The sequence below is a fragment of the Oxyura jamaicensis genome, chromosome 11 (genome assembly GCF_011077185.1).
Source record: "Oxyura jamaicensis isolate SHBP4307 breed ruddy duck chromosome 11, BPBGC_Ojam_1.0, whole genome shotgun sequence".
Classification (NCBI taxonomy): domain Eukaryota; kingdom Metazoa; phylum Chordata; class Aves; order Anseriformes; family Anatidae; genus Oxyura; species Oxyura jamaicensis.
Window position 1 is genome coordinate 4,823,664 of NC_048903.1, and position 72,089 is coordinate 4,895,752.

The 72,089-nt window shown below is 38.2% G+C and overlaps 2 long non-coding RNA genes across 3 annotated transcripts; both read left to right on the top strand.

Moving 5' to 3' along the window:
• The first annotated feature begins 16,532 nt into the window (after positions 1-16,532).
• LOC118172939 lies at positions 16,533-22,037 on the top strand. 2 transcript variants are annotated; one of them, XR_004753914.1, is made up of 2 exons: positions 16,533-16,710; positions 17,397-22,037. It is a non-coding gene; the product is annotated as an uncharacterized LOC118172939 (long non-coding RNA). The 2 variants fall into 2 exon arrangements; XR_004753915.1 differs by having other exon boundaries at positions 16,538-16,706.
• Positions 22,038-29,171: 7,134 nt separating this feature from the next.
• LOC118172960 lies at positions 29,172-41,564 on the top strand. The gene is made up of 3 exons (XR_004753939.1): positions 29,172-29,308; positions 30,240-30,362; positions 41,400-41,564. It is a non-coding gene; the product is annotated as an uncharacterized LOC118172960 (long non-coding RNA).
• The last annotated feature ends 30,525 nt before the right edge of the window (positions 41,565-72,089 follow it).

Consider the following 72,089-nt stretch of genomic DNA (forward strand, 5'->3'; position numbering starts at 1 on the left):
ATGGAGCGCGGGTGGCGGGGCCGGGCCAGCCAACATGGCCCCCTCGGCGCGCAGCGGCCAATCCCCGCCGCCTTTACTCGGGAGGCGCCGGCTGAGGGCAGGCCCCGGTAGCTCGGAGGGGGGGAAGCGGGGCTGGGGAGTCCCGGGGCGCTCCCGGCTGAGCCCTGAGGTGGCGGCGCGGGGCAGCGCCCTCAGAGGGGGGGGGGTCGGGGCCGTGAGTGGCGGTTCCCGCCCGCCCTGTGAGGGCAGCCGAGGGAGGGACCGTGTGGGGGGGAGTGCGGGTCCTTGGCCCCGCTCGTGGTCCTGGCGTGGCAGCCGCAGCAGAGCTACAGCCCTCCAGAGATAAATAAATAAAGGCAGGGCTGCCACAGCCTCGGACACGCCGCAAAAAGCCATTTTTCCCCAGCGGGTTCCTCGAGAGTGCCACCACAGGGCATGGGGCTCCCCAGCCTAACCGTCAGCCTTCCGCCCTGCCTCTACCTCACATTTGTGTCAGTCGTACGAAACAAAGTACTGCCCATGTCAAATACCGATTTGAAGATCAAAATCGAGAAGTAGCAGCTCACGAAGCGCTTAGCGTTCGTATTACTGAGGTGACTTGTAACAAGTCTTGGGCAGGGGTCGGTAGGATCGCTTCCAGCCGGGGCCGTTTCCCTGCGGCCGGGGAGCAGGGCAGGGAGCAGGGCAGGCAGCGGGACGGGCTCGCTCGCTGCTTTGTCAGGAGCAGCAGACCGAGGAAAAGCTCTCCAGGTGAGCGGTTATGTAACTCTGCCTGAGGAGGCCTCAGCAAGAAAGAGTGGTTCACCTGAGGACTGGAGTAATGCACAGGGGTGCAAGAGGATTCCTAGAGTGGTGCCTAGGAGGACTATATGGGCTATGCGTAAGGGGATAGGAGAAACATTATCCTTCGGCATCTTCTGCAGCCTGCTGAGGAGAACTAGAGACTCACTTCTAATTCTCTGCAACCTGTTGCTTATGTGTGTTCTAAAAAGAGTTTTTATCATTATAGCCAATATCAGAGTTCTTACAGATACATAACTACATGTTGTAATACAAAATCTTCATTACTTCAAAACACAAACCCTTAAGCAATTTAACAGTTTCAGCTTTCTAATATGCTATTTTCCTTCTTCCCCTTCCTTCGTTGCTGAAGCTTTATTTTTTCTCTCAGACTGTTCAGTAAGATTGCTTTTAACAGTTATGCTGAAGTTCTCTTAGAAGCTCTCCTTTAGGCAGCCCTATAGGTTTTTCTTCTGTATGTTTTCTCTGATGAGCAATGGAAGATAACTTCAAAAAATAAACATGCCTGTTGTTTGGTGTTTTTTTCAGTATGTCCTCATGGTTTTGAAAAGAAAGCACATATGCCTCTACTCTTCTGCTCTCTCTGAAGAAGTATTTCTTCGAAAGAAAGGCAACCTTTATCTTTTAGTACAATTAGCCAGCCAGTCGTAGTGCATCCTTAATAAAGCTATCAACACAATTATAACAGCGTGAAGGGCTTTCAGATGTAGAGAGTTTGAATGGTAATGTCATAAGTTGAAAACACAGGCTTAGAATGATAAATCACATGAATGACTGAAAACGAGATCATGGGACTGGTTATTCTGTTGCTGAAAAAGAAAATTGAATCTCATGAACTTCTTAGAATTTAGACAAAAGAAAAAAAAAAAGATTGTTTAAATGTACAGATTTAAACGTAGATTTTTGTTTGGGGCTTCATTTTCTTAAATGTATCAATATCATCAGCTCTGGGGATCACTGCCACAAAAGTTTTGCACAGTGCTAAATGTTTTCTTTCAATTTTTTGAAACTTCTGTCACTTTACATCACCATCCAAAAAGGCTACTAGTACTTCAAACGATCATAATTTTAGCCAGTTTTACTCATTTTGTGAGATTTGTTTTCTCACCACCACTGTGCCTTCACAAGCTAGTTACAATGCTTTGATCTATCAATACATACAGATGACTCTTCTAAAATGTTGAGGAAGAATATGGTGTGTCTCCCCTCATTTATTTATGGATGTCCTACCTACGGCAGGTAGAGCACATGCGTGTTTGTGTTCTGGATTCCCACAGAACTCCAGCAGTTCGTTCTGCCTTGGGACCTACCACTCGCACGCCTTGTAACGCATCGCAGGCTGTAGAGGGAGAAGTCCCACACTTTACGGAATGCTCGTCTTTTATCCTGTCCGGGTGTGGGATAAAATTTTCCAAGAGAAAAACAACAGAGGAAATTGATTGCTGCACTTGCCTGGTTTCCTGTCCTTTGATTACCCGTGGAAGCTGCTGTAGAGGTATTGAGGTCAGGACTGGAATGAGGTCCGCAGGCACTGAATCAGCTGCTGAGATTCCATTGTTGCCACAGTGACTGCTTTGATCCTTCTCTGTAGCCACTCTGTGGGACTTGGGAAAGCAAAGAGCGGCTGCCTGCACAGATTGCAGCTATTAGAGCAACTCTTCATATGTCTCTGTCGGCACTCTCTAGAAGCCTGGTAGGAATCTGTGATGCAGGTGAAGACTTGCAGTGCCACGCAGACCGGGCCTTGGTTGATGTCCCGTGGCTGCTTGGTGCGCTGCCATTACAACAGCCTGCGCAAATGTGGAAGAGAAGACCTTCAGATTACTTTTGGAGCCGTTAACAAACCTGCAGAGTGAGGGTAAGCTCGTGTTATTTTACCTCTGAACATATTTACAGTCATAGGTTCCCATACAGTTCGAGCTGGGGAGGTCTACTTTGTTTTGTTGCGCTGTTGGCTGACAGTTTGTAAACATGTTTGATCTGAAATATACACAGGAGCTCCTGAAAGGAGGAGCTGTGCTCCGCACCTGCAGATGTGAAACACTGCAGATGCAAAGTGAGTGCGTAGAGGCAGACCGTTTCTCTCATGGCCTTGCAGAGGCAGATGTAAACCAGGCTATGGTTATAAATCCTTTTAGGTTAGCACAAAGTTTAATTCTTTTGACTGTGTGTGGGGGAACAATTGCATCCAAGGGTCTGGATCTAAAAGAGATGTAATATTGTCATAAATAACCACAAATAAAAATCTGATTGCTATTTATATTTGCAAGCAACCTATTTCGTAACAAGGAAACCTCTCGGCACCCAAACTATTTTATTCTGAGTGATATGTCCTAGAAGTATCCCTGGCAGTTGGAAACTACTGATGTAAATTAAGTAACCCTGCAGTTAGGATGTCAGAATGCTGCTTCCACTGCTGTTTCTCAAACACCTACATCTGTAATTTGGTTCTCTGCTTGCCACAAGTACACTGTTAGCTGATAAAACTGTAGTTGTAGTACTAAAATGAAGTCTGCCATGAAATAGGCAGTATGAGAGGAGAAGATTTGAGAATCTGAACTTACTAAAGAAGTATTTTTGACTAAGTCATGTTTTCAGTAAGAAACTAAAAAGCCTTTTTTTCTTTTTAGGGAATTGTTGGCAGTAACCAATTTTTATTTTTATTTTTAACCATTTTTTGTACTCCCTTTTGAGAGAACCACTCATCTCTTGATAGACTGAGGATAACTTGTGAGTTTGGGTGCTGAGATGAGATTTTTGAGTCAGGGTTTAAAGTGTAGTCTGCAAAGATCATGTCTAAACAGGAAATGCGGTAAAGAACTACTGCTAAGCATTTGCGTTAGGAAGAAGGTAGCCCCTTCGAGACCAGAATTGGAGGCTTTGATGACCAGGTGAGGCACAGGACTGAGGGCCACCTGTCTCTCATTGTGCTACATAAGACAGCACTGAAGCCCTACTGCTTTTCTTCAATAGAGAAGTCAAATGTGGAGGGGTCTCCAAGAGAAAGAATGGGAAGATAAACCTTAGAAATAGAATGTAAGAAGATTTTATTAAAATAAAGATATGTTAGCGATACAGAAGTTTAGAGATATCTTGGAAGCAGCTACAGTGATTTAAAAATAGCTGTATTTAAAATTATGTTAGTAGACCAGTTGTTGAGAATGCATGTAGTACATATATATATATATTATTGTTGTACTTTTATTGTTTTCATGCTCAATTTTCTGTTTCTTTATATTACAAAAAATTGAATGGAAATGGTATTACCTGCTATTTGACTGCAGGGTTTAAAGGAAGTGTAGTATTTAGTTTGAAATCTTATGCCCTTGAAGATTCTTTATTAGGAGTGTCTTACTCTAAGACTCACGTTTGTTGTCTGTGGGCTGGCTTTAAACTTACTGAATGAAAGGAAAGAAGAATAGCATATAAGGGATTTGAAGTCTGGAAGGTCATTTCCCAGCTATGAGATGATAGCGGGCCTCCTGCTAAAATAGGTATTTTGTTTGTTTGTTTTTCCTTTTGTTCTCTTTTGCTTTTTGCCCTGGTAGTACAAGTCTTACTTTGATAGTAGAAAAAGCAAAGAGTTGTTTTCAGGTGTTGTAAGACAAGAAAATCTATTGAAATCTATTGGGAAAACTACTTCAATGATTATAGCCACAGGGTTTTCTTTTTAGAGATGGGCAGAGGTTTTGTGGTAGCATCTACTCCCTGGTGAGGGTTTTTGGTTCTCTTACTCATGTGAAAACAGTAAGCTCGTGCTATAGGAAAACCAGATACGTCTTAAGGACCTGAGGCTTCTGATGAAAGATTGGGAAGGAGTGGGAAGACAGGTCAGTACCAGGGTAGAGCTTTATCTCACTTTGAGTATTTAGTAAGGAAACATTTCAGACTACTTAAAAAGGAGACTTAGACAACTCTTCAGGTATCTTGAGTGTACAAAAAAGGTGCGAGAGTAAGTTACTATGTTGTCAGCTGCTATATTCAGGGGCTGCTGTAGGGAATCAACTCTCCTGAAGGAGTAACAAAACTATCATCTGGAACAGTTACTTCTTTAGGGTAACTGTGCCCTACTGCTGATAGGCTTGTGGCACTTCCCTGTGTAGCTCCACTAACCTTACTAGGGTTCTAGCTCCGGGACTGCTGTTGTGGTCTAAAACTAGTTGTAAGACCAATTGTTAGTATTGTGTCCCCCTGAAAACTTGCCATGAAACATAGTAACTCAGGAGTACTGGTGCGATCCCTGTACTGGCTTTTCTTAGGCACATCTGGACATTGAGCCCCATATAAGCTCTGTAAAAGAAATTCATATTAGTGTCATCAATTGTGAGTGGCATATAAAGTAAACTCCTAAAGCATTAATTTTTAATGCAATATTCTGGTGTAAAATGCTATTTATTCTTATTTCTATGTGAAGTGTACTGTAACAAACAGTGAACTGCTAATAATAACTCTGTAACTCTTTATTTCCTTTTCTTTTGTCTGTAATACTAAGCCAGAGAAATGAACTGTGGAAACTGAATTGTGTATGCAAAGCTCTGCCGCCACAGACAGGTGCTGGAAGAATTGGGATTTGTGACCTCAGTGTAGTGTGAGGCGTTCATCTGTCTGATGGGACTTGAAACAGCAGAGCCTGGCTGGGCTGCACGAGCTGGTGCTCAAACCAGCCACATGGCTAAACTTTGCAAGTGTAGTAAGCTTCTGCTGCCCTCTTGTGATGGCTGTGTAGATAGCTGTGTAGCTGTTAGAAGCCCATTTTGTTTTAAAGCTGTGTTTTAGCTGCTAATGAAGTTAAAGGTGTCCTTTTACTGGTAAGCAAGAGCTTCTAACCTTATAGGCTATAAAGCATTCTTTTTAAGGTAAAATTACCAGTGGATGTCATTTATCTTACCTTTAGCAAGGCTTTTCATACTGTCTCCTCCAATATTCGTATGCCTAAGGATTTCATGCTCTGCATGGACAAAAAACTAGTTTTCTTAAAGTAAAAAATAAAATAAAAACTGTCTGGATGATCAGCTGTGGAGTTCTTAGTACTCAGCACAAATGCTGGTAATGAGTAAAATACTCTAGGGATCCATGGTGGAACTAGTTCTGTTTACCACCTGTGCTGGAAGATGCCAAAGTGAGAAGGACAGGCTGATTTGCTCAAAGACAGGGCTGCCACTGAGAGACCTGGACAGACTGGGGGACTGACAGGAGCTTGCTTTCTTGAAGCTTGCTTTCTAACCTCAGATCCCTAGAACGTATTCAGAAACCTCCTGTGCAATCTTCAACATGTTCAGGCATCTGTTTTATAAATCCCGATGATGTAACGTGCCAAGCCAATTGTTCTGCTGCCTGACAACAGGAACGTGGCTTATCATAGGTGTTCTGGTAAAAGTTACAATGAAGCCTTGGTTCAGTCTCTTGTCAGTGTTGACTTTGGGTAAATCATTCTCAAACTTGCTCTGAGGTCATACTGAAGTAATCACAAAACTGAAAGTGAGAATGTGTTCTTTGTAGTTCTGTATTTGTAACCTTGGGGTGAAACTCACCTGGCCTTAGACAACTTTTAACAAGCAGTTTGTACTTCTTTTTTTTTTTTTTTTTTTGGTGTATGCATTGTATCTCTGAAGTGAACTTGGCCTGGTATATATATGTTAGACACAACATTTGATGTTCAAATTATCTGTAAAACAAACCTTGTACTGTGTGAGCTCCATTGGTACCATTTAGCTTGTCACAAGACAAATCAGCGTCCTGTGAGCTGCTGAGGTATCATGGAGTGACTGCGAACGTCGCTGAGTTCTGTGAGCTGTGCAGCTGAGCACCCAAAGCGTACGCCCTGCAGGAATCATCCCATCTAGACCAGAGACCACGTAGGTTTGTGTGGTGCAGATCCGCAGCGGCTCTGCTGAGCCTGCCCTGCGATTTTCAGTATGGAACAAGTAACCGAGGGTGCAGCTTGCGAACAGGAAGCTTTACATCTCTTCTCTTGAGGACAGATTCAGGGTAGGCTGTGTGGGATTTAGCAGTCATTTGGTCCCAGGGATTTCAGCAATCCTTAGTGATCCCAGCGTGCTGTAAGAGCAATGCAAGCAGGCAGGAGCGGTTCTCCCCATCTGCAGTGCTGAAACCCTCCAAGGGGGAGCTGAAGGTAGAACGGAGATGTGGCTGTCTGCCAGAGGTTTTAGGAAGTCACTGAAGAGTGCTTTCGTTTTGCTGGGGTTTTGCAGCAATTTGGACCCATGCACCTAAATTCAGTTGAAATGGTTCTTTGGATCTGCGCCTGAACAAACAAAGCTTCTTTGGACCTTGACTCTCTGGGCTGAAATCAAATATTTAATATCAGCTTAGAAGTGATTAGTTGATGTGGTAAGATGAACTTTTAAGAACTTTTGAATGTTTTGGCTTGTGTTTCTCATGTTAAGCTTAATGTCTGTGAAACTACTAGTCATGAGGTGTAAGAATATGGCAAAATTAAGCTTAAGGGTCTTTTAAAATATTACCTCGGGAAACACTGTGGAGGCTGAACATAGCAGTGGTTGTATTTATTCAATTGTTGACTATTACTATGTACAGTAAAGCAGCTCTGTGCAAAGGAAACAAAATTTGCATTTTCTAACAAAATACATGTTGGCAAAGACTGTTGCATTTCGGAAAGCTAATTCTAATGTGCGGGTCCTACGTAATAGCAGTTGTGAGGTACTGTTTCTGATCCTTCTGTCGCTGGTCTAGTTTGCGACTGATGCCACAGAACTGAAGTGAATATCCAGATATTTGTATTTCATAAGAATGCATAACAAAAACTGGATTCTGGAGAGCTGACCTTCAGGAACTTCTAACTGTAGTGTGCTGTGAATGAGATCTTCTCTGTTCTATTTGACTAGCCTTCCCTTGTCTGCACAGGCTTTAATTGCCACCTTCTAATGCTTTCCCTACAGCCATCTAGGAATTAGGATTGCATTTAGGCTTGTTTGTTCAACTGCTTTCTTGCTTTTTCTGTCCTTACTACACCCCGATTCCTTTTTGTTTTAAACTTCCACCAACAGTTGCCATAACCTCCAGTACCTCATCAGTTGTTACCTAGTGTTTAAATTGTAGGGAAAGCTTCTCGCGTGTGTGTGTATGTGATAGTGGATAGTGTTTTTTTTTTTTTTTTTTCTTGTGGTATTTAATAAAACAAGATTATGGACAGTAATAACGGCTCCAAGAAATTGGTATCTATTTTTCATTTTTCTAAGTTATGAAGGATAAATGAATGAATCCATTTCCCCTGTTTCTTAAGTTCAACGGATTTAAAATATTCTTTAACTTTTTATACAAACATCTTCATGGGTTTCAGATATGCTAGAAGCAGGAGAACTTTGTGTGTGTCTATATATATGGAGGTAACTAGTTTAAAAAGTGTAATGCTTGTACTTAGGCTCAGTTAGTAGCATTAATGCTGCATCCGTCACCGTATCACTGCTGAAAGTGCTTCTGCAAAAATGAGAGCTGACTGCTCACAAGAGGGCACTGCAACTTTACTTTTGTGCACGTTCTTGTGCGATGTAAGCATTGCTCTGAGGTCTAGCAACAGAAGGCTAATAATATTGTTACTGTCTACCCTCATTCATTTGAAAACCAAGTTCTTAGCACGAAAAATTGCCAACTCTTTTTAAACACGACCTGAAATTGAAGTTAATGGAAGTAATGGAGAAAGTTGAGTGTAGAACTTTGAAATGGAGTATGTGTGTTAGCTTTTGGGTCCAAGAATCGTAGCTGCTGACGACTGAGGTAAGGAGAGCTATGTAATAATCTATGAGCTCATTTAAAGAAGAGGGACTGTAATGAACTAATTTATTTACTTATCAAAGCCTTAAGTGTTATTTGACAGCTCAGTAGACAAATCATCATAAGAGGAGTGTTCACTTAGTAGAGATTAATTATAGCCTCCAGCATATCAAGTTTATTACGTCCAATAAGTATGGCAAACAGCAGTAGGAACATGTTTGTCGTTACACTTGATAGCATTCTTGCCTCAAGGCCTGACTCCTGAAAGAATGATTAGATGTGGGTGAATTGCTCCTAATTCTGCAAACTGCTTTTTTTGGGGGGGTGTACTTAATCCTGTCCCTTAAAGCAAAATGAAAGTATAGGGTCTAACACTGAAGTTACCAATACATAACTACTTAAACAGTGTTTGAACTCTAAAGGAGAGACTTTTTTATTTTTTTTTATTGGTTACCTTTAGTCCATGCATTTGTTGGATTTAAAGAAACTTTAAATTTTGGTCTAGAATTTTCTCAGTGGAAATATGGAAGACAAGCAACCCAACAAATGACTGTTTTTTTAGGGTCTGTCTGCTGAAGAAATGTGTTTTAACAAGGTGTTTTTCCAGTTTTCCATAGTGATGTTCAGATCTGAAATTGTTTCCTACTGATTAGTACAGAAACTCATGAGCTGTGTTATGGAAAAGCATATTGCTGAATAGGCAAGGCATATTCAGAGCCGAATTACGTGAGTAGCTAATGGAGTCATGAATCTGCTGGGAAAAAGCTGTACTTATATATATATATAATTTCTTTTTGAGAAGCATACGCACTACAGGATTATGACTCAAGCTGGGAGGAGGGGAAATTATAAGAGCTAATGAAGACATTTAAATAGTGACAAAAAGGGCTACCCACCAAATTTGATGTTATCCCCTGTGGTGAGTACTTTACGTCAGCGTGTTACGGTGGATTTCTGAGGGCAGGCAGTCCAGCTGGTATGACCTGACTTGGCAGCGCTAGCTAGCCTAAGTAGCTGGCTCCTCGTGAAGGCCTACTAGCTGGCTACTGTTAACAGTCTGTTGTATGAGGACTGGAGCCTGAATTCCAGATCATAAGCCCACTTTGCCAAGGTGGGGCTTATGCTCTAGACCCCAAAGCCCTGCTGCAGCTGCTAGCCCCATGGTAGTGTTGTGCCCTGCCCCTGTTCAGGCCTGTCCCAAACTGGGCTGTTTCAAGATGGAACTAGGAATAACTTGAATTAGACAAGTTATCGTAGGGAGCTCAGTGTGAAAGGGGAGGAGGGGATCACCAGCCCCTTCAAGGAGGGAGGAGGCTCTTTACCTGTGATACAGACAAATGTGTTTTGTAATCTTGTGGCATTTTTCTTTGAAACTTTCTGATATATGTTTAGATGCTGTTAGAGAAGAAAACTGTATGCTTAGATTGCGTTAAAATGGTACCGTCTGGTGCTCTGACCTGCTTGTTGCCTTTGCTCTTTCTGACTCGAGTGGTCCTGGACCAGGCTGTCTTTGTTGGCTGTATCCTGCCAGGTGGATGCTAGCATTTGCTCAGAGTTGAGGACGGGATACTTGCAGGGCTTGGAACTGGTATGTTTAGAATGGTTTTGTTTCTTAACCTTCAAGAGAATGATTTAATAAGTACTGTGCCTATGTCAGTAGTCACATTGACTATGTCAATAGCAACCACCAACACCAGTTGGATAATATCAAACTTATTGTTGCACAGAGTTGAACGGACTCTCAAATACAAAAGAAGGCACAGAGAAGTACTCTCTGCTGCTTTTTATTCTTCTAAATATACTTCAGTTTTGCAATAGCTTAGTTACAAAATTCTGCTATACCTACTCTGGATCTTTGCACCTTCAACTCCTAAAGAATCTTACTTCTATATAGTGGTGTGTGTAATTGTGTTGTAAGGATTCGAAAGCAGTGGGCATAATTCTTGTGGGCAGCTGGAGCTTCTCGCATGAGAGAACAAGAGCGGAGCTTGGTGGTTATGAACATAGCTACACTGGCCAAAGCACAGGGCAATGTTTGGTGAGGAAAAAGGTAACAATGGACAGAAGATAGGACTGGATAAATTAAATAACAGAAAGGAGAGACTAGGCAGCTATTTACAAGGGATAAAAGAAAATAACCCGCTACTTGGAAGGGCATTGTTGATTGTGTTGACATGGGCTGTTAACCTGTAGCTCTTTCATGAACGTGCTGAACCAACAGCCTTTTAAATGTCTAATGTCTGTTTAACCTGTGTGTATCTTAATGTTTTTAACCAGTGTCATTGTTGGGTTTGAACATGCTCATTTCCAGCTGTATAGCTTGACCCCTTCAATACACAAGCTGCTTGACTTGGAATAAATTGAGTTGAATACTGCTGCTCTAGCTTACAAATGCAAAACAAAATCTCCCACTTGACAAAGGTGAATGTTAAGGTACTTGTTGGTCTTGGAATTAATTTGTGAATTTGTCATCTTGCTAGCTATTTTTAATGAGTCTTTAAGTGATTTCCATACTTAAAGCCTTAGTTCACAGTTCTGCAGTTGGTATAAGATCTCAGCTGGACTCAAATTTGCAATAAAATGTGCTTAGGTTACGTTTTATTCCTACTTCAGGCCTCTCCTCTGGTGGGGGCATCAGGCTGCTTAGGAATGCTGCCTCCAAACTACAAAGACTATGTTGATATGGCTGCTTTTATTAATAACTACAGCTCATGAACCTCTAATAATTTTAAATAATGGGGCAACTGGAGTCACAAATAAGCTTAGCTAGATAAGGTACTATGCAAAATACGTAACAACAATTTTAGAAGCTCTGAACAGCAGGTCTGTGGAATTGGTCACTTGCTTGTGCTAATATTTTAATGGGCTTTTACATGTAGTTGTGTGGATTGCTAACCCTCTAGACCTCCAAAGTGCTGCTACCGTAGCAGTGGATGCCTGGGCAATAACTTTATTTCTGGGGTAGCTAAAGCAATGCTTACATGTGAAGGGAAACTGGGAAGGCACTTGAGAATTGTGTGCATTGAGAGGAGTGTAGAATGGGAATTCCTGGGTTATGAAGCTGTGCTCTAAGATCCTGCTGGGATCTTCTGGAGGCTTGAAATAATTGGGTTTGTGTGATTGCACCCCAGCAGCCCCCTGCCCCTTAGAAACTTCCCAGCTCTTTCATGAGCTACAGGAAAAGCAGCACTTGCTCATCATTATCAGCCCGTGCTTTAGGTTGACTCTCCCTGCCTGAGCTCTGTATTTTTTCTCTTTTCTTTTTGATTATACTTTCTGTCCCAAATATAAGACCTGCCTCTATGCTGCATTTTTTTACCCTGGTAATTTGGAACAAAGACCATGATTTCAGTTTGTCAATCTAAAATGTTTGCTTTCTGCTTCATTGTTACAGGAAGTTACGCTATTTAATTAACTGTTAGAACAGTCTAAATTAAAAGCGATCTTTATTTCTAAGTGCGTGCCTTGTTAACATCTCTAATAAATACAGTTCTAAAATGTTTCTTGCGTCTGTTTGCAGGCACTGATTTGACATGATTTGTATTTGACGTAATGCTATAGGTATCGAGGTAGTACTTGAATTCCCAGCTTTTCACTTCTGCAATGCTGAGCTGTGTAACAGCCTGTTAATTCTCTGCTCTAATGCAGATTTTGGAATTAGGGCACATGAATCTAGGCTTCAGGATTGCTCAAAAACTTTGTGGACTGAATTATCTAGGATTCATTAGCTGCCAAGAGGAGACTGGTTTCTTCTCTTGTGACAAACCACGTCATTTAAGGTGTAATGCTGTCCCTGAAGAGTTCTTCTGCTAGTCAATGCGTAAGGAAGCTGTGTGAGCTGGCTGGTTACTTGTGAAATCGTTAATGGAAATAATTCTGAGCTGGCAATTCAGACTAGGAAACAAGACTGTCAATGCAACAGGAAGCAGGCTTATGACAGATACCCATTTAATGTAGGAAATTGGCAGTGCTTTTTTATGCAGAGCTAAGTCTTCTGGAGAAAGAGGAAAAAGCTTCGGCTCTCCAGTCCTTAGCTCTGTCACGTCTCTGCAGACGTGCTGCTTCTCTCCCTCACCTAGCAGAGAGCAGGAAGTTGGCATCTACCACTGCAACAATACCTCCCTTCCTGATGGTCACGAAGCGTACAATACAAGGCTCAGAGAGTGACATAACTCACTCAAATTCCAAAAGCTCATTTCTTAAACTTAGCTTGGTAAAATTGTCAAGTACTGTAACATATTTACTAGCTTGACAGACTTTTTTTCTTAGCCAGCCAAACACAGCTTGTGTTTTTTCAAGAGAACAGATTGTCGTGGTTCCTCTTCCTTGGTGTACAGCAACACAGCGTGTGTGACAGCAACAGAACAGCAGCTAGGACTGAGAGGCAAGGAGGGCTGGGGATCCGTGGAGTCCTTTCCTGTCCAACTACTTAATATCCGCTCCTTACGTTAATAGCAAGTAGGTATGCCTTTGAGAGCGTTTCCTAAATTAATCCTGGTTATCTACTAATTTTAAACTAAGAAATAGTCTTTTATGTAGCTATTTGGATTTTAAAGATTATGTTGAAAGACTGGAATTTCATAGCAAAATGTATCCAAGGTATTTATCTGAGGTCAGCAGGCCGCTTAAGGAGCCATAATTGATACAAGGCTAGAGTGTCACCGTTCCAGCTGAGCCATTCAGTTTCAGAAATCTCTGCTAAAGAAGTGGAGGGGTGACAGCATGTGCTGTGACACTGGGAACTTTAGCACTTGTTATTTGCAAAGGAAGCACAGAGCACAGCAGTGGGGAAGTCATACCTTACAGTAACCCCAAAACTGAAATAACTGGACTGTGTATCTGCATGTGGAGACTGTCTTCTGTTGATAAACTCAAGTCTTAAAAGAAGCACTGAGATGTCCTTGGAAATGAGGCTTACCTAGGCAGCCCTTCCACCTTGGAGAAGGAGGATTACTTAGGAGTTTAATGAGGTGGTCTCCTTTATTGCTATGGGAAGAGAAGAGTGTGAATACACTCATTTAAGGCAGCGCAGCATGCTCAGTATATTGCAATGTGCAGCTTCCTTTGTTGCTTGTAGGGTATTTCTGTAAAGTAGTTGGTAAATAATATTTTGTGTACTAAATAGACAAAGGAAAAAGACTTTTTTTAGCTTTTTAATCCAATAAAGATGGGGTGAAGCAATATTCTAAACTTACCGTGCAGTAGACTTTTCTATTTGCCTTGTTATTATGCATTTCAAGTTTTTTTTTTTTTTTAAGGAAACATGGGATGGAAAACTAGTATTGTTGCTATGGGAACAAGAATTTGCTGCAGTGGAGTAGTTGTTGAAGTTTGTAGCACATCAGTGTGTTGAGGGCTGCTCAGATGTGAAAACAATGCGTGGCTTTTTGAAGTTTGAACAGGGGCCAGAAACTTGAGGAATGGGTTAGAAGTGTAATTAATACACCTCAAGCCTTTCTCAAACGCTTGTAGATAACCTACCTCTGCATTGATTGTCCAGTTCTAATGTGTGATGTTTGCTGTCTGAATTGCACTGAACTTGAGGCTACTGCTACAATCAGGACACGAGTACTTGAGCTGAATGATTGATTGCTGGTTCTGAAGAAACCTGTTGTGGAATTTTACAGTATTATTTTGGGGGTTGTAATGAGGAGCTTTACAGAAAGTGTTCTCTCCTAACAGTGGAAGGAAGTAAAGATATTCTAAAGATTTCTGATGGCAAAAGCTGGCAAACAGGCGTTTGTTCACTATCACAAACAAAACAGAATGAACCAAGTGACCTGCAATGAGACCAAAGTAGTCTTAAGTAGCAGGACAGTGTAATTCTCTTTGTGCCTCTTATCCCAGCCTGCTTTCTGGTGAGAAGGGGAAAAGAAAAAAGAAAAGGACTTAGATGTTGCCAAAAAGAACAAAGACTATTTTTAAAAGGGATAGTGCAAGGTGCACGTAGGGCTGTTCAAGGAAGTTGAAATGGCGTTGGCTTGTTGTCTGTAAGTGCCGTAGCTTCCTTACAGGCAATGAAGCCATAACCTGCAGGCTGGTCCGGAGGGGTGTCTGTGCTACCCCTTTGTGTACAGCCCCACTTAGAAGGGTTCTTGCTGCACCTTGACTACTGGTTCTAACAGGGCACAGGGAGGTGGGTGCATTCAATTCCAAAAGGCTGCAGTGCCAAGCTCTGTTCTGTCTTGTAACCAGAATGGTATCTCGGGTCTGGGCCCAAACTTGTCATGTTCAGTACAGCAGACTTGGACTTCTTGTCTCAAGTACAAAAATGAAGGTTCTCATACTAACAAAGTATTTAGGGTCCATGGCTTCTGGCTGCTAACCTCAGAAACAAACGATTTGAGAAACGAGAGCATCTACAGTTTGTTTGCATGTTGTGATGAGTATTCATGCCTGAGAGCACCTGCACAGTTTTTTCCCTCCCACCTAAACTGATTTTATCCTACTTCCTGGGTACCCCTCCCCTCATTTTCTGAAACATGTATGATGAAGCCACAAGAACATACAAGGCACATTTTTAGCAAGACCTACCATGTTGATGAAGCCTGCACTCACATAAAGAGACTCGCTGGTGCCAAAGGCATGACACTAATGGATTTTACTTCCTGGCTCAAAACTTCTGTGAAATGTAAATCAGTCAATTTAAGACAGTGTCACCTCTGGGAAGGTTTTACTTTCTTAAAAGTTATTGGGAGTAATCCTTTAAAAATTGTAATCAGGTGCAACTTCTAGGGCTACTCTAGGCTGTGTAATAGTGCAGAATCAGCATAGTATTCAGCTACCATCTAGTGGGGAGTTTGAGGTAATGTTCTGAAAACATGGAGCAGTAAATGCTCCAGAATCGTTAATTCCTACCTAAGCAGACTTAAGGTGTTCTGGGAATCATTTTTTTTTTGCCTGATTCTTTTACATCCTTATAACTATTCTGCTTCACAGGAATAATCATGTTCAAGGGAGGAAGTATACTAATGTGGATTAAGCACTTAAATGCAGAAATACACAAGTGTAGAGTTATATTCCTGTTTTCCTTACAAACCCATAAAATACACTTGTGTCTTCAGATTCTGAATAGCTCCATCTTCCTCTCATTTTATCAGATATTCTGGCTTAAATCAATCTGTCAGGTACAAATTCTGCAGTGTAGTGACTAGGTTGTGCTTGCTTTGGTGTCTATGCTGCATGTGCAATTAAATGGAAGAGTAACAGTAAAATTCAACTAGCAAATCAGATATACCCGAGGAACACACAACTTTATGTAATATTCTTTTAAATAACTTTTTCCTGCTCTGTAACTTGGCTTATCAATGCTTGTAAAGATAAGTGGGTGTTCCTAATGTTAGCTGAATAAAATGAGAGGTAGTAAATGATGTAAACTAAACACCCTCTTGCTTAACAGTAGTTAGTAAAAGGGGACAAACCACAAAAGCCTCGAAGCAGAGAGCAACGTCCCTGATGGTAGCTGGGCAGCAGTAGTCATCTGAGAAGCACTGAGTCGTGCAGTTAAACTGCATGGTGGTGCTTGGACTTGCTTCAGGTGCACAAGTCTGATTCTCCGGAGTTTGGGGGGAATCTTAAATATAATGCATTATATTTAGGCTCTGCCTCAAAGGACCAGTGAGACAATTTATTTCTACTGAGCATGTTTGAGGCACCTGCACCCTGTTCCCCGTATGGACACCCTTCACATGAGGACAGCTCACCGTAATGTACCTCTATTACTGTTTTGCAGACACATGCAGATCAACATCCAGTAATGAAGCTTACTGCTGCGCTTTTTATTTTTATTTTTATTTTTTTTTTTCCTAGGCCTAGAAAATAAGGGCATATTTTGTCATGTACTGGCAACCCTGAAACTGTGGTTCCAATGCTTGTTACTTATATTAAGAGTAGCTGATTATTAAAGATCAGGTCAATGTGTGTGGTTCCATTTGTGCCTACAAGGTCTAGTACTGTTGAGCACTTACCTACTATATACCTGTGTGAAATATCAATATAATTTTTTAGCTGAACATCTCTGCATTTTTTTAAAAATAACTCACTTGTTTCATGGGGGAAACACACCAGTGAAGTTGATCTGCGTGGGGCGGTACTACTGGCTTTAGTTTGTAGCAGATAGATGATAGGAGTCAGCCAGTCACTGTGAGCTCATTGTATGTACGTTTTTCTTAGAAAATTGTGTTTGAATGTTGGGTTAGAATGTGAGTTGGCTTATTGGTTTGGCTTCTGGTGGAGACCTGCTTTTTCGGCATGCTTGAGTTCTGAGTGTATTCATTCACTCCTGCTTTTCAGCTGAAAACTTCCAGCTACTTCAGCAAGATTTTTGGGGTGCTTTTTTTGTTTTTGACTTAAGATTCAAGCTGATATTTTAAGTGTTTTTGGGCACATGGATGCGTATAACTTCAGAGCTTTCTATTCAAGACTAGTGTCTTAAGTCAGATGTCTACATAATCTAGTAGTATAGATTACAATACTGAAAATGGCTAGAAGAATATATAGGCTTGCTGCTGTGACTTTTTTTTCTTGTGTAGCAAGGCACTGTTTCCTAGTAACTGAACTATAGGATGTTTAGAAATTTAAATAGGCTTCCTTGGTCAAAGCAATCATGAGTTACTCATCTAGGAAAAAATACTAATGAAGAACAGTTTCACAGGCTTTTTAGAAAGGCAGCAAAAATTGCCTTTTGCTGGCTGCATTAAAGTGTAGCTCTTTATTGGCCAGTGCTTGATTAGCAGGAGCAGTGTGTTGTCACAGAAACCAAACATACTTGCTCTTAACAATACGATAGGGAAAGCTATTTAGTTTCCTTGTTCGTTTCCTCGTTCTTCATTCCTTCAGTGCAGTGAGCCTTCTATAGACTTCTACCAAAAAATCACGGAACCTTCTTAGACTGAGACCAAAATGGGCTGCAATACCAGTAAGAGCACGGCAGTTGTGGAATCTGTCCAAAAACCTGGAGAACAGCCTGAGGAAGAAGAAAAAGATGATCCTTGTACAGAAACAACTGCTGATGCTGCCCAGAATTGGGCTCTGAAGGACAGTGCTTGTGACAGAACAAGTTGAAATAGGATATTGATGTACCTCAAATACAAACTGCAGCTATGAAGTAAGCAACTTAATTATTGGTGTTCTGTGCTTGAAGGGATTGATCTTTGTATTACTGACAGACTGTGCAGATCAAGTCGAGTTTCATACAGGATTTGAAGGAAATCTGTATTTACAGCCGATGGTGCGAGATGCCATCGAAGTTGATGGATGTGAATACTCAGAAGTCTGTGTGTTGCAGAAGAAGCAAGCCATCAACATCGCTTCCTGGAAACTTGCAATGAAGTCTGAAGTAATCTCATGGAAATCAATGGAGCCCTAAATCTAAGGCATTAACTGACTTTTTAAAAAAGTATATGTATGTATCTGTTAATTTTGACTCTGACAAAGTTTGTATTGTAATGACAAGTATAAATAGCAATAATATATGTTGAATAATCTGAAAATGTTATGCAATCAACACTCTACTTCAGTATATACAAATTCAACTACATATGAAGTTTTGTCTATTCTCCAAACTGTGCGTGTTGATCCATTGATGTGCCTTTGTATTTACTATAGCTCATGATCTGATGCCTTGGAATTTTGAGCAGTTTAAAAATCCTGACTATAATCAGTCTTCAATGTTGTTAATGCAAAGATGTGCAACAATTCCTGTGCTTGAAGATGTAAACCAAGTAAATTAATGTTGTAACATATTTGGTTCTGTCAGTTCTTAACATGTGCAGTATGCGATGTGGTTAGACATGCACACACCTAGGTGTACATTTCTTTGTGAGCTGACCTATACTTAACTTTGGACTGTTAATTAAAGGACCGTCTGGCATTTCCTAAATAATTTTCTCATGATTTAAGCACTTGTGAATAGTGCTTATGTATGTCCATTCTGAGAAGATGAAATCTTTATTGTATGTCCACTAAATGGTGGATGGCGTGCGTCTTTAATGAAGTATGGAACTCACTTTACAAGAGAGGCTGAATGCCTGCTCTGTAATAGCACTGAATTTTTTTTTGATTGCCATATGTAGCAACTCAAGAACAGTGTATTTTGGAACTTTTTTCATAAATAAGACATGTTTTAAAGTTATTTCAGTAGCCTATTCATCTGAGTTTGGTGTCTGATAGTTTTACCTCATTCTACTTACCTATTTTAATTGCTTTGAACTATTCTAGCTTGAATGCAAATAAGTTGATTGAAAACAAGGATGGTGAGAGGAAAAGAAACTTCTAGCTGTTTCTGAATTGTGGACAAACTCTAGTAAGAGGATCTGGCTTCAGCTCTCAAAGGGGCATATATATGATATATCTGGCCATCTGCCTAAGTATCTGAGGGCTAGCTCTTTCTGAGGGATGGCAGTGTAGCACTTCAAACTGACTAGGGGGTAAAGCTGGATGTTTAAGACACTTCTTTTAATTAATGTACTTCTGAGCTTAAAAAAAAAAGTTTGTTTCAGCTTTTTCAGATGTGCGTTGTCTTGGGTCAGTGTTTTTTACTTAAAAACTTAGCTTCTCTTAAATCCTGTGTCTTATGCAAAAGAAAACCTGCTGTCTCTTAAGGGGTAGCATTAACCTTTGGGTAGAGAAGGAATAACAGAAGGTGACTCCTCTGAAGGGTCTGTTTCTTGCTGTTGTGGGTATCTCTAACATGGAGTTGTATGCTCAATGAGTAGCCTGAGTTCAGTAAATATAATTTATTCAGTACGCCTGTTGGGCATACCTCAGTTGGCATGGAGGTGGTGGTGGGAAGCAGGAAAGATCAGATCTGTTACTACTTGCTGTGTGTTCATTATAGCCTCAAGAGCCAGTGAAGACAAGTTAAAGGGGGTTGGCACTTCCAAATGGGAACTTGACACTTGGCAGAATTAAGCCGTAATTCAGCAGATTGTTAGAGCTTTTCTTTAGCCAAATGCATGTTAGTTGGTGTTTTCGTATGTCTGCATTAGCATGTCTTGTTTAAATGCTGGTGACGCTCATTTGAGAGTATGAAATATAGCTGCTTTCACTGTGTAAACTGAGAATTTAGCTAGAGCAACCTGTGCATAATTTCACTGCCAGTGTGTAGGCTGCCAGGCAGGGTAGCGGTGTTTGTACGGGGGTACGCCTAGCAACCTGAAGCTCCTGGGGGTCAAATCCAGAAGTTTACAACAGGAGTTACCATCACTGTAAGGACGTCTAACCGCTACACTTGTGGAGGGGCTAGTATCTTACCTTAGAGTAATATGGGACAATTAGTTTGAGAAGTTCAAAAAATAATTTGCAGGTGGTTCTTCATCCGAGTGACTGGTGGCACCCAGGGCATTTCAAAGGTGCGTGCAGCGTGGCTGGGGGTGGCAGGTGGCCAATGCAAACAGCAGCCTGTGGCTGTTGGTTGTATATCTGGTATGTATGCATTCTTCTCTCACGAACTGGATCCTATGTTCTTAGTGGTAGGTTGGGACCTGAGGTATCTTTATTTGAATGGTCATGTGGAGAACTTCATGTCCTTCACTTTCCCAGTGACCCAGTGCAGTGTTACCTAAAGTGGTGTATTTACAGCTTTACTCCCTGATGGGAGGGCAATGTTGTGCTTCCAGAACAATCATACTTCTTTCTGTTTGGAATACCAGTTCAGATCCTGCACTTTACAGCTGGCAGTTCTAACATGAATTTTTAAAATGGCACTTGATCCTCAAGTACTTAGCTTAAGGCATTGACTAGATGATGATTTAGCACTTCTTGATACAGACTTTAAATCACAGAACTTACTATGTACACACTTCAAGCTACTAGTAAGAAATTTTTTTATAATGTTCTAAGCGTATTATATCCTGGAAGTTAAACAGAGGATGGCATAAGATACCAAGCTAGTGGTACTCAGCATCCTGAAGTTTCTCTTTAACATTGCATACAAGTACCTTGCTTCCTCTTTTCCCTAAGAGATTATCCTATAACTGCTTTTTGGCTTCTTTCAGCTCAGGCTTAGGTCATATTCAACAGTGTCTCCCTTTCCCCACAAAAAAAAAAAACAACAAACTTATAAAATATTGTCCTACCGCGTTCTTCATGACTTACTTGCCTAGCATAGCTAGTCTGCACATGTCAGAGGAACTGCTCTGCAGAGCTAGGGATTTCGGGTCTAGGCTGTTGTAATAGATGACCTGTAGTGATACTGTCAGGGAGATTCAGATCCATTTGTTCATATCTGAAATGATATTGAGAACTGGATCCACATGCAGCAGCGTGGAGCCCTGGGCCGGGCTAGCTAGCTGTCTTGCTAGCAATGTGTGTACTAGCTCAGAAGGATGTGCGTTGTGCTCTGATGCACCACAGACGCTGAAGGAAAGGAAAACTGTGTGGTAGGCACGTGATCTTGGAGTCTGGTGTGAGAGTACTTGACCTCCAAACATGAAGGGTTTTGTTGGTTTTGTTTTCGCTCTTCCTGCACTCCTACCATCTACCTTATTATGTAATCTTATCTCTGGGAGTTGCTATATGCCCTTATGTTGAGCTTTCTGTCTTTCGCATTACTTCTCTGTCTCTGGGAGGGGAAAAACGGTTGGTTTATTGCTTTACATTCAAAGGAGGAGGAAAACAATTATGTGGGCAAGTGCTAGTAAATATCTATTGAGCAAGTCTTTGATAAGCAAATAGTAGCAGAGATGACTGAAAACTGCCATACTGAGCAGGTGTTGGGGCTGTGTGGTCTTTTGTGTTCTGTCTGCGTAGCTCAGGTCCTCCTGCCGTCAAAATAACACCATTTTTATAATGATGCTGAGAACATGTTCATTTAATTTTGGCATGTGGATAATTGATTGTGAAAGCTAGAGTGGCAAATGAGACGACAGAATGGTTAATAGAAAGTCTATGGAGTCTTGCCAGTGATCCCAGAAATAAAATATTTGTCACAATTTTGGAAACCAGAGCTGATTTGGGGATTGGAAAATGTAAAATAACTTTCTTCTATGCAACCTTCAGTGGTCATCCAACTTCCCATCTTGTGCAAGGGAGTTGATCCATCTCCTGAGGGTCCATAATCATACCTCCCTCACTCCTGAAATGGAGTGTCTGCACTTATGAGTTCAGTCTCTCACCTGTAAGCATACTTACCCTATTTTCTGTGCTGTTGTTACTTTCTACTGTTGTCTATTGTGAATAAAAATATATTATGAAAGCTTTTTGTTTTGTGGCTCCATTGTTTTTTTAGAGCTGAAATCACACAAATGGTTCTTTTGTCTTAGCTGCTTGTAAAATCTGAACATGCCTTTGACTCATGGTATCCCTGTCTTTGCAATTAGATTCTTACTGGGCATTACGTAAATCCACTATGCCATCTAGCAGGAAGGGGAGAGTAATGGGAAGGAGGTTTGTAATGTTTTGTAACAGATGGCCTTCATCTGGCATATGTAATTAAAGACACTCCTCACTTAGACGTTGCTGTGTCCCAGTAGTACCTTTTTTTTTTTTTTTTAAAAAAAAAAACAAAAAAACGCACACATACAAAAAAACAACACTGCCTCAATGCTTATTTTACCTCATCTACAATCTAGTAGTGTGGATAACTACTTACATTTCTCAAGTAATTACCTGTATCCTGAATCCTTAAGTGTGTGCCCATGTCTATGTGTATAAAATTGTATAAACAACCCCTTTTTAATAGAAAAACTAAGCGTTCTCTAGTAAGATCAGTTTAAGATTGGGTTGTTGAGCCTGGAGAAGACAAAGGCCTTCCAGTGCTGAAAGGGGGCTACTGGAAAGCTGGGGAGGGCTCTTTGTCAGGGGGTGTAGTGACAGGGCAGGGGGAATGGTTTTACCTAAAAAAAGGTAGATTTAGATTAGGTATTAGGAAGAAATTCCTTGCTGTGAGGGCGGTGAGGCTTTGGCCCAGGCTGCCCAGAGAAGCTGTGGATGCCCCATCCCTGAAGTGCCCAGGGCCAGGCTGGATGGGGCTGTGGGCAGCCTGGGCTGGTGGGAGGTGGCAGGGGCTTGCAGTTAGATGGTTTTAACGTCCCTTCCAACCCAAATAATCTATGATTCTATGATAAGGTTAGTAAGATTAACTGAAAAGCTACCTTTGAGGTATGTTGCCCAAATAAGCTTATGTATGTGTTGTGTCTTATTCTCCACTTTGGTGAAAACATGGAATGACAGAATTAAATCAGTCTCAACTGGAATTTGTGATAAGTGCCCTTGTTCTTCAGGGTTAACAGTCCTTCCTATATGCAAATTATACTTTTTACAGTGAACTGAAATGCCAAGAAATTTGGGGTTAAATTAAGTGAGACATTATCTGCATATCCTTCTCCTCCTCTCTCAGCTGTCGAACACTTATTGCCTACAAAAATACTTGCTAGGACGTATTAAACTTCCTTCAAAAGTACGAAATCACTGAAGCAAAGGAACTGAGCTGCTTCCAGAAGATACCTGAGGGTAACAAACACTGGAGGGCGATGTTGTAAAAGGAATCAAGGCCACCGCTGTGTAAAGGAATGCGGTACGCAAGCTTTTCCTGAAGACTAGTAGGGAAAAATGCAAGAAACCAGTATTACATGTCGAAGCTTCCTAATGGGAAAGGCTATATATTGCTAACTATCAAGGCTCTAATACATTTATTTCAGATGTTATAAATTGAATGCCTCAAGAAGTCTTCTATGTAGTGCTTGAGTTCTGAAGCATCTTCTGTTGCCGTTGCGGTATTGTAACTTGTGCTGAAGGCTGCTTTTGGGCTGTCTGTAACCCTAAGCTGTGGAAGCTGTGTTTAGAAGCAGACTTTCTCTGAGTTTTGACTGCGTTGAGTTCTTGGGTAAAATTTTAGAACTGCTTTTGTGTTCAACATGGCTCCTAAAGGGTAAAAATTACCTCCTAAAAATAAAGAAGCTCAGCAGTACAGATAAGGGCAGTGACCTGTTGGAGGATCCGATTTGGAGATCTTTCAGGAATTACATGCTGCTTCTGGATTCTGGATACTTTGAAATGTACAATAATATTTTATTTTATTTTATTTTATTATTTTATTTTATTTTTTCCTGTAGTAGCTGAAAAACATACTTGTGCTTTGCTTTAGAGAAAAGTGATGGGAGCACTCTGGGAAGAATTCAGAATAATGCTGGAGATGCAATTTTTTTTGGTGTGAATATACTGAACTGCTGTGTACTGCTCTTCAAATGTGAGATGTTTCAAAATCATGGTTAAAAATCATCACAAGTTACTCCAGTAGATGATGATCCCTAACAAACTGGAGAGAAACAACTTTAGGGCTACCACTGAAAATGCAGATTGAAAATCAATTTTAATTCATTTCACTCTTACAGTGGAGTAAGAAAATTAATTACTTTTCAATGCATGGTGGTATGGTATGGCTAGAAGATAGCATTAAGAAGCTAAATTCTTCAAATGAAATAATTGTATCAGAGCAAAATGACTGTTTTATTCATGAGTTTATGCATGCAGCACTAGAAAACTCCGAAAGCCATGAATCCTTGCAAGCAGACTTTGTGACTGCAAGCCATTTCCTGTATCTCTTAAGCAGTTCTGCAGTAAGAAGTGATCTCTAATTAAAATAAATTTGTCATCTATAAAGTACACAAAAGTTTGCTTAGAGGTTGTCATAATAAATATTTTCTTACTGCTTTTGTTGATTCATTGATCCATCTGACTTCTGTAACTTCTGTCAAACCAAAATTGCTTTTTTCTGATGAATTTATTCTAAGGCATCTACCACAAGTCTCAGGTAATTACTATGAATACTTGCTGTTTATCTGGTTAAATTCCTAGGCCCTGCTGTGATGGGCGATTATTACTCTAAACAGATCATTCAAGAGAAGCCTGTGAAAGACTGACTGCTACATCTTAGCTGTTCTTTTGGCCTTTGCTAAAACTGCTTTACAATTTTAGCTCTCGGATTCTGGAATCGTTTCTGTATCTGTAGCTCTGAACTCCTGGCTCCTGATCATGCTTGTTCTGCCCTAGTCTGCTTCCTAGTACTGGGCCATATTATTCAAACCTTCTGCAGCTTGTGTTGAACCTCTTGTTATCTGTCAGGCTCCATGTATGTGTTTGAGACCCATGAAATCTCTTGTCTTGCTTGTTTTTCAGTTTGGCTTGCTCTGGGATGATTGTCTGAAGTGTTGACATCAGATCCAGTCTGATGAGCTTAAATCTTCTGGTAAAATAGATGTTGGAACTGAGCATTTCTTGCTTTCAATGTTCTTACTCAAGCTGGTCATGTGTTATGAGTATGTATTCTGATGAGAAATTGCTTTTGGGATGGCTGGCAGTTGCAAATCCATAGTTTATCTAGGACTCCTCTGGTATCTACATAAGTATTACTACGTGATTCCTTAAAGAATGTTTTTACTGCTCTGAATAACTTTGATGTGGCTGAGTTTGTGGTCACCTGCAGCTTGAGTAGTTTCCTTGCATGGTGACTAGAGTCACGGAGAAGGCTGAAGATTGTCCTGTTTCCGCTTCTCACTAGTTTAAAAAAACATTGTTTCAGGTCAATTTCTTTACAATCCAAAACACATTATATTCCAGTTGCTTTAATATTAAGCATTGATTCTCTTCCCCCCCCCTTTTTTTTTTAGTACTTGTGCTTTTTGCACATGTTGTAGGTGAGCAGCTTGGTGAGCATCTGTGCTCAGTAAGGTGCCAGACCTCCAGAGCTGAGAGCTGTTGGGGCCAAGCTTCTGTCCTCAGTTTCTCCAAGTGCAAAGCAGCATTTACAAGTATTCTACCACATACCACGCATTTTCCTTCCTCTTCCTCTTGTGGTCCTTTGGTACTGAAGCAAGCTATCTGCTCCCAATTTTCTTGGTCCCTTCGCTGACTCTGGTGTTTGAACACTTGTTCAGAATCCAGCATTCTTCTCATTGTTCCTTAATTATTATCTCTTGAAAGACAATAATTTTGAAGTGAAATCTAACTGATTTTAGTTCAAGCATCTGCTACAAGATTTCAACAGGTAATGGTACTTTGAATTGCTGCAAGTTGGAGTTTGTTACTGATGGCTGGTAAAAGTCTTTGACATTTGGAGTGACATTGACTAATAATAATAAACATTTTTTCTTTGACTTTGCCACTTATATGTACTTAAAAATGATCCTGATGATATCTTTTAAAACAGATTAATCCTGACTGGAAATATTCAAGTTTATTAAAAGTTCTAAATTCTTTGCAAGTTTTTTAAATTCTGTAAAGCCATATCGAACCTAATCATTAATTGGAGCCAAAAATATTGGAAAATCATTTATATGAAAATGGAAACTGTTATAATTTAAGAAGGTGCAAATGAAACCATACTTTTTCAGAAGGAGATCAATGAAAACCACTTTATTAGAAAATATAAATCACTTTTTAATTTCAGATGCAGTACAGGAAAATACTCTGGTTTCATTGAAATTGATTGGTACACCTGCAGAGAAAAGCAGCTTTATCACCTCATTATCAGTCAATTAATATTCAGGTCTAAATGTGAATACTGTTGCAGTTAACTGTAAATGAATGATTTTATTTAAGTCTTAATAGACCAGGAAAAGCAGGCTTCCACTCTGCTAAATGAGGTCAGGTGGGGAAAAAAAGTAAAAACGAGTAATTCTGTTAGCGATTCAAACATCTTTTCAGTGTTTCCAGAGCTTTAAATGGACACTTTCTTGAACTGAGCATCCATTTTTGGTCATATTGAAGTTTCCTTCTGCAGGGTGCTACTGCTCCTATGGGGAAGCTTCCACATCTGGCCTTTCTAGTATTTAAGTGTAGAAATGCATTTCTTAAAATTGGAATAATAGATTTGCATACAAAAAAGCACTAAATATTGAACAGACTCAGATGATTCAAATTCATCTTGGACAGTACTATTTTCTCCTTCAACATATGCCTTGTTAGCAGTTTGCTGGGATAGTTGGAGAGACTTGTGAGAAGGGAGGGAGTTGGGGAATGATGACCTTTTCTCCTGCTGTAGGAGAAAACTTTCTGCTAGGCTATAAACAGAAGGCCATACGCTTGCTTCAGTTACCCTTTGAAAGCTTTTAGGGTATAAAAAGATGAAGTCAGCTGATCGCAGCTATGGTGTTCAATTAATTGGTGTGTATCCCTGTTGCGTAGTTGTCTCCCTGGGCTTGTAAGTTAGTGCTTTAAATTGGGCTGAAGTGTGGTGAGATTCCTTCTTTTGCACCCAAAACCAGGGTAAGCAGCAGATACCATAGAGCTTTACAATCAGCTACACAGGAATTAGAAATTAGAAACGTGTGGTTGAAACATGGTGGAATCGATTCTTGATCAAGGATTTTGTTTTACAAAATAGTATAGTGCTGCTGGGACACTTGATACTAAGTATATGTAGGTCTAAAAGTATGGACCCTGTAGTAAGAATGGGATGCCTTTGAATTCTGTTTGGTTTGAGAAGACCTATACTGAAACACCAGATATTTTTTATTGACCTAGAAAAATGTAGAACCAATGTTAACTTTTACTTTCAAAAGTGATCTTTTACAAGTTTGTTCTAAAGAAAAGATTTTAAATGGGAAATTACTTATCAAGTTATGATGATTTCTGAAGCTGTTTCCTTCTTCACTTATCTCCTATTTAAAGCTTTTATGATGAAGCTACAGTGTCAGTCCAACAACCAAACTGCAGAAACAACCCCTCCTCCCCTGGCTGCTCTCAGGAGTATTTTGGCTGTAAGTGTGGTCATGATCATAATGTATGACCATGAACCTAATGAACCTAACTTGAGGTTATTTGGCTATTACCTTCCTAAACCTTTTCTAGTTCACGTGACTAATGAGCTGGAAAGCCTGTACAGATACTATTATTATTCTTGCCACCCAAATTCATGCATCCTGACCGTATGTTCAAAATCCATGGTCTTCTATTTTGTCTGGAAGATGCTCATCTACCCTTTTAGGTAACAAAAAGACTTTACACGAGAAGACTCTTGCCACCGTATCAGCACCTTACTGTCTGAAGGGCAGTATGGTTGTGTGGATGATGCTCCTGAGCCTTCACAGTTTATAGGCTTGCATGTCAGTATAACTACCTGTTTGTTTCTTTAGCGTGCTCTCATATTTCAGAAATACATGCTCCTGCTGAAACACTGGTTTTACTGTCCACCTGGTGTGTCTGTCAAGCAGTGTACGCTGGCATTAGTTAGATTTCTCATGTATGTAGATTGTAAAAGTTGAAAAGCAAATTGCTATTGGATATATGATGATCCACAAACATGTAACTGCAGATGTAAATCAGGTAGAATTGAATTGTATGGAAAAAGAATACATAAAAAGCTCACTCAATGTCTGCTTTAATCATTAGCAAGCTTTTCCACGTGATCCTTAATTATCTCATTTATCTAATCTAGTGAGGCATAAGACACTAACTGCTGCAAGAGGACCAAACAATCATTAGAATCCTACTCCTATGGATACGATAGGTGGAGTAAGAGTGTAAACTCATTAGAGTCCTTTTTAGAGAGAACCTCTGCAGGCATCTGCTTAAGTACACGATTACAGCTGATACCTCCCAGCTTCTTTATTTTTAAATTGCTATAGCAAATCTGGTTATTGATCTGAAGTTCCCCACACTCTATAGCTCTATTGAATGTTCATCAGAGGGAACTTAATCTTCTGCAAAAGATTTGTCATCTCTGAACGCTTGAGTACATAGATGTTTGTTCTATGCTATCTGTTCTTGTCAAATCCTTTCTAAATTCCTTGAATTTAACAGCATAATTCTGGAATCTGACAAAGCAAAAAATGGGGGAAGGGAAGACAATTATTGTCACTGTGTCCTGAAAGCTCCTTAATGAGGCAGCAGTGAATGAGATCTTTATTTGTTTTGATTCTAGAGTTCATGGGCGACTGCTCTTGGAATTCAAAAATGCCAAGGGGATCTCATTGTTGCTTTACTGCTGAGCATATGCTGTAATTCATGTGTAGGGATGGTCCAATAACTTCATAACTGTTACCTACAGAACTAAGTAAATAGTGAAGAGAAACTTTTGATTGCAGGAACTTAGATGTATAACAGCACATTCCCCCCCCCCCCCCCCAGTCTTCAGCCCATAAATGCCTTTGGCAATTTAGCCAAAGCCAAGTTTACCCTTTTGAGCATTTCTGGTGTAATTTGTTTGTCAAAATAAACAAAACCCATTGGAGATGTGCTGGAAATTGCAGCAGTATCTCCCTTTTCTTCCTCCAGGAGTATTTTAGATTTATTCTTGATGGGATGGGAGGCTGAGTTATTTCCAGATAACTGATGTGTGGCAGTAACGTGCTTATTGGTGGTGTTCCCGCATGGAAGTGCTGAGTGACTTACCCATTTGCACAGCCTGAATACATAACGCAGGCAGCCAACCTAAGGGGTCAGGGGATCATTGGATGGATCAGTACCACATGTATCTAATTCAGTGTTTACCTGTGCCTTCTGTAATAAGCTGTGAGCTAAGCATCTGCTTAGTGCTTTCTTCTAATCAGTATTGTCAGAAAACCTGTTGATCTAATTAGTCATATATAGATTAAAGCTGTGAGCATGTAGCTTTCAGAACACTGAAGGGCTAACAAAGGCCCTGTTCCCTCCTGTCCTGTTCCCTGCTGCCCCTGCCCCTTTCTGTCGTGGCTGAGCAGAGTTGCCAAGCAGTCAGCGTCTTCCACAGAAGAACCTTTTCAGGTGTACTAGCTGACAGTTCCTACCACGGCACGTCAGGGTGCATAAGCTGTATCATGCCATATTGTATACCATGGTATGTCAAAAACAAGGGGGTGCATTAAAGAAGAGATTGTAAGAACTGCTACATTATTAAAGCTAATCAGAGAAGTTTTCTATGTTACAAAATATCTACTTTCCTGTTTCTAACTAGAGTTTTATAAAGAAATCCTAGAGAAAATCCATGTGCCTGTTTTCCTTTTTTAGCTTTGAATTAAATGGTGCAAATGTAAGCTGTTTCAGAATCAGATCAGGTATAAAAACTGCTGGAGAATCAGGCTCTTGCGAGTATTGCAGCCAGGTGCTGACCCAACGTAACTCCAAGATTGTCCTACTCCTGACAAATGGATTAAAGTGTCCATGAATTTGGAAGTGATAGTGAAAAATCTCTGGCAGTTGACAGTTAAGACAGTTAAATCAGTGTACTCAATGTTTGCACTATTCCTGATCGTATTTTCATAAGTATTAAACCAGTGGCAGGGATGAGTTGGAGTCTGAATTCTGTGAGCCAGCAGCTGGGACTGTCTAGAGGTTATTTAAAACAAAGAAAAAACTCCAACGTATCAAGGTTCTATTTTCAAATCTGTCTTTTATGGACAAAACTTATACCTATAAATGTGTACATATTTACATAGTGTATATTGATAATTTCAAGTAGAAAGAAGGGGAGGACAAAAAAAAATCATAAGCATAGACTTTTTTCTTTAAGTTTACATGAAGCCACTCATTAATGCTGCTCGTAGCATTTTTTTCAGTCTACCTCAATTAAAGCAAACAATTGATATGGGAATAGATAGGTATGGAATAGCGATGACAAATGTACCTGCATTAGCTAAGTCTTGATTTGTATTTGATTGTATTAGCATAAGTTAACAGATCTCTGGAACCTGTTGATGATCTTTGAAACAAGATATAAGATCAGTGGTTTTTTTTCCTGGTACTAGAGCTTTGTGTTGTCTCTGCTTCAGGTGGACTGTGTGACAGGAACTACTGAACTATAATGACTTCAGGAGAGGAAAGACAGCAACTACTGCTCGACATGTTCAAGTTGAAATACAATTCTTGTCAGAAACTTGAAATCAGAGATTCCAGTAAGTTGTGATAGTCTACTTGGACTCCTCTGAATCTGAACTAATAAGCTATTTACCTATTTGCTCTAGATGTTTCCTATGTGTAGCTAATCTGCTTCTTTATTCCTTTCCTTGCATCTCCCCAGCTTCTTTTGTGCATTATTCTCAGCTTACATGAAAATATGTTCTGGTCATCTACATCCTTACGCTGTGCTCTCAAACTACTAAAGAGGCAAAGAAGTATAATGGAAGCAAGTGTTAGGGAGCTACATTGGAGGATGGGAGGAAGCATCACAACTCTACTCTACTAGCCCTCAGTTCCCTTATATCTATCTGTAAATCTACTCTGTTTTTCCCATTCTGCTATTCTGCTACTAAGCCAGCAAAAAATAGTTTTTTTTTTTTTTTTTTTTTTTTTTTTTTTTTTTTTTTTCCTTCAAGGGGGTGACCTAAATCCTATGGCTTTTCAAAAATCATCCCTGTTTTTTTCTGGTCTAGTAGAATAAACTGAATATGTTCCGCCAAAACAAAGAGCAAAAATTTGATTTCTTAATGACAAGTAGGATTCTCTATTCCCTTTTAATTTTTTTCTCAATGATCTTGATGTTACAGATGTGTGTCTCCTGTCTCTCCTAAGATCTAATTACTAAAGAAATGGATGTTTTATAAACTTACTATTCTGGTGGTTATCATCCACAAAAGGGCTGGCTTTTAAACTGTTGAAAACTTGCAGCTTACTCTCCCAGTAGCTCCATATAGGTTTCTGACAAGATCAGGCCCCCAGATTCATTTCTTAAATCTTAATAGATCAGAAACTAATTTAGCTTAAACAAATGAACAAAAAGCCCCGAAGGTGATGCTCTTAGTTGATGATAACTCACTGCAAGCTTTTCCCATTTAAGAGCAGAAAATAAAGAGCATTTTGGGAATCTGTGTGGAAACTACTTAAATAATCATTGCTCTAGCTCAATGTATGAAGTATAATGTAGTAAATCTTGTGTTGTTACTTTCTTGATTTCATGCAGACTCTGTTGGAAAAAATGTGGTGGCTATCTGAATGTTACGGTTCAATACCATTGTTTGTGCTACTATGTGATGTAAAGAAATCCAACTAACCCATTGCTTTTTTGTACACGTGCAAACATTTGCATACATGGGCATGTATTTGTGATAAAATATAACCCAAATATAATATTTAGGTATCGCTTGAAAAGAACATCTGGTAAGTCTTGGCAAATGCCGAGGAATAAACTCACAAAATAGGTAGCAACTTTTATCCTCTGATATGTGGCAATACCTGTATCTACAGCCACAAAACCAATCAGTTGTCTCTAGTTACATTTGACACTATGACAGGGGATCCAAAACAAGGTTTGTTGTATTGATTTTGCTTTTATGTGTTGGGTTAGCAATGTATTTGAACGTAAGGACCATGATATTGCTCCATCGTATCCAGTAAAATCTAGTTGGACTAATACTTCTCAAGGAATGCATGTTATCCAACCACACAGGAGCACAGGTGATATTGGAGCATCAGTTACATAAAATCAGTTACTGTGCCACCACAGTATCTGTTGGCTTCTTGGCTTTATTTCTATGGTAGAAAGAAAATCCCTTTTTATTTATTTTTTATCAGGTTATCATGAGCATGACTGATTCTGAACAGTTTTGGTCATGTTGCCTGTAGGGGGATTATAGTGCTGTTAAACTAGGCTCCTACATTGTTTGTTCAATTAAAAAGCAAGAACAAATGTTTTAAACAATAAAAACACACACAAATAACACCAACCTCAACTTATTAGAAACCTCATATATCTGTTGTTCAGGAAAACAGGAGCAGTAGACACAAGTTCACTAGAATCCTCGGAGATTGAATTAAATTTGTGACCTGGTGTTTTGCAAACGTATATTCATACAACTCTAAATTGCTGTTTTTAGACCCTAATGGAAGAACTATATTGATATTTAACTGCTGCAGGATGCAAAGGCTTTACCTGCAGATTAGGGTTGGATTTTGATGTGTTTTTATATATTCTCCCTTTTATTTTCTTCACCTTTTATGATCTGTAATACTAGCTGTATCTTCCTGATGCTGAGCTGGAAAATGCTGTTTAGATTCTGAAGTTGTAAACTGACATTTTTCTAAAATATCTGTAACTTATTTTTTCGTAACTTGGGCAATGTTGATGCAATGGTTTTTCCCTTAAAGGTAAACAATGCACTGTTATTTAAAATCACACATTAGTGGACTTACAGTATTTGAAATTCCTGTGAAGAAAAGAGCTCAATGTATCGAATTGCTCTGTATAGTGCAGGTAGCTGTCAGTCACAAGGTACTACATATGATAAAGCGCATCTTCAGACTTCTAAAAACTTATTTGGGAATTTGTAGGGTAAAATGACTTCAATCCTGTTCTTTGTCTTCCAAGTGAGTGAAAAAATAAATAAATTGTTAAACAATCTTGACTTGACTGTCCTACACCTAACCTAACTGAGCACTTCGGCGCTCATCTTACTTAATTTGAATAAAAGTTGAAGGTACTCTGAACCTTACAGCATCAGGCTGTTGTAAAGCAAAACAGTTATTGACAGGTTTCAACTGGAGTTTTGTGACTCACTTTGTACATAGGTGGTTGTGGAAGAGAATTCTTTTCTGGTAGTGATATACTACTGTTCACAGTGGCTCAAACAAAAGTCATTGTTAATTTCTTAGCGGATGAGATGAAGTAAGTGTATAACAGGCAGTCTGTAGCAGTCAAGTTTATTTGAAATATACATAGGGCAATGTCTTTTAAATTCTGTCTTCTGCTGAAATGGATTATTTGCTTTAGAGAACTTGACCTGTTAATAGATCTCGTATATTTCACAGATTTCAGGCTACATGTTCATCAGTAGAATTTAGGTGAAAAAGCGAATCTGTTTTGTCATCTTGACTTTGGTTTCAGATCTTATTCCCTCTCACTCACATACAACATTAATGTGGCAGTAGAAATGTGTTTTTTATGGGGCTGGGTGTAATTATTTAATAGTTCCAGGGGATCATAATTAATGGTAACGGTCGCTTTTTTCCTAGGAGCAAGACATACCACTTCTTAACACATTTTGCCTTAATTTGTATCTCCTTGGTAGAACTCATTCTCTTATCAAGGGTGGATGAAACTTGAGAGAATCTGGTATTTTAAAGAGTTGCATGACAGATCAATACTAATGAAATAATATAGGTGAGAAAACTGTAAAGGATTCTCACTATGTAAGGCATCCATTCATTGTTTTCATGCCTGAAAGCAAGATATTAAATTGTGAATCAAGTACACTAAACTCTAAGGCAACTCTGGTTAAGTGGCATTAGATTAGATTGCACTTAATGTGGAAAACAATACCTTTTTTTTTTTTTTTTTTTTTTTTTTATATAGAACTTGCAGTAGTTAGTGTGGTATGGACATAGCAAATCTGTATTCATGCTGCAGAAGTCATCGATTTCAATGCTGTATGGTGTTCTGTGAACCTAAGTGGTGTGAGTCTTAGCTCTGATCTTTACTTTTGCTAGTTCTATGAAATTAATCTTAACAGCTGAGTTAATTGGAAAGAAAAATGACATCAAAACCAGAAATAAGCTTAATGAAGTCCATCAAGTAATTTAATGATTACATAATTATATTCATTTAAATTCAGGAGTTGATCACTCCAAAATTAATTTTTGCTATCTTAATACTCTTTAAACACATTTATTGTTGAGGTGAGGCATCATTTTCATTTCTGATCATCATTCCACCTTTTTTATTAGAAAAAGAATGATACGTTTGAGTGAATTTATATGACCATTATTAACCTTTTAATGGAAAGCCTGTTTGGTGGGGAGATGACTGCAGTTTAATGGACTTAGCAATAGTGCCCTAACCAAAAGGGAAAATTGAACGAGCCAAAATATATGGATAAAAGACCTTAATTGCTTACATTTTAATAATCGAGGCCAGACTTCTGGCTGACCTCTACTGGCTGCTCTCTTGAGTGCACAGATTTTGTTCCTGTATGTGTAGCAGCAGGCACAATGCCGTGGCTCACATTGTCCCATCATCAGTCTGTTTCCCTTCTGTAGCTTTGTTAGTGTTGTTTTTCTACTCCTTAACTAAGCTGAGATGGGAAGATTGTCTCAAAAGTTTCTGTAATTATGTTGTCGCTCTAATGCTTCAGAACTAGATGTAAGATCTGTGATAAGGCTTAGATAAGGCTGTGATAAGGCTTAGAGAAATACTTTAAAATGGCAGGAAGATCTTTTCTGTGGAATATCTGAAAGGAGCAATGTAAAGCAACACTTGTGAGGGACTTCAGTTAATTCTCTTTTCTGTTTACCATTTCTTGTAAGATCACACAGATAGGGAAGTCTCATGTAACCCTATTCCAGAAAGTTTTATCTTGGTATGTTTCAATTTTGCTGTTTATGCTGCATAAATTTGCATTTGTTTAAGCCAGCAGATAAGAACACTGCCTATCAAGGCCTTAAGTAATTGACACTACAGAAACCCTGAGCTGGTACGTGTAAGTATACCAGTCTCTCCCTGTTCCTTCAGTGCCTCCCCCGACAGTGTGAAGGTACCTGCAAGTAGCTGAGAGGTTTGTCTGACGTTCCGAAGAATATCTTAAGCTCAGGGAAGATGAACGTTTTGCCTTTCGTTTCACAGAGCTGTGTAATGAAACAGTAATGCATTTTGTTTGGGCAGGGAAGTGCTTTCAGTTCTGCCCAAGTCTTTAGAACAATCTTGTGCAGGAACTAAAGAGTTGTAAATCTCGCTGTCCCAGTGCAAGGAACAACTTGTTTAATCTCTTCTTCACAAGCACAAATGTATACCTGTTAGACATGAAAAAAAACTACAAACCTACCAAACTTCACATTGTATGTATGTTTCTCTCCCTGAGTAGCAGATGAAGCAATGACCTGTGTCTTTTTGCTCACCTGAGACACTGCTTAAAAGACGCTTGAGCAACGGTAGAAATATTGAATCTATATTGAAAGGGATGTTTTACTGGCAAACAACTTGTAAGAGCTGGAACATTGCCGTGTTCTTGTGTTGGTTTTCTGGATTCCTCAGTAATTGAATCATGTATTTTATTTTTACCACTTTGACTTCATGCCTTGCTATGCATAACCATTATTTGATCATGACCAAGTTAGTATTTCATGATGCAGCAGGAGTTCATTGTGCACTACGATACTAACTGGTTGCGGGTTGAACACTTGTAGCAGTGACTGTTTCATTTTGGAACTGATTTTGCGTAGATCTTCTGTATCTGTATTTGTTTCTCATCCAACCTGTGAATTGTTCTTCCCAAATTCTGCTTTGGATGTCTTGGATGGGTCGTCACCAGAAGGCTGAACTGAAATATTTCAATGCAAGACTTTGAGCTGGGAAGATCTGCTTGGGAGAAGGAGTTTAAGACTCTGGTCTGTTGCTTGGTTTTCTTTTGTTTCTTTCTTTCTTTCCTTTTTTTTTTTTTTTTTAACACTTTCCTGCATTCTTCCTCCTCCCAGACAGTAAGGCTCAACGTGAATAATCCTTTCCCGTTTAGTTCCACAGCTTCTTCTTTTCTTCTGCTTTATTAAAAATATCTGTGGGAGTAAAAGTAGCTTCTGAATTCAGCCAGAAGTAGTTGGTCTAGCGTAGAAAGTCAGACTCCATATACATTCCATAACAGTTGTGGACAACATTTGGTATCACTTCTACTTTCTGTTAGTGCTGTTTGCTGCAGGAAGAAAATAACATTGTGTTATATGACTTGAAAAGGACATTTGTTGTAATAATAGAAGAAAAATTGTGTGTTTAAAAAAATAATTTGAGGAAAATTGAATGATGGTAAAATGATACAGAATAGGAGTGCTGTTTTTTATAGTGATTGGAAATTGTTCCTGGCCAGCTTAATGGGTGATGCTGTTTGATAGACTTGAAAGAAACTTATTTAATGGAAATAATGCTGCTGATAGTTGCACAATAATGAGCTGGTCCACCTGCCTTTCAAACTAGGAGAAAAATACAATGACATGAACATCAGTGTTTAGGAATATCTATATTTTATGTATTTAACTGGCATTTATTCAATGCAATGTTGGCTTAATACTATAAAATTGAGTCTGTTTTGCTAACATATAGTCTTCTGAAACTGGATTGTGCTCTGTAGGTGTCTGCGTGCTAACTGAAAATGTATGGAGGATTAAAGGCTGAGTGTCCACTGTTTACACAGAAGGAATCTGTAAACTGCCAACTGTACCTTCATGTTGTTACAAAAACAATCAGAATCAGAGGGTCAGATATAGAATGGCATGTTCTGTTATGTTTAATTGAGACAGGCTTCTTGTTAGCAATCCTAGAAGCCAAGTAGAAAAGGCTGGGGATCTGACACCCCTTCCAATATTGATTGGCAGAAGGACTAAATTTCAATGTTTGTAATGACAGGACTCACTCACTAAAGTGTTTTGATTTATAGGTAAATTTGTTGTTATTGCTAAATCTGTTATTATTGCTGTTTCTTGTAAATACGTACTATACTCTTTTTATCGAATAATCTTCATAAAAGTCTAGACAAGAAATTCTATAAACCATTAGGTAGTTCTCCTCAGAATGACAAGTACCTACTCAAATTATTAAGTTTTAATGGGGCTTTAAAATCCTAAGTATACGCTATTCCCAATGTAGATTATCATAAGTTCTTTAAGTGCAATTCTGCTTTTCTTTTGTTTTGAAGAGTACATAGTCATGTCAGCTTTGTGCACAAATATTCAGAAACTTAAACATCTGTAATTATTGCTTTTGGGTTTCCCAAATTTCACATGGTTTTACTGCATTGTAAGAGATTTCTTCTTCTCTAGCATTTCACTTATTTTCAAATTTCACAACCGTATATAATTTTGTGAATTTATTGGGCCATTTGAATTTGAGTGTTTTCTAATGGGATTTTTTTTTTGAAACTGCTTTGTATGCAGTTTATGCTTTATACTTTTTACATTTTTCTTCCAGGATCAGTGAGTGTTTTTTTCTTTAAAAAAAATGGAATTAGGTGCAATTTTAGATGAGTACAGTGTAGAAATGACAGATGCATTAAACAAGATGAAAATGGCTTGTTCACTGTCATATCAAGATTCTGTGGCAGAAGTGGAGGGGAAAATGAAGGAGTCTTGTCATTCAATTCCATCTGATGTGTGAACTTAATAGTAAATAAATATAATAGTAAATACTAAGAAGAACTGAATTATCAGCATAATTAAAACATTTCAAACCCCCAGCAGTCAGGAATGCTGTAAGTGCATGTTTCTTGTATTTTATGTAAATACAGTAAATTATCCACTTTGCAGGAAATCTGATGTTACAGTGTTTAGAGAACCATGTTCTTATGGAAAACACTCTTAATTTTATACTATTTTTTTTTTTTTTTTAAAAAAGACTAGTTACACGAAGCTACAACAAGCAAAAGAGTTCTAGAAATGCAACAGTTTGACAAGGATGAAAAGCGATGTGAATATGTATAGTATTAGTGCAGCTTGAAGAGCAGAGTATTTACTTAATTCAGCAGTAAGAACAGTATTTGTGCCAGCACTTCTTCCCCAGAACTAGGGCCAGAGGTAATCTTATTTTCTATGCAGTGTTAGATTTCCATATGGAAGATTTTTGTGTGTATAATCCCTGTGTACTGCTTATTAAGAAACTATGGTGGAAAAATCTGTTGTGTAAGGACCCCAAAGTTTCCTTGACGGAGCAGCGTGGTAGAATGCTCTTTATTTGAGGGACCTGAAGTTACGTTGAAATTCCACCTTGCCCCTATTTCTACTACAGATTTTCAGGCATAACTGTTTAAATATCTCATGCTACTCGAACAAATCACTCTCAGTGTCAAATGTGTTGTAAGGTGATAACCTTTTTGTAAAAATGAATAACCACCTCTTAAAACAGGGTGCTTATCACCTCAATTTAAATTTTCTCTACTTGTAATCTGAGCATCAATAGGACATTCTCTGTAAAACATCCCTAGTACTTTGTACAGAATGACAGTAGTTTAGAGCTAGATAACTATTAATAACTCTTAATTCAATGAATCTGGCCCTCTTCTTGGTTGTAAACCTCCTGGTCTTAAATCTCTCCTCTTCCACTGTTGGTGTGGCTGCTAGGTGGTGTGGGCCACCCCACTGCTACCCTGTAGACTACATCATAAGAATTTTGTTATGATTTTCCTGTAAGGTATCTTGCTAGGAATAAGAAAAAAAATACACATGAAAGCTATTTACCAAATTGCTCTGATAAAATAATTCACTAGCTACTGTTGTTACTGTATTTTTCAAGCAAACATTGATAACTGTCCTAGCAAGTTTCCCACTGCAGTGTTTCTTTACTTTGGGAGGGGGAAGAGGGTGGGTAATTACAAAACAAGCAACCTTTGTATTTGTAGGGCATGTCCAGCATAGCATGTCTGGAAAAATACTACGTTAGCCCATATTAAAGATGTTCCTTAATATACTGTTCAGTCTGGAATTAACTATGCATTAGTACATTTTTCTGAACTTGGAAGTAATTTTAATTTTTTTTTAAGGCAGCTTTGAACAGAATACCCCAGAGATCAGTTAGCATTCTGCCTTCACTGCTACACAAATTATTTTAGGCTTTTTGATTCACTTCCATTCACAGTTAACAATGTCCCTGACACTTAGAAAGCTTATAAATGAGAAAAAAATCGAAGGTGAACCTTCAAAAGTTAATGTGAACATGAGTTCTGACAAACATATTCAAGGGGTTCTGAAATGACAGGCAAAATCATCAAGTGTAAAAAGCAGTGTTTAAAAAATAAAGGCTCTTTGTTCCTCATATGATGGTATTCACGTACCTTGTCAAACAGTTTATGTACTGTATCAGGTAAGTTTTTAAATAGCTTCAGTCATTGCTTTCTCCCACAACTTGCAGCTCTCATTATGCTCTTAAAAGCAGTTTCACAACACTGTAGAATTAAAAGGGCAAAAAGATGCGAAAATGAGAAAGAAGTGATAAACATCTATACCATGAGGTTAGTGTTAGATTCTTGCAGTTACTGAAGTTGTTGTAATAGCTGGCAATACTTTTTCCATTTCTGAAACCTTGCACTCTTTTGGAAGTGACTCGAAGTGTCCTGGTAGGAGTGGGTCCAACACCGACTGGAGATGTCTGTAGTTCGGGGTTATGTGTTTTGCACAGTCTGGCGCGTGGCATTTGCGAGCACTAGTGGCTTTCCTAAGAAGTTGAGCAAAGTCGGGTTTTCTTCATCTTCTGAAGGCTTCTGTGAGGATGCCATGTTAAGACTTTTTTTTTTTTTTTTTTTTTTTTTTTTTTTTTTAATGCTTAACTCTTCTCCTTGTTTTACCTCTGACAAAAGTAGTAAAAAACGTAGATAATGCTTAACTCATTTAAGCATATGCCTAAAGGATAAAATATTCAGGATTCTCTTACTTGCTTCAGTATGTAAGTTTGTATTGTACACAAAGATCTGGTTCATGCTAATAGAACCTAGAGAACAGATTTTATTTTTTTTCTGAATTTAGTCATAGTGATCCTAATATTAGTTTTATAGCTGGTCACAGTGTAAAGATACTTCTCTTACATACCCTTATTTTACCATTTTAATGGAAGTTGCATCAGACGACTGTACTCTGACTTGTTTCATGATTTACACCACGCAAAATTTAACTTTTTTTTTCTTTTCTGATATATAATATTTCAGTGTTTAAGAAGTCATGTTTGTCATGTTCAGGGGTGTAGCAGATTAACTGTTATGGGTCTGGCTGGATTCAAAGTACTGAACTACCACAATCACAGATTCACCGGTAACGCATTAACCGATATGGGTCTGGTCGGATTCAGAGCCCTGAACTACCACGGTCACGGATTCCCCAATAATGTGTCATGCCCTCACTCTAGTCACGTTCAATGAGAACTCTCACGGCTAGGAACAATGCAGTTAAGTGCAATTTCTTACAGCAACAGGTACACAGGCTCTTTAGGTTGCCGGCGATAATTTACTGTCTTCAAAAGCAAGCTAGTGTGCATGAAATACACAGGTGCACAGCCTGGAAATTAATGCGTTAAAAGGCAGAAAGACTATAGAGATTTCTAAGTTTCTGCAGAGACACCCAGTATAATCAAGTGTTCAAATCTCATCCAAGGCGTCCCAATGAGGGGGGAAGAGAGGCTCAGCCGTCGACTGATTCCAGAAGTCAGGAGGTCCTTGTGATGGTGTTTCCCCTGACAGTGGTAACTTCCCTCACATCCAATCTTAGGCCAATTGATATTATTTTCTATCTTTTAGGTGGAGCTTGAGTGACTCTAGTCAAGCATATCTTAGTTATGATTGGTTTCCTAGTTACTTTAGGCAATTACACCACAATGTTTCACTTGGTTGCCTTTTTTTTTTTTTTTTGCCAGAAAGTGTGCTTCTCAGGCATATGTATCTGTTTTTGAAATGTAAGTTGTGTGGAGCTGTTTGTGGATTTGCAATATGTTCTGTATTACGAGGAATGTTATACTATTGCATTTTTTCCTTTTTTTTTTTTTTTTGTCAAAGGATGTTTTCACATTGCAATAAGACTATATGGAAATTGCAGGTTAAACGGACCTCATTGAAAAACAAACCTGAATTTAACATATTCATGCTCCGTGTAATCCCTTCTGGTACCTGTTGAAGGGATCTGCATGCATAAATTGAAGGAATATGAGCAAGAAAATATACAAGTGGTATGAATGAGTTTGAGAAGAACACATATTTAGCATCTGCCCTCTCTCTAATTCTTTCACCTAATTTGTGTGTTCAGTAATGAGAAACTTGTGTTCTCCATGGCAACCCTTTCATTTTGCCCCTTCATTTCCCAATATGTAAAATGGAAACAGAAAAACATACAGCATACTTCTGTTTTCCCTTCACTCTGCCTATGCCCATACTTTTGAAATCTGTGTAGAATGGTTTGGCTAGGAAGAGATGTCTTCATCTCTTGGTGTTGCTATGCTTGGGCACATGTGCCTGAGGTAGATTGTTTGGGTGCCCTCTGTTTCACAGGTCTTTTACCAGAGTGTGAAGGTCATCTCTTCTGTAAGAGACATAGTCTGAGCCTTGAAGGACAGAGCCCTAACAACAGGTTCCTTGACCAGCCTATCCTAAGTAGGAGGTAACAGGCCCTCTACTACCTGCAACTTTTGAATTTGTGCAAGAGTATCAGCCCAAGTTAATGCAACTGTAGATAAGAATATGTTCTAGTTAAACAATAACTCAAAAAATAATCTGATCTATCCTGTTTATGAGATGCATGTTTTTTCAGGGCAAGTACATCTTTGGTCACTGGAGGGAGGAAATGCCAGGAAAAGTTATGAGTTAACTTTTACTTACTGTTATATAAGAAGGTAATAGAGGTACAACAAAAAGCATGTTTTAGTTCATCTATTTGCACATCAGCGTGACAGGATGAATATAAGTTAAAGTATATCTGGTTGCTGTACCCAGTATCTTTTTTTCTAGCATTTATTATTAATGGGGACCAAATGCTCTCTCCATGTGTGCAGGTTTGAAAAAAAAGGGGCACTAATAACATCTGAAGTATTTCCAGGTTACTTAGAACTGACTATGCTATGAAAAGTGGTGGTACTTGCTGCATTACTTTAAATATTTAGGTATTCTTAAATTGAAGTGATACCTGCAAAGATAACTTAATCACTTAAATCATGCAACTGTAATAGAATGAAAAAACACAATGTGAAAAGAATATTAGGGTCATACAGTTCTCATTATTTGCTTTGCTTTTGGAGTAGTATTGGCTGGTTAGGAACTGTAATAGGAAAATGTTCATTAATTTATTCCATGATAGTGGCTTTAGAAAATAGATTGTGTTCTATGAAGTCAGTTTTTTCACCATTTACTTGAATAAAACCCCAATTTATTACTCACATACTGTAAGCAGTATATGCTTAATGGCTAGAATACACCAAATATGATGGTTAGAACAACTGGTAGATGTTTTGCACATTTAAAATATTTTGAATCAAGTATTCCCAGCTAAATCAAAAATCTCTTGGGCTTTGCAATGGCTTGAACATTTGTGAAATGATACCATTTATGTAGTATATAAAGATTTCAGTCTGACTCTCTACTGCCTGGTGCTTTGCCTCAACATTTGAAGTCAAATTGGATAGCTACCATGTACCTCATCCAGATTAACTGAAGATTTGAGAACTTGTAGTCAGTAAGCGAACCTGTATACGCACATTATGCTACTGGATAGATAGTAGCCATTTTTCACAACAGAGCAGTGGTAGCTGTCTTTGGTCTCAGTACAACTTTTCTACTAGAAGAGTAAGGAATTTTGACCCAGGTATTTTGTAAACCTCGCTTCCATGAAGCCAGAACACCACTTTATATCTGGCTTTTGATAAACGGTTCACTTCTGTGTGGTTGACTTGTGGTGCACTGATTTTGAGGTACCCTTTTTAGCTCCAGTTTGTGCTTTTTCTCCTACTGCAGTTTCCCAAGAATTTAATGGGCCTGTACTGACCAAAATGGCTGCAGGTTTTCTAAGCATCTGTCAGAAGATGAGTATTTTCTAATCCTTAAGTACCAGAGTATGCACTTTCTGATGGTGTGCAAAACGCCATACAGGACTAGCAATCCAACTCTACTACTTGTAAATCATCCCTGTGGACAGAGGGGGATAAAATCAGGGATTGTAGCCCACACATGCATTTGAATTTTGTAGGATTTAAAAAATAAAGACCAATGTTCAATGACAATGTCTGTCTAGCACTTTCCACCCATCGGTATCCCCAAACATTTCCTGGTGATTTATGCAACGTAAGGATTGTTTCATTCTCCACTGACAAACAGCAATTCTGCATAGCTGACTTGGTCCTGAATAGGATTAGGGTATAGTATAACCCGATCTGGTGTTCTGCTGCATTGCTTTGGTTCAATTTGCACTTGAGTTTTGTATTGTAGTAATGCAAAAACTACAATATAACAACTAATTTTAATTTGGATTAAACATTTTTAACTCAGATTGTGATGATTACTTTTTTTAATGTGTACTTCTATAATAATAAGTTCTCGTGAAGACCGTTATATCAATATCGAAGTGTGATAAGCTAGTATGTATTTCCATGTATATTATTTTCTACGCCAGAAAGCTAAGTATACAAACTTGGTTTTCTTTGGCCTTCCTCAAGTGTCCTTAAATTCTGCCTGTGCTCAAAAGGAAAATGGCAACACTTGACTGACTTGGTTTGTTGAAATTTCTCTTCCCCCTTCAAACTTCCTTTTTCATACGGTAGGTTAGCCTTCTGAAAAACCTCAGAAGTTAGAAGTCTTCCCCTCCACCCTGTTATCCCAGTGAGTTTTTAAATAATATACACTTTCTGTAAGTGTTCAAGTAAGGAAAATTGCATGTCTTCCTAATAATTCATGCAAACCCCAAAGGGAACCATACAATAGATTGAAACGAGTTAATTTGCAGTGTATTCTTTAAGGGGAAAACCTTTTGTAGACAGTTGTTTTTCAGCACTGTCCTGTCACAAGTATTCCATCCTTCGTGCTTCCTCTTGGCAGATGTCCTGCCTTTTGGAAGATCCCAAGCATCAGTTACCATGGCTAGCTGTGTATTTTTTCCATGAAGCTTTTTGCATGCTTAGGTACATAATGTATCTTCTTAAACTCTGATCTGCCAGCTAGATGGAGCAACTCTTTACGTAGCAATGCACCATCATCTCCTCCTGTCCTAGAGAAAATTCTTTTTGTTCAGTGATAATTGTAATACCTGGAGCTCTACCTCCCGAATGTGCTGGAAGTGAGTGTTGAGAAAAGTGATTTAGGATATTTAAAATGTAATCAGGGACTCGAGGAAAGAAACAGCTGGTGAAATACTGGGGTTGTGAGATAGGTAAGCCTGAGTGCCTAGACTAAAATGCTTTGGAGATGCTTTGGAGAAGTTGTAAGAAACCTGTCAATGAGCCCCTCTGGAGCAGCCTGTCAGATCAGCTCAGTTGATGGCTCTTTGTATTTTATAGTTTCACTTTGCCCTCTCTGCAGAAGAAGTGTTGGAAGATGAATACAACAGGTGTTTCTTTGTTGTGTCCTTCCCTTTGCTATTTTTTTTTTTTTAAGCCTGAATTTTTTAGTTATTTTTCTTACACCTTCAAGGCCGTTTGAATTTGAAACCTCACTTAAAAGTTGAGCATACCACCATTAGTTGTAATTAGAGCTTTCTGGGAGCACTCTGTTTGCACATTTGACCCCAGTTATTAAATTTTTCTAGCATACTATCAAGATACCCTTGCTTTTTGATAGCTACAACCTTGGATGCTTCAAAGGAGAAGTATTTTTTTGATGGCCTGGAAAAGGCATTCTTGCTCCTCTGTTACAGATGGCCCTTATTATCTAGGTAGTTTAAATAATTTGTCATTACTCCTTTATTTGTCTTTCACTTTTCTCTTACCATTGTGCATTTGGTTGTTTTTTCTTTTTTCCCTGTCTTCCTGACCTGGCAGTCAGCACCTCTACTAAATTGTGGTATTACTGGATATATTTGCTTCAGGCCACGTGAATTTTGTTGCATGCCCTTTTCTGCTGAGGGGCTGCAGAAGTGACTGCAAACCGAGGTGGGCATAGCAAGCCGCGTGTAAGAGTTCGTGTGGGCAAGATGAGCAGGTCACGCAGGGACACAGGACATCAGTGGCATGGCCCAGTCCTGTGGTGCTGCTGCTGACAGCACTTCTGCTGGATGAGTGCAGTTACTTATTGTAAACCTAACTGCTAAAAACATGTGATGGAAATGGAAAGATTTTCTCGTAGCTCTCAGAGTATTTTCAGACCCAGAAGTGTGTGTTCAACCAAACCACTTAAATCCCAGGAATATCCAGCAGATGGCAGTTTGATCAAATATGTGTTTATTGGATTTTACATAGGACTCTGAAAAGCTTTAAATATTTATCCAAATTCAATACAACTCTGCTCATCAAATCATATGCTTAGAATTCTTTCAGAACAGTGAAATGACATTAAACTGGTAGTCTAGCTTCCTGTAGTGTTTGATTATATATAAGCCTAATATTTTGAGTTTTGACTTAAAGCCATAGACCTAGGCTGAAACTTCCTTTTCTGATCCTTGCAGAAAATATAGGCTGTCTAAAATCACTTAAAACTCTAAAGACTCAATAGCACAGTTCTGTCATGTTTTCTTGTACTCTGTAGTTACAAACCATGTCTTTTTGTACAAAAGCCAACCTGTGCCTGGGATAGCTAGGAGATTAAAGACATGAGAGGTAAATTCTTGTGTGTATACAAACACAGGCATGTTTTGTACATATGAGATAAAAATGATAGTATTTGATGGCAGGAGTCACTTTGCAGCTTACACTGCTCTAATACAATCCAAAGGGAGCTCTATTGATATCATTCTATAGTTGAACAGAGGTGAGTTGGTATGAATGTTAAACCTTTAATATATGAAAAAATGCTCCACTGCAACATCTAGTTAAATGTAAACAAGAAGCTGGTGGTTTATTTTTGAATACTTCCCTATAGAATACAAGTTTAAAAATAAAGGTATTTCAAAGTTGTGACTGCCCAACAAGCCTAATCGAGACCTTTAAGAAGCAGCTTTTGTCTTTTTCTCGTGTGCTGTGTTTGTTTCCAATAAGGTATCTATTTAAATCTTTTTAGATGTTACTTAAATATTTGAAGTGCTTCAGTTATGTAAATGAACAAGGGATCTGGGCTTCTGAAACAAACACTGGCTGCACCTCTTCCTCTGAAGAGGAAATGTCACACATTATAATGGCTGTCACCAGCTATTGTGGTCATCCCCTGCACCCCTACCTGTGTCTGGGGCTTGAATCATTCAAATACAAGTTCCAAGAACAGGGTTTTAATGCTTACCGCCAAAGAGCACAGTAATATGGATTGATTGTTTTTTCTGTTCTGCTTTTGTTTACGTACTGTTACTTGAATGTGATTAGTATCCAGGACATGACCAAGAAAACCCAGTTGCATCTTCTAGTGTTTAGTTATGCATTTGACTTCATACTTGATGCTAGGTCACTGGAATAAAATATACTCAGAGAAAACTGTATGAAGGCTTTAACACCAAATCTAGTAGTTCCTGACTAACTGTGAAGAAGACTCAGAGGGGATATCTAATGCTTTTACCTTTCTAGTGGTTTTCCCCTATCATGGAATGTTTCCAAATGCTGTTACTTTGGTAATTCTGCCGTTTGTACAGGGAGAGTTGAAATCACTTTAACGTGAAAAGGAAAACCTTGCTTGTACTAACAAACGCCCAGACTGAATCAATATTGTCAGTTGTCTTAAGTCCTTTCATTTGGCACAGGAGATGTTAATACCTATTATACAAGCCGGAGACTGCTGCACAGTCTGTGCCTTATGTTTTCTGTTAGTCCTGCACAGTTTCAGGGGGTGGGAGGGAAGGGTTTCATCACCGAAATACACACAGCAAAGTAATATGATCAGACTCAAGCTTGACACACTGAGTAATCTGTAATATGCTAACATTTCAGTATCATGTTAGTATTGCATTAGACTAATATGACACTAATACAAAATGACAGGAAAAATGACTAATACAATAAGACTTTCATATATTACTTTAGGGCTGCCATATCTGTCCCTTTTAATTCACCTGAAACCCTGCTTAAATGCAAAGTGAGAGCTGCATCTAGAACATAGCTGGGGAAAAAGCCCATCTGAGGAAAAAGGACATTTCAAATATTGTGTATCAACTAAGATAGAAATAATTTTACAACACATGAGCTTTCTGTACTAAGAATGATGGCAGCTTTCCCAAAAGGATACAATGCAGCAGTAGACTGTAATTTATTTGTGTTGTTGGTATCTGCAGTGATGATTCATTCATCACTGACCAGAATTGGTTCACCATATAAAATTGATAGCAAATATAATTTCAATAGAAAGGATGAGAATGCGATCCTGTATGTCTGGGAGCTCAGACATGATGGATTGATTCTGAAAAAGGCACACTTATGGATTTTTGACCAATCCTGTTAAATTCCTGAGTGAAAAGTCCAAAAAAGTAGCCCCGTGCTTCAAAGGGAAAATGCTGTTTGATTTTTGAGAGTGCTTGCAGTTCTGAATTACCCAGAACAAGACGGTTCTCTCCTGTCCCTTATGCCTGCCTGGTACCAAGCATATGACGCTAGAAGATGGCTCTCACTCTGTTTTTCTCCTCCCCAAATTTAATCAACCTTGAGTACAATGGATGGACCAAATGGAACAACCTGCTAACAGTCCCCATGTTAACAAGTCTTGTAGCGAGTCTACCTGAACACAAGCGCTTACTTTTGCACTCCAAAATTCCTGTATTTGTGCTTCTTTCAGCTTACAGAGTGCAAAGTAGCCAATAGTTGGTCAATTACAAAACCGGCTTCAGCTGTGGAGGGCTGTCCTCAGGTACTCTGCAAAAATTTTAGCTCTTTTGCCTGTTAGAAAAAAAAAAAAAAAAATCTTACTGTATTAAACATTGTAATTTTAATACGGAATTTTTGATCAAGATCTTAATGGTCACTTTGCCCCAAAGCTGTTATCTAGTAATGTTTATAAAGGAATTGTTAAATACCGGCTCCAGAAAGTCTTTGTGGTGACACATGGTGGTAAGTCAAATGCATGCCCCCTGGAAGGGTTCTGTGTTGTACTTGAGATTTTTGGGTGTGTTTTTGCTATTGCAGTAGACCACAGGGATAAAACAACAGCATCAATATTGTTAATCAATTAGTTAAGCTACTTTCATGTACCCTTCCTTCACTTTCATATTTAAAAAAGTTTGTGTGTTTTAGTCAGTTTCCCCACGTAATCTCAAAATAAAGATTAATAAATTCATCTTGCTCTGTTCTCTTACCTAATGTGTTTATTTGCTGACTATTCAATATAGTGGTCATATAACAATTATCATGCTACTGTTGGTCAAACTCAGCTTTTGTGAACTGATGGCAAATTATTCCTCAGTGTATGGAGTTCGTAGGTACAACTCATCGCTACTGAGTTCATAGGTAGAGTTTTGGAAGTTACAAAGTGATGATGGATCTTTGCTTGGTTTTAATCAAGCCCACAACACTATTTTAATGTATTTCACATTCCTTCAGGGATGAGAATAAAATAAAATTCAGATTTTAATATCGTACCTGCTGCGAAGTAGCTTTTAATATAGCTTGAATAGCATTGCATATGTAAACTGCAGGAGAGCTCATCAGCTTGGAGAGCTTATTTGGAACCTTGCCATGCTAAATGTATTGGACAGTTCAAAGCTCAAGATTTAGGACAGATGTTTGTCGAAGCTACTCTTAGAGATTAGAAATGATAGAGACTCTGCAGTCTCCACAGGCAATCCCTTCTAGTCTTTGCTAATAGAAGGGGTTTTGTTCACATTTAAACTGAAGCTTTCTCATTGTAATTTAAACCCATTACTAGTCCTGTTCATGGTGGGCATGGAGAACAGATTATTTTCTTCTTTGTAGCAGTAGGGGGTTATAAATGTGTCTCTTTCTGTACAGAAACTTCAGGTGAGAGTTGGGGAACCCTGCAGTCCTATTCTTGTATACTGCCCATGTCAAGCTACAGGGAAGTATCTTTATGCTGTTCTCATCAATATGTAAACTACGATTCTCTTCTCGGCATGAAGACACTCATGAGACAGTGGAGAAAATTAATGTGTATTATCACTGCTAGCATTTTAACAGGGGGCTCCCCATAGTTATTTCTTAGCCTGACAACCCTTCTAGGAATGGGAAGACTGGAGAATGGAGATGAAGTGTTTTCTTCTAATCTTCCCAGTTAAGTAATTTGTCAGCAGTGAGTAACATGGCAAAAATCATACTTTGAGGCAGATATATTAGAATACCTTTGAGATTTGGTTTAAAACCAGCTGAAGTGGAAAATTATTTTCACAAAGTACACATTGGATGGTACGATAGCATGGACTTGTAGCCACTCCGTATAGTATGCAGAAGGATGAAGCTGTAAACTTCATAAACTTCATAAGGGAAGCCATTTGTTTCCAAAGCAGCAAATCAGAAGCTTTTAACAAGATGTCAAGGTGTTCTTGAAGTTCTCTAGCAGCCACTCAGTCATCCTGCGATGGTTGATGAGCTAGAGGATCTTGAGACACTGCTATTTTACATTTATACAAAAATAGAAAAGGTGCCTAAGTATTTTTTGTGTGGATTCTTTAGAGATTGTAGTTTCCACATCACAAGCAGATTCTCTGCTGTGTGTTACTTATAAAAAATACACTGGAGCAACTTCTAGGAAAGCCAGCAATAGAGCTGGGATCAGAAACGAGTCAAGTAGTGAGCAGCAATCCAGAGACAGCAACTATCAAGCGAGAAGTTGGATGTGAGAGTCACGAATGGGGAAAAGGTTTGGTGCATTACTATAGAACAGCCTGTGAGGTTTTGGATGTTTTAATGCTGATTGTGCAGGATGTGACCTAAACGATATTAACTCTTGTAGACCTATGTCATGTGGGGCAATGGCTCTACATGAACTTCATATTGCTAGACTGCCTTTGCTGAAGTCAGGGGAATGAGGTTTATTGAAGAAGCACGCAGAACAGGAAGGGGAGTCCATGTCTGTGCAGATGTGGATTTTTCCCCAAAGGAAGATATCCTTGCAGAGAGTATAACCAAATCTAAATCCTAACCAAATTCCTGAATTTCATAGTACTTGCATGATTTTTGAGTTGCTTTTAAATATTGCTTTCCCTCTGATACCTTTTTCTTGCATAACTCACATTCTCAGTTTGCAATTTCATCAACTACAGGATAAGACATGAATAAGGTCCAGAGATCACAAGATACAAACACCGAGCTGCATTTGAAGGAACAAATTTTCCTGTTTATACATTCAGTTAGTGTGTATACTGCTACTATCATGTAACACATCTGTGGACTAGAAGGGTATGATTTTGAGTCCCTCCACTGTAAGTGTAAACACTAATTGTCGTTAAAATTCTCAGTGGATTCTATTTAAATGAGAGCCAAAGACTAATAAAGGTGAACAGGTTTGGATTGACTGCTTAATTCCACTTGGATCCTCAAGTATCTAAAGTCTGACTGCTAAAGGGAAAAATAAGTAAGCCACGCTACGTGACTCTGCTGTAGTATGTTCAGCATTAAAAAAAAATAAATCACAAAACCAAAGTTTAGTTAGTATAACTGAAAATAAGTCAAGAAGTATTGAAGTCAAAGTGAAGTTCATGTTGTATTGATTTAAAAAAAAATGAATTGATCAAATCAGCAGGATAACAATAAGTTTTAGGATAGTCTGAGAATGAACACACCTTTGCAGATACATTTACTTAAAAGTTCCACCCCCAAATTATAAAGGAAATAGTTAAGTGATATAGCTTATTTGCTTACTGTTTTTAATTAAAAAAAAAAAAATCATGTCAGGACAACGATCCCTTTTGGAAAGAATATTTAAATCCTCATCCTCAGATCTAGGCTTCCGAACAGTGATTCTTCATCTCTTCTCGGCATTCTACTTCCAACTTGAAATGTAACAAAGCCTGGGTACCAGAGCTTTATATGATAACTTTTTTTTTTTTTTTGATTTTGAGTTTAAAATGTGTGGGAATGTGGGACATAATTTTTCAGATGCTTTTGTGGTACAGAATTTTTTATCATGTGCACAGTTACACTTGCTCACCTGCTAAAATACCTAAGTACATTGAGGCCCCTTGCAGCACTGCTTCTGTCCAACATGAGAAATTAATTGGATGATTTGTGTTCTCTCTTTTGCTTTAAACAAAACAAACTCTTCTGTGCATTTAGACTTGTGTCCTAATTTTTGTTATTCTGTTTTAGTGCTAGATTGGGGTTTTATTTGGCTTCAAAACAGGGGCTTTGAAGACTATCACAGACAACGAAAGATTTAAAAACTGGTTTCAATTGCATGCTTTTAGAAATACTTACCGTGTCTTAGCAGTTTTCTCTTACTTCTCATTTCTTTTTGCCCCTGTATTTTTTTTCAAAATTGTCTTGTCACTCTTCATCCAAACTTTCTAGTTTGTGGTATATTTGAAAACTCAATTTGCATTTGATGAAAAAGCAGTTCAGTTTAAGGTCTTTATATAAGTTATGGTTGTCCTTTATCCTGTGCGCAGAAGAAAGGGGTTAGAGATGGTGTGGCTGCTGGTACAAACCAGACGATGTGCTTGGTTGACAGGGGCTTTCAGTGGCTGCCCCCAGGTAAAATTATCAAAACTAAGTGTTAGCTGGGGACTGTTATTACTGCTTATTTTAATATTTTTATTAGCTATTAATGTGAAAAGTAATATTTAAATGGAAAAAAAAAAAAGCTTTTCGAATTCCAGGTTATATGTTTGTCAGTTTGCTTTCGTGATATGTATGTTTATGCTTCATCAGTATAACATTCGTGAGTGATTTATGATGCCCTTAACTATTAATTACTTTGCTTTTAAGTAGATGATTTGTAAACAGCATGCTAGTTTAGTTTGTTGTAACTCAGCAACCTCAAATAGGCTTTGAAATCTTTGCTCATAGAACTTATTGCACGCATGACACATGCATGAAAAAATTAGAGGGAGATTTTAGCCATCAGTTTTGCAAGTAAATAGCTTCTTTTCCCATAAACCAAACTGATTTTCTTGCAAGTACAGTTGCAGGTGTCTTCTAATGTCTCACTGATGTTAGTTTCAGATGATAGCAGACAATCACGCTCAATTATTTGAATTAACCCATGTAATTCCAACAGAAGCCAAATGTCATCTATCTCTAATTCTAGTGTGCAGGGCCCTCATCAGGGAGGTTTCACTTTTTAAAAAAAACTTTGGTACCTTCAGATCCTGTGTTTGACAGAGCACGTATGTATTTTCAGAGGGTTCTGTAGAGTGTTCTGGGTGTGATTGCTCAGAAGAAAGATTTTTAGTATGTACCGTGACTTGTGGTGTGTTGAGGTGCTACCAATTTGTACATGTCATTAGACTTGGAAGTACTTGAGGACCTTTATTTTGCACTTGGTCAGCCTTTTTAATATTGAATTCTGAATTTTGCATATGTAGAATTACTTTCAAATAATTCTGTTTGCAGTTTTGAAGGCTGTTATACTGGGGGTCTGCTGTCTGGTGGCTGCTTTGCTAGTTGGTGGTGGTAGAGTCTATGGAGTTCATCTGGTTGAGCTGGTAGAAAAGCACTGATTGTCCTGTTCTAGCTACTATGGCCCATGCATAAAAATAAGGAAAAGTTTGAAGAGGAGTGGGATGTTATTAAACTACCTGTTATGGGCAGAAAAGGCAAAATTACTGCTATACAGAGCTGGGGCCTAGGGAAGGGTTATTTCAAAAAAAAAAACAAAAACAAAAAAAAACAAACAAACAAACCACAAAGGCTTATTTTGCTAGCTGTACAAATTTGTAGTAAAAACTATCACTTTGAATTGTGAAAGAAAAAAATATACAGTTCTACACGTCTCTAGAGAAAATTGGAAGCTACTTTCATGCTTAAAAGTTTATTTGGATGTATTTTTTTTCAAGATTAATACCTCAGGGTTTGTCATGCTGATGAATAACAAGGAATTAAGAGATCACTTGTAGATGTACTTGGCTATATTAATAAACAAGCCAGTAAAAAATGTTTTGTCTGAAAAATAATGAACCACCCTAAACTAAAAAAGTTTGCTGTGCTGAGATGCTCAGTGGTTTGTAGCCCATAAGAATTGTGTAGCTGCAATAATGAATAGCAAGTGATAAGTGCTTAAATGGTACCATAAATCACCTTTTACAAGTCTGCCAATATGTTTTACAAAATGGATTTCTACGGACAAATGGCAAAATACGTAAAACAAAAGCACGCTGAGAATGTTAGTAATAGAACAATGTTTTTACAGCAGTATGTGGTGTAACTTACATTTGAGGATGCCATAAATGAAGTTCTGGTAACAGCAGCTCTGTTGTAATACTGCCTTTTTAGTTTTTATTTTCTAACTGGTCAACATACACCCTCTTTAAGACTTACTGGGGTGCAAATGGGTATCTGCTTTGGAAAACTGATCTTTTTGTATGTGACTCATGGTTTGTAAACACATATAGTTAGATTTATAAAATACAGGTCACTGTTGGAGCAGAGGCTTAGTTTTGAAGCACCATTGGAAGCACAGGATTTGTTTTAAATTTCACACTCAAGCTCAACAGATGGCAAGTAACTTTTTAATCAGGAGGTAGTTAGGACTCCCATGCTCTGCTCCCAGTGATTGCTGTGTCATATTATCTTTGACATGTCAACTTTTTGTTGTTGGGCTTCCTCGTAAACCACCAGAAAAGGTAGTGCCTAACACAGAAGCTTCTGGAGACCATTATCTTTAATGTTTTTCTCAGGAGAGCGATTTAAACACATTGAAATACGCAATAATCAAATCCCAACATTGGCTTCCTTCAGAAGCTGCGCTCTGAACAACCAACCGTTAATACTCGGTGGCCAGGACTTCACCCAGTGTGTCGTGTCCTCCTGGCGACTGAACTCACTAGCGGTGTGTAACTCTTGGATTTCCTCTGAGGCATTTCATTTGCCTGACTTCAAGACAAATGGTGTGTGATCATCATCAATCTTGATGTTATCAGAAAATGTTTTTGACAACAGGGCTTCAACTTCAAATAAGTAACCCTACTTCAATTTTTTTTTTTTTTTTAAATTTTTCCCGTCTTCATAAATTGACTTTGGGAAAGAAAAGTTCAAACAGTGGTAGCAACCAACTTCATACTTAAATGTTGTTGTTATTTTATTTTTTATAAAAATAAAATCAAGTATGTCTTTTCATACTGACTGGAAGGAAAATTACACACTTAAAGAATTTGTTTAACTTAAATGAAACAAAAATCTGCAGACACTTCTGTCTTCCTATGAATCTGTAATTCAAGCCTGGTATACATGTTGAAGCTTGCTGTTGATCAGTTACACAGAATAACATGAACAACAGAATTGGTAGAAAATATGTTTTGCTAGAGCTAAATGGTGTCTGGGTTTGAGGATTTGGTCTAGCCTGCTCTTGAGTTGACTGTCACTTCAGAACTGAAATTAAGCTTGCTGTTTGGTCCTAGAATTTTAATTTTTGAATAGCATTAATATAGAATTGACTTCATAAAAACATCAGGTGCTTTTTTTTGAAATGTGGTTAAATATTTCTCGAAATCCTGATACATCTGGTGATGAGGACAAAAACAAACAAAAAGAAAACACAAACAACTGTGCCATCAGGACAGTTGGTTCTGTAGTAGGCATTAACAACCTCCCTGACTGATAGAGACAAGAAACCATGTGCTTCCTTCAGAGTTATTCTCTTTATTATGCACAACAGTTTTAAAGTTCATATGGTGAGAATCACTTAACCATGTACAAAACTACTTGAAAGTGTTTTTAATTACATCTGTTTCTGAACTTTAATTGCCTATTCATCCCAGTTTAACTTCAGAAAAGCCCTTGCAAGTAAACATATATTTTTTTTAAACGTTACTTCTGAAAGCTGATGTATGTAATGTATGTGAAAGTAATGTAATGCCTCTACCAGATCAAAGGACATGTTTATACAGTGATACATAATCCATGTTCTATGTAGTCATTTCCTCTATAGCTGTAATGAATGCCACGGGCAGGAAATAGTGAAGAATTACTGCTGCTCTTGTTTGGCTCCTGAAGTTCTTCCCCTCTAATTGATTAAAAGATACCAAAGATGCTTTGGAAGCAATCATTTAATTTTCTTTAGTATACAAGGTTTCTGAACTGTACAGGCTGTAGGGGCCTTGTGCAGGAGAGCTGTGACAGTGGCCCCACCTTCCAGGAGAGGACGTGGCTTCCAGGACGGGGCAGTTGGCTCGACGGGAGCCCTGTGGTGCTGAGCTCATGGAGGCTGGGCCTGCAACCTGTCTGCCTGGCTCACTCGGCAGTTTTAGCTCTGACAGATGCTGTGACACACTCTGAAGACCTTCCAGAATGGGAAGGGTGTTTAGGGGTTTCTAGGAGATCTGTGTGTGTGCTAACAGCAAGAGCGAAGGCCCATCAACTGTCCACAGATTTGAATGCGTGTCCACTGGAGTGAGCCAACATCCTCGATAGAGCAGTGGTGATACCGACTCCTCATGCTGTGTGTCCCCTTCTGTCCCAGTCGGTTGGAGTTGGCCCTTGGTCTTAGACCTCACAGCCAGTCAGGCTGTCAGAAGCTGGGGACCATCACGGGCACGTTGCAGGTTGTTAGAGTCCTACAGCTCTGCTGGTCAATAGTGAATAAAAGTAAAGAAGAGATCATTAGATTTAATACTGCTGGGAACAGCCAAAATTGCTATGCAACAGAACAGTGAAACTGGCTTTTTCTACAAATTAAAATAAGTAGTATGAAAAACGTTAAGTAATATGGTAAAAATCTTAATGCAAAACTCATGTTTCGTGCTGTCATTATTTCATATCCTACTTTTTTTCCATAGCAGAGAGAATGTGTCAAAGCCTTGTTACATGCTGGCCATATACGCTTTAGCCTGAACTTGAAGAGGCTGTGCTGAGTATAAAGAGGTGCACAGATTCCATGATTATCCCTTACTTCTCTTCGGAGTTGACTTCTTTGTGCGGATTCGAATGTGGAAGAATGGACAAGGACTCAGAGGCCCTTAATACCTAGCTAATGAATTCAGGAATATGTGAGGTGCCTGCATTGCCTGGTAACTGAAGTCTGTGACCCAAAAATGCACAAAACGGTGCAGATGTTTGGTATAGATCACAGGCACATGCAGTAATAAATTGTTAAGAAATGTCTTGTTTATCCCTTTCCTAGATGAATAATTGTATTTAAGTCAACAAGTTTACGTAGATGACAGTCAGTCAATTGCTCTGTAGTTACAAATAGAGCAAAGGTTGTTCTGAGAAATGATCCAGGTTCCAGAGATTCAGAAATGGATGAGAAATTGAGGATCCAATCCATTTTAATATGCATCTGCTACTGTTTATATCTGGTGCAATCCAGACTTGCCCTAAGGTTTTGCAAGTGTTTTGATGATGTTGATTATAGCTAGAGCAATTTTAGTGAATAATTTTACTAATTTCCAAACATGTTTGAATCAAAACAGCCCTTGAATTTGGTCATATCACAAACAGAACTGTTCTTAATGGGTAAGAATAATAATTAATACCTCCTGCTATCGTGATAAATCTGGCAAATAGATTCATATTTGTAGGTTGCTTGTTTGTGTAATTTGCAGAAGAATATTTTTTCCATTTAAAGAAACTACTTCCAGCCACCCTATACAAAAAAGCCACTATCTTACTGCTTATTACTTGGCATATGAATGTGCTCACTACAAAATATGCCATAAACTTTGCCTGTGGCTTATTTAAATGTGAAAGAACACATGTGGGTAGCTGGGAAACACATTTTTGCAAGCTATTATCTTTCTCTTCCCAATTCAGTAATCCTAAATACAAGTATGCCTGCCCCTAGGTAGCATTGATATGTAATTGCCTTTGACGGTTAGTTGTATTTAGCATTGTCATGAAAAACAAATATCTGAATTCTGTATATTAATTATAATTTTCTTAAAATCATTTTTCAAGATCAATAAAAAGAAATCTAGCTACAGTGTCTTTGCATATAATCGTCTACATCAGAATCCTTGAGGAATCACAATAACAGTGATTCATTCATAATTCACAATTTCCATTATCTTTCTACATTTAGTATGTGCTAAAATTTATAGCTTCATTTACATTGTGTTCTATGAATAATAGAAGAAATACAGTGAAGACCATGGGAAATGATCTTGTTGCTGCAGATGCACTCTTAAGCAAATCTGCATTACAATACAGCATATTGCCTCCTGCACTACAGTTTCTACAGAGCCTGCAGCTGCAATGGGGACACTTCAGATGGTCTTCATTAAATGTAAACTCTTTCATTTTCAGCTTCAAAGCTGCACGATGATGAAACCTTGAATAAATTGCTGTAGGTAAATGATATAGTGGCAGGCTTTAGTATAACTAGGGTATAAAAGCTTCATTTGAGCATGCTCATAGACAACAAGTAGAAAAGAATACTTAAATAAGCAACTACAGTTTCTAAGAATGCTCTTCTTACTTCCTTAACCAGTTAGTACTCAGAATTTAGAAAAGCATGCTTAGGAACCAAGACAAATCTTTTCAGTGGTAGATTCAGCTACTGTAGTAACAGCGGCTTGGAGTGTAACTTGTCATCCAGAGAAACAGTGCTAAGTGCAGTGACAGAAATATTTAGAGAAGTTTGGTAGTGACATAATGGAATCATTTTCTTTTTGCTTTTGTAACACATCACGTTTAAATATATATATAAATATATATTGATACTCTGGTAAACCGTTTCCAGCATTCAGCAACTTTGCATTTTTTTTTTTTTTTAGTACATGTATGTTGTAATTGGTAGAAATTGCCTTACTTGAGACTTGTTGGACCCAACAGTATGCTTGTGATGAATTGTCTAAGACATTGCATAGTTTGATATGTAAGCTAGTTAGCTCAATAGAAAGTTAGAATTTAATTTTGTCTTTAGTTGTTAAAAGCTCAGCCTGTTTCCACTGAGATCACACAAATAACTGCATGATCTTCTGAAGCAATAAAGTCTTTTGCTTCTTACACAAACTGCCACAATAATGCATTGCTATATGTAAGTTTTTTATTTTTAGGTAGTGAAGAGATCAGCATGCTCTTTTTGGGGTGATAATGATGCCTAATCTGTTCAAAATAAAACAAAACCAGCAAGTTAGCAAAACCTGAAAGCAATCTGTTGTTGTTGGGGACAAGTCTAGGAAAGGTGTACGGTACCTGTTTAGAATAAATTGCAGTCTGTAATTCAATTGACTTAATTTTTATCCCTCTTTTTTTGTGCCAGTACTCAGCTAGGCATACTTGTATGAGAAACGCTTTGAGAAGAGTATATAATTTCCTATAAGTAACTGCCATGTAGTCATTCAAACATAAAAATTATGACAGTTAAAAAGAGTGGGATATGTTTCAGTTGGAGAACACAATGTTTTCTACACTAAACTGCATAGCACGGCTTAGTTTTCTGAAAAAATATCCAGCGCGGTACTCAAATATCTAAGATAATGTCAGTACACTTGCTTCCTTCCCACTAGCTGGTTTCCTATCTAAGCTGATCTTTCCTGTGCTATGTAAAACCCGCTTTCTCTTGTTTAGAAGCCTGACGTAAGGATTCACAAAGCTGTTTCTTAGGCACTTCGATATTTCTCTTAATTGCTCCTTCCCTGAAAGTGTTGATACTCAAATTACACTCTTATCTCTGAAATATTATTGTTCAGTTCTGCTGGTTTTGGTTCCTAGAACACAAGCATTTATCTAGCTTTGCAGACATGTCAGATGCATCCATGCTGCATCTTTAACATGACTTTAGCCAGGCTGCTTTAATTGTTTTTGATAATTCTTTCAATGAAGTTCTTCAAGACAAATGGGACCTAATGTGCTATCGGACTTGTTGGCTAAAATCCATGCTCTGCATAGGTCAATAGGAGCTTTTCTACTGATGTCAGTAAAGCTCAGATATTGACCATTTATTTTGAAATAAAGGAATAGCAGATTCAATCCCAGAGCAGTATTTCCTTTGGCCTTTTGGAGATGACTGTTACTGTTCAGTTTTAACCAGTAGTTAGAAATAGATGTGGGATTATCAGTTTTATTTTATCTTTCTAATTATGATTCTACCTGATCAACATAATTCCCTTTCTGTTGGCCAGACAGGATACAACTCTTGACAAGGCAGAGCCTCTCCTTTTGAAGCTTTATAGGAAGAATGTGACTGGATGTGCAAATACGAATGGCATGTATGATCAGACAGATTGGCCTGAGTCATCCTGGAAGGACTTGTCAAGCAGCAAAAAGAAATTTCAGTTCCACCTCATGGTTCTTGCTTCCTTTTTGCTGTCTGCAGCTGGCCTCAAGGTGAATTGCTCAGACTACTCTCCAACTTTCACTTTGTTTTCTTTCCCTCTCCCTCCATTCATTGTAAATGTCTTCACATTCAGATGCACATATTTTACAGATATAGGGAATGGTTTTCTTTAAAACATCTTCTTAGCTTTGCAGTGAATTGTTATGAACAGTCCTCTCCATCATTATGTATAAAAATTGATGATACCAACTTCAGATAAATCATTAAAAGTCACATAGAGTAGAACTGTGTATTATCATTCTTTCCTTCTTTACAGTAATAACCAGCAAAAAAGCATGCTCCGTGTTTCTAAGAATGTTTCCAGAAAGCTACACCTGTCTACGTAGCTGAGGTGTGTAACAGTCACTGTGTTTTGAACATGTAGTTGCTGAACGGCAATGAATTTCCCCAGGTGTACTGAAAAATACTGGAAACACTTTTCTGAGGTAGCAGTAAACTTGGCTATGCACTTAGAAATGTGTTTGTAATGCTAAATGAATTGCATGCCAAGCAGGGAAGCATATGTATATTGTACATGGGGTAAAACTGTTATTTGATAGAGATTCCATTGTGAAATCTCAAATAGTCTCACAAAACCTGTACTTTTTTGGAACAAATCATTCTATTATTAATGATTGGATTTGAAATACGGTTGATCATTCTATTTTTATGGCTAGATGTTTGAAAAATTACTCTCCCAGCTAGATTTTGTTCTGCTCTGTCAGAGATGAGTTTCCATGTTTTATAACTGAAAATGAGACTAGGATCCTTAAATTCATTTTCCATCACTACCTGATGTCTTGCATAAGTCAGATTTTCAATTGTATGGTGAATGAGAAAAAAGGATGATGGTTTTCTGTCACTATTAAAAAAAATAATTATACGGCTAATGAAGATATAACTTTATTATTGTTGTGAACTCACTTGCTTTCTATGTAATAATACTAACAGGTAAGCTGAATACTAACAGGTTAGCTGAATTGCTTGCCAGAGCAGTGTTAAATAACCTGTTGCAATACTAGTTCAGGATGTAATCTAGCTATTAATAACAACTAAAAAATGCTTGTGATGTGCCCAGTTCTGACCTCTAATTGTATACTGTTTTGTTAGTCCTACCTGTTTGAACTACGAAGAGCTTAGGTTTGCCCTTAGAATCAACATCTGTGATTTTCTTTGACTTAGAGAAAAATTACGAGTCCAAATGCAAGTTCTAGTAATATTTGTTTTCCTTAAAAGTTGCTGAGACCACCTAAACATTGCTAGAGTATAATAAATTTCAATTGGTATCTGAAAGATGAAACTCCTAATTGCTTTTGTTTTAATGTTTTTCTTACTGTACTTAGAGTAGTATGTGCCCTTTAATTTTTAGCTGTGGCTTCAGTCAACATCTTCTGCTGTTCAATGTTTGGCCCTAGTCTATTATTTCAGTTGTATTTGCAGGACTGCAGTAGCAGGGAATAGTACAAGCCAGTCTCTGCTCAGTTAGCTTGTCTCCTCGTGCTTTGGAAAGCAATGTGAAAGTGTTACAACCGTGTTGTTCTGTGATTGTCTGTGTGGTTTCCAAAATGAATTTGCTAATATATGAGCACAGAACCCAATCTTAAAAATACAAAGTTTGCTGGGGTGGGAATGACTATAGAAACTATAGCCACCATAACCTGTGGCTTCTCTATTAATAATAACAAAGTTATGTTTGGTGCTGTCAGCCCTACTTGTTATGAAGGTTAGAGATTTTATTTTAAAAGTTAAAGGCTAAAGAAACGTGTAATCAGAACCACAAGAGACAATGTGGTAATGCAGTACAGGAGGAACGATGTAGGTAACAAGTCTGAGGAAGAAAGGAGAAAGCTGTAAGAACAGAAACAGTCTTAGAGAGACTGAGGACATAGATGACAAATTGAGTGCTGATTAGAACTGGAAGGCAGATTTGAGTAAACAGCAGAACGGGAACCAGGAAAGATGAGATGAGAGAAAAATACCATACTGGGACTGCAAGATAAGTAAGAATTTTGAGGTGGATAGTAGGAGAAAAATGGTGTAAGTATTTTAAAAATAAATAGAATCACTGCTATCCTTTGAAGCTGTTTTGTGATGTCTCTGCTACTGCTGTTTTTTTGGTTGTCAAGCTACAGGCAGAATTCCAGCCCTGCTGATGTCCCTGGTGAGTGTTGGTGCGACTCTATAACATGGACTATTACAATCCTATGTTCTTTTTGTGAGATGTGTGCCTCATTCAGCATGCATCTCCTCTGATGAATCAGGGCTGTATAGTAAGAAAGGTTCTTTTCTGTGAAATTGTACCTGAAAAAAATATAATACATGAATTTGGGTGGCAACAAATAGTATTCTCATGTCAAATACCAGCTCCTCACCTCGTGGGAATAGTATGAGAAGTCAATACTAATCCATGTTTGGTAAAATGTAGGAGAGAATACTGATGAATGCTAAAGAAAAATTATGTGGAAAAACTAACTGCCTCAAGAATACTGCAATAAATAAAGTGGGAGTCATTTTGGTTCAATGACAAAGAAACCAAGCACTGAAGAGCTGCTCATTAAGCAAACTGCCATTCTCTGCACTGAATAAGGCAGGATATTCATTAACTTGGATGTTTCCTAATTTAAAGGCTTGACTTTGTAAGCTTTTTTTTTTTTTTTTTTTTTTTTTTTTAATTTTTATGTATATTGTTTACAATTCAGCTATTCTAAATGTTAGGATATTCTTCTTCAAGTTCCTTGTTTGTTTATAAAGAAATGCTATTACTAAAGGAGTAAGTAACTTGGTTTAAATTATATATATAAATATATGATAGTTACTTGAAAAACTCAGTGCAAGACTAATCTTCCACAAGTACAAAGCTCCATTTTTCTTCATCATGAAATAGTTTTAAATTCCCAAACCCCATTAAATCATTTTTTTGTGTGTTTTTGGTGTGTTATTTTTTATTTAACCTGAATATCTCTTTAGTGATTTAGTGCCATTACAGATCACAAGAGCATAACTTATGTAGTACATCAGTGCTGTTATTTGCATGATACTGCTCAGTTATGAAATAAGTTTAAAGGAAGCATGGGAGACTCATGACTTCTGATAATTAAGATCGTAACTTGTTTTTACTTTTTAAGAAGTAAATTTTATTTATTTATTTATTTATTTAGGACCAGTAGATGTAAAGAGCATTTGAGTTGCCTATTTCTAGTGTTTCCTTCTTCCATACGTGGCTGAGTAGCTTTGCAGGGATCGTATGGCTAGGACTGCAACAGCAAATCTGAGGTACAATCCTGAAACTGGATGTACTATTTTGCAAATAATGGTTAAGTGTTTGATCATAATAAAATGCTTTTTCTTCATTGCTATGAAAACTCAAGTATATTTAAGAGTAAGGATCTTTAAGCAGAGTACCGTCAATCCAAAGAAGTTCTGTCTAGATTAATAGGTTGTGCAGGCAGAGGTCTGTGCTTCAATCATGTTTTCACTGTTGCCAGTGTATGCTGAGACAGATTAAATCAAGAGCTTAGGCAAACTCAATGCTTTTCTAGAAAACCCAAGCAATGCACAGGGCATTACTCAGGTCATTGCTCAGGCAGTGAGCAGGCCCAAGCAATGAGAGGTGTGGCTCTATTCTTTTTGACAATGTGTGTTTCTTTCAGCAATGCCTTCTGAACTCTGGCAAGTGATTTGGAAATCTGGGCTGAATTCAGTTGAAAAATCTGACCAACAAAAACAAATGAGAGCTGCATGTAATTCCGTGGTGTTGGTAGTACTTTTTTTTTGCTCTATTTAAGGCTCTGTTTACCTGTTTATCTTTGACAGAAAGGCATTGTAACCCAGCTATCTTGGCCACAATTCCGTTATCCCCACAAATGTGTAGATGTTCCGTTTACTTAAATGGGTGACTTTAAAGCAATTTTTCCTCTCTGTTGGTAATGATATTGTCATAAGGTGCCTTGCCCTTTTCTTCAAATTGGCTGTAAATTTGTGCCGTAGTGTAGTGCTAGAAGGAAGTATACTACAAGTGTTAGAGCATGTCACTTTTTTTTGTAAGATGAAAGGTATTAGCACCTCTCATATCTGGAGTATTTCCAGCTCTGCAATTAAGTTCTGTAATTATCGGCAGCAATTTGAAATGAATAACAGTAATTCTTAATGTCTGCTCTAAAAACTGTGTGCTGCTGAATTGCTGCTATACCAATCCAGAAATGGCTCCATTTCCCTGATGTGTGGAATGGCATCTTATCTGCCCCTTCTGAGGTTCTGAGTGTATTTTGAATTTGATGTATAAAATATTAAAATGTCAAAACATATGAAAGATAGATTTCATGTTATCTTCTGTGATCTGATAGTGTATTGTTATTTCAGCTAAATCATGAGTATGATAAAACTACAGAATTTTTACTCTACAAGTCTATCAGTCTACCCCCTTCTCCCCTCTGCCCCCCACTCAAATATTTGATTACTTTACTAAAGAATATCTACTGTCATTTATAATTTTGATCAACTTAACCCTTTTGGCCAGGCATTTAAGGCTGTACCCCAATGTCAGTGAGGGAAAACTTATCTGAAAACATATATATATGTTCTATGTTTTGTGTATGTTATATACATAAAAGCTGAGTGTAAGGTTGAGAAGAATATTTGAACAAAATCAGATATAATTTTAACTAATTCAGATTACTCGTGTATTCTAGAACTTGAGTAGATATTAAGGAAGTCAACTATTTTCTCTGAGCAATATACAGCCCTTTTGCTCTTAGAATGAGGTTGTAACTCCCCTCTGAACTCTTCTGCTTCAGTTCTTCAGATCTATTTTCTCCGAGTGCAGTTAGTTGCTTTATGGTTTGAAGAAATGTATTGGTTTATTTACCTGTTAGAACTATAATAATATTGCCTTTGGAGTCCACCTTGGTAATAAATCTGACTACTCTTTTCCCCAGAATAAAATAATTAAAGTAAAAATTGCATGTGCCAGAAAGTCTGTACTACAAACAGAATAGAATTGTTGGCTATAATTCTAAACATTTGACTTGGCAGAGTGTTCTATATCATGAGAGCAAGAAGGATTTCATTATAAGGCTGTATTTCACAAGCAACTTTAAACACAATTTCAAAAGCCTTTTTTCCCCCCAAATAAAGTTGCACTTAGTCGTACTGGTAAGACTTACAGTATAATTAAATTATTATATAGCTCTAATTTTAAGAGGTGAGCTACCTATGTGACATGTCTGGAATTTAGTATATACATTTGAATGAAGTATGGCAAAACTACGGGTCTGGGAAAACTACATCTATTGCCACTACCTAGTCAGAAACTGCATTTTGTGTTACAACAATTGCAGTTGAGATGTTTTGAGTGAAGGTACCGTATTGCAGCTGCATATTTTTATTGTTACTGGATCTTAAAGCAAGCATACCCTATACCCATAATACAAAAAAATAGTAGTGTGTCCTTATGCTCTATTTCTGACCATTATACTCCTTTTCCATCAGTGATCTGATGCATAGGCCTGGTGTTGTACCTCCCTGATGATGGATGGGTGGAAAGACTATAAAAGATGTTTATAGAAGGACCATCTTTTAATCTTTTGTAGGCTTAAATGCTTTTATACTGTTTTCCATTGGCATTATTACTGTACGTGAATTATGTTACTGTGAATAGTTTCCTCTTCAGAGAATATTGTGGAAACCATTAGATTCTTATCAATCTTGATAGGATATTCCCTCTGTGTCCCTTTGGATGCTATATTTAGTTGGTACTGAGCTCAAGTTGTAGTTGTTGTTTCCCTTAGCATAACTTAGTAGTTTAATTCTGTGTTGATGAACCAGGAGCACCTCTGGCAGATGCTTCCTTTATTCCATGACTTACTCTTTATTCTGTCACCTGTTTGAGCTATAGTTTATTTTTAGGTAATAAAACATGAACCAATATATTCATGAAGATACAGCTTATGAAAAACTAAGTCAAATAATTGTATTTCTTGTAATACATTAAAAATGGTTGGGTTGAAATCTCATCTTCATGAGAGGTGGAAAAGGCATACTCACGTTTCCAAGCTTGTAAATTACACAGGAATGGAGCCTGTACTTTGGCTTTTTTCTTTCTTGAAAAACTAAAAAAGATGCACAGAATAGCTAGTGCAATGTGTTAAACCATTCAGTTTGTTATTAAGAATATCATTGTTCGGGAAGCTTACCCTTATTTGACTCTTAATGAACTGGTATTTGTGCCATGGGTTTCTAGTGCTCTTGAGAGCGCCTCGTCTTAATGGAGGTTGTGTCACAATCATGGAGCTGTAGGAGGAGCTAAAGCTATTCCAGTATTTATCATACTCTGCAAATTCTATGCTGCTTCTTCTGAAGAGAATGAGTGTTAGTTAAATTTACATCTTTCTCCAGTAACCTGGCAGCACTGGGAGCAAAAAGTCTCTGGTATCCACAGGTTATGCAGGTGTCTGTGTTGGAATAAAATATCACATCATGATCATACAGGCATAAAATTAATTTCATATTAAAGCATGGCTTGGAGGACAGAGGCAAAAACAAATTCTGTAGTGACACAATTGCAGGCTTTCAAAGAACTCTGCTTCTACCTTTCCCTTAGCATTCTCTGTTGTTCCTGATGGAAAAAGGAAAAAGCTATTGAATACTACAGTATAGTCTTTGTCCAGACCTATATTTGAAATAGTAATAATGATAAAAAAAAATCCATAAAGAAATAGCATTTCAATGTACAAACAGTTCCTGAGTTAAAGTAATTCATTTATTAGATGGAAACAATAAACTGATTTAATATGAACTGTGACTTGAATTTCAATAGAGCTCATCCTCATGGGATGTTTTTTATAAGTCGTGCATACAGTAGTGCTAAATATGCATTTAAAGTCTCAGTCTCTTGGGACTGCACTTTTTCTCACATTCTTCCAGTTGGCATAACGTGTTGCTTGAAACTCTGGGAAAGTAACATACCAAATGTGTTCTGTGTGCTTTGCACACGTTCAGTCTAACTTAAACACATTGATACAGAGGAAGACAAGCCAGAGCACAAAGCTGCTGCTCCAGGCAGTGGCTAAGTGACTTTATGAAGGCCACATGACAATGCAGAGCTAGGATTACACTTGCGTTCGGTATTTCTGTTCCAGGCTCTAACTCATCTTCAAATCTCTTATCTTTTAATCCTTGTTTAACGTGCTTTTTCCAATCTGCTTCCATGGGGCGTTATTCAGAACATCTTTCCACTTCAGGTCACACACAAAATTGTTTCCAGAGCTCCTGTATTTTTTTCTGCTGACTTGTTTTTCAGTACCCTTCCAAAATCTTTCCAGGCTGTATTTTAGCAGTATTTCTTGCACATACCACAAAGCAACAAAATCAATTGCTTCTGAACGTAGGCCTGAACGTACCTGTAGGCCTGAGAGGAGCAGTGCGGTGTTTTGGGATGGAGCACGAGTGACTCTGCAGAAGCATAATACCTGGACTGTAGGACAGCATGATGGTGAAGCACACAAAGTTAATTATCAGGCACTGTAAACCTAAGAAAAAATGGCTTTTGGAGGGGGTATGTCAGAAGAGCTCAGAGGTCACGGTGCATACTCATGTAAGAGTGGGTAAGTGTACTGAAGTGTAGCAAAGTGTTTTTTTTTTTTTTTTTTTTTTTTTTTTTTTTTTTCCCCGCCTTCCCATTACTGTCAGTGTAGTCCTGTTAGGGAGTGAGACTTCTGTATATATTTCAATGTCTTGTAACTGATCAAACCAGTGTCATTGAACTAACCACTTCATTCAATGAAAAGAGGTAACCTACAGTAAGACCACAGAGCGGTAGATGCAGGTTGAACACTGTAGTCACAACCCATACTTCTAACAGGCATTGAATGTGTTTTGCTAAGTCATGTACAGCTATATTTCAGTCTGCAGAAATAAAATCTAATTTAAATACTGATCTGGCTAAAAAGCAGACAAAACTTTCCCTGTAACAAATTGCACTGGTCTAAGCATTCATTTCTAAACCTCAGAGAGGAGCAAGCGTTCCAAAGATATTGATTTGGCAAACAAACTGTATTAGATCTTTGTGACAAGTTAGAGTGGGTTTGCAGTGACAGGGGCAGAAGAACCCTGCTTTGAAGCAGTTGTCAATGTCACATTTGCATCACGTTTTCTGGCAATGAGTGAACTTGCAAAAGTTGGGGACATTACCTTTATCAGCCTGTCTTTAATGTGAAATTTGCAAATCAATGTACAGATGACACGAAAGGAATTGATCAATTCATCACAGGGTTATTTTATGAAATATTACTGAATTTCACTTATACTTGACAGGTTTTGGTGTTTTAGGGAATTTGCAAGATGAGCCCTTTCCAGAAAATGAAGAAATCTTACTTATGGACTCGAACAGTGTTTCTTTTGACCAGAATACTATTTTTCCTAAGTCACTCATACTTGATTTTATTTTATTTTTTTTGTTCATGGTACCAGGAATAATGCTGGATGTCACCACTTGAAATAGCGGCTTATGTTCTGAGCAAACTTTTCAGCTTTGATATTCAACTCTTAACTCCTCCACAGACCTCTGGAACTTGTTAAGATATCCTAATTTTACAGTAGGGGCACAACTGCAAAGAGCACAGGTCTTTTAAAATTTGCTGATAATGCAATGAGAGGTGATTTTGGATGCCTTAGCATTTGAGAATCTAGCTTTTTTTTTTTTTTTTTTTTTTTTTTTTTACTGGTGTTTGCTGTTATATCTGTAAAATTATGTTCCATCTGTTCTTAAATCTTGCTCATGGAACACTGAGATAGGTAGGTTAAAAAGAAATCTCTTCATTTTCATGAATTGAACTGAAATGCTTTCTTCCAGCTCAATTTGCTATCGAAATATCTTTCTGAGATGCCCTTTGCCTTATATGAATTGTAGATTATGCACTTCATGCCTCTGCTGTATTCTAATGAAGGCAAGGCATATTTCAAATGAAATGCCTATAGAAAAAATATGGGCACATACAATATCTAAACTACAATTTCCATGAAGCAATAAGTAGGACAACATTTGAGGCTGAATTGATAAATAGGCACTGTATTATTTCACTGTAATTTGAAATTGCAGTATCTCTTGTATAATTGCCGTGAGTAATTCTGGCACTTTCTTATGATATTAAATGAATTTTAGGAAAACATTGTGCAAGTATTTCTAGTGAGATGTATATATTTTACCTAAATTGTGATTTTTAGATCAATAGTGCTTTCTTTGTATGGGTTTTGTGTGAAAGATATAGATGTAATTACAGCTATTTCAACAGTGATATTATAAGTGAGAACCATTTTCAACCTTTGCAGCAAAGAGTTCTGTTAAATGCTTTTCCCTAAACCCCCTCAAATGTTCCTGATTTTCAAGTACTCCCCTGATTGTTCATTCAAAATTATTTCTGTCCCCTTTTCATCTGTGGTGTCTCATTAAAAACTGAGACTTGAGTAGGATATAAAAGTTTCAAACACATTTAAAAGTACTTAAATATACCACTTTCTGAGCCTTTATTCTTCCATTTCAAAAGGTATCCATAATTGTGGCCTTTTTTTCCATGATTTTCACCTTTTTTATTACAGTTGTTCACTCTACACACTAAACCCCTGAGCAGTGCCCTCATATTGCTATTACAGGTTCTCTCATGCTGCTATTATGTATGATCCCATGCTGCAATATGATATGTATAATGGTTAATCATTTCATGATTTTTTGTTATTAAAATAACCTCTGCTAGTTATCTTTGTCCTTTTTTTCACACATCAGATTTGCATTAAAGGCAAGCTGCACAGAAAATAATTGCTACCAATTCTTGTATGGGAATAGAAAAGGTGCACTTTTAAATATTGTTTTTAATAAGAGTCCAAATAATAAGTGTTAAATCCTAATAATGCTTTAGAGATGCATTATTCAGGTTCTAACCTGAAATCGGGCAATTGTGAGCAAGCATTGGTAACTCTTCAAAACAAGTAAATCTGAACAGACCATCATAAATGCAGAGTTTGGATACTGTAGATATTCTAGTATTATAGCTAGTGTTCTTTCTGACGTTACATGTATTCAGGTGTAATCTAAATTATTTTTTTATCATTTCATGAACATTCTTATCAAGCACTCAGTGGGGCTATATACTTCAAAACCTTGGATGATCTTGTGGAGAGATGCTGTTTGGTTCTGTAAAGAAGGCAGAGCTGTCCCCAGTCAGTATGGCAGGGTATAGTTTTCTTCCTTCAGCTGTGTGAGTCGCTGCTTCTAGAGGATCTGTTGGGATAAAGATATTCTGTATCATTACCAGCACAGGGTGATACCATTTTAAAAGCAGAATTAAACCTCAGCACAAACTATTCATTGTTATTGTGCTTGTTATTCATGCCCTTAAGAAGTTGCCCTCCAACATTTTAGTGGTATGCTTTTTCCACTAGATTATCTTTCTCTCTACTTAAGTTCAGTGACATAACAAGTATTGGTGTATTATGTTGCCTGTTAGCTTCCAAATCTATCATGTAATAGCACAAGATAACACTGAGCATACTTAAAACTAATAGTATTGATTTGCCCACCTCTTCTTGTGTTCTTCCTTCCATGCAGAGATCCACTTTTCTAACTGGGCTTATTGCAGGGCATTGCTGTATTGTGATTTCTAAAATGTTGCCTGTGGGATGATTCCATACAAATGATGCCTATCATCATCATCAGTTGTATTCCAAAGTGGTATTGATATACCTTGTAGGCAGGTTGTATTCTCACACTGCTAAGCTAACTTTCACTATAAAGTGCATCACAACAGATAGTGTAGTTTTTAAAAACAAAACAAAAAAACTTTCAAAAATATAAATATTTTGAGGTACTAGTGGATTTTGAACTTGTATGAACAGATGCATGATATACACAAAATATGGCAGAATGGAGTTGTAGAGACTGCATGTCTTAACGTAAGGTACAGGTGATATAATAATACCTATCCCTACCTCCCTCAAATCATACATAAACACATTAAAGATGGCTGCTGGTTGTGTCATCTGACAACTCTTAAGGTAAGAAGGCATGTTCAGAAATTAAGCGGTACAAATAAATATCCGATTAAGTTTGTTTTGTAAGTACTGGTGAACAAGAAATTATTGTTATATGAAGGTTGTCTTTAAACAGAAGAACTTAATGGGAGGAGGAGAGGAGGAAAATAAAGCTGCTCCCTAAATGATTAAATAAACCAGAATGCCTCTGCTGGTGGTTTTATAGGTCTCCTCTCCAGTCAGGTGTTTTTTGGAAGACTAGTGTGTTTGAAATGCTATAATTTAATTTTGGCATTGTTATTTTATGAGAGAAATACCCATTTCTGTTTGTGCATATCTGTATGTGTAGGGTGATACTTGAAGAAAACCTCTTACTTGCCCCAAGGCATTTTGATTTTAAGTTTGGATCCTACCAACCTGGTCTCAACAAAATAATCAGTTAAAGCTACTGGTTGCTTAGCTCCTCTTAATGAGTTGCCAGTGATACCTAAACGCAGCTGTGGATCTGTCCTCCTTTACCTCCCTTCAGCTTCTAGTGCGCCACCAGCTGCAGTCACCACACAGACCCAAGCCTCAGCCCTGTGGCTCTGTATAGAAAAGTGAGAATTTCGACATTGCTTGGGCAAGGTGGCACTCGGCACAGCCGCCCTGCTGCCGTACTGGTGTTGGCACCAAGGGTGAGTGGCAACTGACTGGGTGCTCTTGAGGGCAAGTTGCTCCTTCCACAGTTCTCTGAGTAGGGATTCGAAGGCTGAAGCTTCCATGGGCCATTGCAGTCTGAGAGGAGGCTGAGGAAAATCTGCCTGCATAAGGTGGATAGTTTGTATGGGATGGGAAGGAAGGTGGTTGTGATGGGAGGGTAGTGTGCGGATGTGGTGCATATTCGTGTGTATAAAACCAGAAGCAGAAAGACTGAGGTGTGCCTGGTGGTGGGATGTGCGCGCCCAACTAGGCCAAGGCCTGCAGGGTGGATGGGCTGCAGGTGCGTGGTCCCTGGCTGGCAGAACCCCCATTTCCAGTGGGGCACTTGCTAACGTCACACCTACTGATGTCTTCCACTTCTGGGATCCCCTTCAAACTTGTGTGTTTGAGAATGTGATGGATTATATGCTGGTAAATCTCTTTGTAGAACTGTAGGTTTGTAGATGTTATCCAGATGGGGAGGTTCTGCAGTGTTTATAGATATGCTCCTAAGCCTTGCATACAGTGAAGGGCTCCGTGAGGCCCTCCATTTCAAAGTGAATTGAGTAGGAGTAAGGGCTTTCAATAGGTAACCTCTCCACTCATATATTAGAAATTGTCTGAAGCCAATTAATTCAAAATCCCTGAATGCTTACAAATCAGCGATCCCCTTTTTTTGATCCCCTTTTTTTAATCCCCTTAGCAACTTGTTACAAGCATGCTTCTGTTGCATGTTGAAAGCATGCTAATGCAAGTACAACCCTTGTGTAAAGAGGCAGAAATACAGAGAATTTCTGTTAGGCCTTAAAGTAAAGTAAGTTTTATAAAAGGACCAGATGGAAGATGAATGTTTGCAGAATAATGCATTAGAAAAGTAACTTGGTAAACATCCATATACTGCTCACTGAGCTATTATGACTTCTGCTAGATGATTTTTTTATACAAGTTTTTCCTTTCTTTACCTCCCTGAAGAGTTAACTATAGCAATCTGCTGATCTTTTTTTCTCCTTTTTCTGGGCTTTGGTCACTCTGTACAAGGAATAAATTGAAGCAGTGATGAATAAA